This window comes from Lotus japonicus, chromosome 5 (genome assembly GCF_012489685.1).
Source record: "Lotus japonicus ecotype B-129 chromosome 5, LjGifu_v1.2".
NCBI classification, from domain to species: domain Eukaryota; kingdom Viridiplantae; phylum Streptophyta; class Magnoliopsida; order Fabales; family Fabaceae; genus Lotus; species Lotus japonicus.
The window spans coordinates 19,599,190-19,670,623 of record NC_080045.1 but is presented as its reverse complement, the minus strand read 5'-3'; the positions used below and the strand labels follow the sequence as shown (position 1 = coordinate 19,670,623).

The 71,434-nt window shown below is 39.3% G+C and overlaps 6 protein-coding genes and 1 long non-coding RNA gene across 7 annotated transcripts; 4 read left to right on the top strand and 3 right to left on the bottom strand.

Annotated features, from left to right (window-relative positions):
- Positions 1–28,782: 28,782 nt before the first annotated feature.
- On the top strand, positions 28,783–31,376 carry LOC130718944 (protein LEAD-SENSITIVE 1). The gene is made up of 3 exons (XM_057569599.1): positions 28,783–28,984; positions 29,113–29,186; positions 30,529–31,376. Exons 1-3 carry the CDS (start codon positions 28,965–28,967, stop codon positions 31,230–31,232), a joined length of 798 nt encoding a protein of 265 aa, XP_057425582.1. The 5' UTR covers positions 28,783–28,964; the 3' UTR covers positions 31,233–31,376.
- A 526-nt stretch (positions 31,377–31,902) lies between these two features.
- LOC130719261 (uncharacterized) lies at positions 31,903–34,102 on the top strand. Its single transcript, XM_057569894.1, has 2 exons — positions 31,903–31,988; positions 32,839–34,102. Exons 1-2 carry the CDS (start codon positions 31,903–31,905, stop codon positions 34,100–34,102), a joined length of 1,350 nt encoding a protein of 449 aa, XP_057425877.1.
- Positions 34,103–34,967: 865 nt separating this feature from the next.
- LOC130718259 (uncharacterized) lies at positions 34,968–37,085 on the bottom strand. The gene is made up of 3 exons (XM_057568792.1): positions 36,871–37,085; positions 36,493–36,639; positions 34,968–35,287 (listed from the first exon to the last, which is right to left on the bottom strand). Exons 1-3 carry the CDS (start codon positions 37,068–37,070, stop codon positions 35,251–35,253), a joined length of 384 nt encoding a protein of 127 aa, XP_057424775.1. The 5' UTR covers positions 37,071–37,085; the 3' UTR covers positions 34,968–35,250.
- A 263-nt stretch (positions 37,086–37,348) lies between these two features.
- On the top strand, positions 37,349–38,541 carry LOC130720732 (uncharacterized). Its single transcript, XR_009013224.1, has 2 exons — positions 37,349–37,843; positions 38,362–38,541. It is a non-coding gene; the product is annotated as an uncharacterized LOC130720732 (long non-coding RNA).
- Positions 38,542–42,901: 4,360 nt separating this feature from the next.
- On the top strand, positions 42,902–44,220 carry LOC130720138 (uncharacterized). Its single transcript, XM_057570754.1, has one exon. The coding sequence runs from the start codon at positions 42,940–42,942 to the stop codon at positions 43,657–43,659; it is 720 nt and encodes a 239-aa protein (XP_057426737.1). The 5' UTR covers positions 42,902–42,939; the 3' UTR covers positions 43,660–44,220.
- A 24,587-nt stretch (positions 44,221–68,807) lies between these two features.
- On the bottom strand, positions 68,808–69,753 carry LOC130719260 (probable pectinesterase/pectinesterase inhibitor 32). The gene is made up of 2 exons (XM_057569893.1): positions 69,559–69,753; positions 68,808–69,413 (listed from the first exon to the last, which is right to left on the bottom strand). Exons 1-2 carry the CDS (start codon positions 69,751–69,753, stop codon positions 68,808–68,810), a joined length of 801 nt encoding a protein of 266 aa, XP_057425876.1.
- Positions 69,754–69,783: 30 nt separating this feature from the next.
- LOC130719259 (pectinesterase/pectinesterase inhibitor PPE8B-like) lies at positions 69,784–70,592 on the bottom strand. The gene is made up of 2 exons (XM_057569892.1): positions 70,403–70,592; positions 69,784–70,322 (listed from the first exon to the last, which is right to left on the bottom strand). The coding sequence occupies exons 1-2, from the start codon at positions 70,590–70,592 to the stop codon at positions 69,784–69,786; spliced, it is 729 nt and encodes a 242-aa protein (XP_057425875.1).
- Between the last annotated feature and the right edge of the window lie 842 nt (positions 70,593–71,434).

Below are 71,434 nucleotides of genomic sequence, written 5' to 3'. Positions count from 1 at the left end.
ACCAGGCTTATAACAGAAGTCTTTATGTCAACTTTGCTTAGCATTTCTGAGTCTTCTATTTCATCCATTGTTTAATATATTTTTAATAATCAAGGTATTAATTGACGTATCAAATACAATAGACGTATTCCCCGTGCAACGCGCGGGTAAAAAAACACTAGTAGGAATAATAACACGACCTGTTGTGGCTCCCCTGTTCTACATCTCCTCCAGGAACAATTATCTGACCTTGGAGAAGATCCACCTCTGCACATGAAAAATAGATCTCGTAAAAATAAACACTATAACTTCCCAGTTTTAAATCGTAAAAAAAATTATATTACAAAACCTACCAATTGAAAAGAGGGAAATAAGAACTTTCAGGCGGGTAGGTTTTTAGAATCCTTATTCAAATACAATGCATGAAGGAAGATGGAGATAAAGGTCCGTGAGAATAAGTATTTATACCTGGGATGAGGTTGGGGACGGAGCTATGTTTACCTAATCGAGAAGCCCATGGGAGAATAAAAGATTGAAGCTCCATAAATCAAGGTAGTCAAATCGAGATACGTATCGTGTATCGCTAGACCCTAATTCCGTGTCGCGTATCGTATCGTAACGTGTATCGTAAGATACGGACACAAAAAAAATTAAGTCATAAATTAAATAATATACTAATATATCATCTAAATATAGTTCAAAATAATCAAAGATCCAAGTCATAAGTAGAAAAATAGTGTCACAAAGTTCAAGTTCAACCTAATTCCAAGCCATAAGCCAAACTAAAGTACTAAACATCAAAGAGATGAAATTAAATGCCCACTCCCTAATTCCAAGTCATTAAAGGGCTGCTGAAGTTGAACGTGAAACATGAAAGGGCTGCTGAAGTGAAGTTGAACGTGAAAGGGTGAAAGAATCAAAGAAAACATCACTTTTTAGAGCAATTTACTAATTTTTAATGAAATTAAATGCCCACTCCCTAATTTTTCTAGGGGAGTAAGATGAAACGGCATTTGAAAAACTGTTTTTGTATCGTATCGGGATACGTATCGTGCGATACTCATGCGATATGTGCGATACAGGTCACGATACGAACACAAAAAGATACATACATGGGATACGTATCGTTTGGTTGATTTTCGTATCGTATCGGGATACGTATCGTGCGATACGCACGATACTGACTACCATGCCATAAATATTATTGGCTATACTTTTTGTTTTTTTTTTAGAGAAAATTGCGAATATGGAAGTTTTTTGTACCCAGAATATGGAAATGTTTAAAACAGATTTTGAAAAATTAAAAAACCGATTTGAAATGGTACAAAATTGATTAGACAATTTGCTTTGGTGATTACTGGAGGATTTATATCCTTTGATTCTCTTTGATGAGTATATGAAATTTAATGGCTTTGAATACATTTAGCCCTTTAGTGAATGCATTTAATAGCCATAAAGGAGAATGGATGAATATCGGTTGGTTGTCAACATTTATGGTGAATGATTTAATAACTTTTTTATTTATTGATTTATTAATTTATTTATTGACTCATTAAATCTGACCAATGAAAATTAAACAATGTGGACTAATCAGAATATGTCATTTGGAAATTCAATAGCAACAACCAATAGAATGTAAACATGTGGATATTAAATAACAATGTGGCCCACTTTGGTGGATGAGCTTTATATATTATTAAGATTAAGATTAAGATTCGAGGCACAGGTGGAACATTTGGACCAAATTAGGAAATATACCAAGTTGTAAGCATATTTTTTCAATTAAAACTCAAAAAGAAAATTTTGGTAAAACAATTTTTTCTAGAACTAGCTTTTAAAAAACCGCTACAATTTTGGTAAACAAATTTTTCTTGGTAACGAAATTTGATAATTTTTAAAACTTTAAGCATCACTTTTTAATTATCATACGTATCAACTTTTTTTAATTATCTTTTTCAATTAAATTTTATTCTCCGTAATTTTTATTGGTTTCCCTCATTCAATTTGTTATCCAGAAATGTCTTCATGTAGTTATGGCTTACTTTTTCAATTGAAAAAAAAAGTTTTGATTTAATCAATTAGTTATTCACGTAATAATCAATTGACAAAGTTATTCACGTAAGAAAACTATTCCTTTTTCAAATTGATTCATATAGACTTTCAAAAACAAATTGATTCCTCTAGGAAAACCGTTGACAACAAAAAATTAGTAAAAAATAAGCATATTTGACTAATTCATTTTTTAAATTGATGAATGGATACATGAAATATGCTTCTGTTGGGATTTTCTTCAAGCAGATTTTCTTATTTTGAGGAATGGTTACTAAATTCAAAAAAAAAAAGGAATTGATACATGGAATATTCTTATGTTGGAACTTTCTTCAAGCATTTTTTTTAACTCGATTTTCTTATTTTAGAAATAACGTATTTGCTCCAGTTTTATAAAATCGGCCAACTTCATGAAATAGCTTTTAAAAAATCTATACAATTTTGGAAATATTTTATGCTTGATTGAAGCTGATAATTAAATTGTTAGCCTACATCAGAATTGGACTATTTTTTTTAATTTATTTAAATCATTCTTTATTTCTTCCTTAAATTCAATCAAACTATGTTATATATAATAGTTGCTTTAGTCACGTTTCTTCTCTCATCTTTATCAATCTCTGAATCCTATTCTACTCTAAACGCTACACCCTTTGTTACAATGTCTAACCAATTTACACTTTTATCAGAAATCAAGCCTGGCAAGCTTGACTGGAGAATCAGAGCCAGGGTTATCAAGAAGTGGAATGGTGTAGATTTCAAAGACCGTACCAAAGTCACATGCACGAAGATGATACTACTTGATGAGAAGGTATCTTTCGTTAAGTTTATACTGTTTGTATAATGTTTAGTTCTAAATGGTTACGAACTAATCAAGTTATCATCTTATACGTAGTGCGGGACAATGCATGCTACGATTAGAAGTGATCTCATGCCCAATTTCGAAGCATGTATAGCAGAAGACGATGTGTACATCATAGAGAATATTTTGGTGGCTAATTCTGATGCTCAGTTCAAGGTCTCCATGAATAAGTACAGATTGTTGTAAAAAAAAAGTACAGATTAAATTTCATCGGCAATTCAAGGCTGTCACGATCAGAATTCAAGGGGATTCTAAAACATATTTTCAAGTTCGCGCCGTTTCCGGAAGTGATAGAAAAGTGTGTTGATCAGACATCTTTGATAGGTACAAATACTTATTATCCAATCACTATTGATTTAATCACTCTTCTCATGGTTACCTTCAAACTGCCTTAAATTGCATTCTCATTTTTTCAATTTGGATATGGTGGTTCTTGCAGTAGAGTTTGACCCACACACATTAATATTTCTATCATAAAGACAAGTTATGAGTTAATTTCTAGGATATAGGAATAGGAAGACCAAACAAAGAGGGTGGACATCGAATTTCATTTTTTTATTTATTTTAGATCCATACCTGTCTATGACATCTTGATGTTGCATTGTAGAGAGCAGATTTCGTGTTCTCTTCAACAATGAGCGTTGCCCTTTATATTCACTTTCAGGTTTTTTTAACACCCCATTTGATTCATTTGTGTACCCAAGCAATTTTCCAAAACAAATAACCAAACTAACATCATTCAATCCATTTATTTAAAACTAACATCATTTCGCTTAAGTTTCGACAAGCATTTCAGCACAAACAGTATTGAACAAATGGAGACGCATCCAGGAATTGTAATCAACATGCCCTTGAAACAATGGAGGTGCAACTGAGCCGCCACCATGGTCCTTCAGAGCTACTTCAAACCCTAATTTTGAGCTGATAAACTTATCTCGTCTTCCCTAATTTTGGAGGCCGTAAATGGGATCCCGTTAATTTCTCTATTATAATGCGCAAGTACCATAAAAAATTATTCTCTAAGATATTATATTCTCTCCCGTTAATTTTGTTGCGCTAAATTATTTTAAAGAATTTATTTCTGTTGCGAAAATTAGGATCAACCAAAAATATTCATGACCTGCAATTCAAATTTGAGTTCAAAATTAAACTGCAAAATTGAATCTGTTACAACTTCAAAATAGGATCAGCTTCAAGGAAGATTGCAGCCCGATATCTTCTGCTTTGTTCTCAATTTCCATGATTTTCTTCCCCTATATGTTCTTATCTAAACTTATCTTTCTGAATTGAGTTTATTAATACAATGTTGTTCATTGCTTCTATTACGAGTTTCATTTTTTTAATGACTGTTTAATTTCCATAGTTGGAGGAGGAAGCAAAGTCAATGAGCAACAAGGTAATATCTTGAATCTATTGTATCGAAATTGCTGCATTTGTATTGATCTATGAATGAAATTAGTCTTATTAGAGTTTTCCAATTCATGATGTTGCAATTAAGTTTTACTTATTCTTTAATGGGATGGTATGGTTTTTCTTATCAATTGAGTTGTGTTATATCCAAGAACATAGAGATGAGGTACGGTACCCATAGTGAGAGGATCGTGATGTGAGAATCTAGGGAGAGTAAGAGCGTAATCGCTTAGAGAGAGAAAATAACTGAATTTCAAGCTTGTATTTCTCAAATGAGCTAAGAGTCCCTTACAATTGGTAACCGCTCCCTATTTATAGATTCAAGGGTTGGGCCTGGCGCCCTTAACTTCTCCTAATGGGCCAGTTGGGCCTCCTGGGAGAAGGTCAAATTCCCTGGTTCATTCGTCGCCCCAAGCGGGCGCGCCTGGGCGAGGGACCCTAGGGTCTCGCCCAGTCCACAAGTCCACAAGACACCGAGCTCGAAGCATGAGAGCTGAGTGTGTCATTAAAAGAAAAAGCAAATACAAGGCGACAATCATGAATTAAGTTACCTAAAGCCAAAACCTAATGACTAAAAATAATTGCCAACATGGCTTGATAACTAGAACCTAAGGCTAGTTCCTTGACTTTCCCGGCGAATTCCTTTGATCCTATAAGTCCACAAGTCGGCTTGTGGGGCGACAGCACTTGGTCTTCTCGCCCAGTTGCAGTTACGCATGCATCACGGGTCATGGTGGTTCGACGTGCATCAAGCCTATGCCACGTGACAGGAAAAGTCTGCAGAATCCCAACTGCCTTCCTTGAAACGTCCCTTCAAAATCCCCGCAAAGCCTGTCAGTTTGAATTTGAACCAATTAGCTTCAGTTGTGGAAGTTCCCATTTATTGCGACATTCCCACTCCCCAAAATCCCGCAACTGCAATAATTTCTTCGTCGGTATGGTGCACGATTTTCCACCTCTCCTCCACGTTTCCCAACTGCCCCCAGCACTTCCCCACACGTTTCCCCCAGGTCATCATTATCCTTCCCCTATAAAGACACTACTCCCTCATCCCTTACTCCTTTCACAACCCCAGCTTCTGGCCACCCTTTTTGCAAACGAAACCCCTTCAACACACCATTGTCTCAGTCCACACAGCTCCCCACGCGCCGCCCTCTCTTCCGGTGAGTTCCTACCACTTCAAAGTATTTTTATTTCCCCTACCTTTACCTCTAATGTCTTCGAAACGCCGAACCAATAACTCCAACCGTAATGTCACCGCCGACACCCCTCCGCGATACGTTCCCCCCGTCGACCCTTCTCCCCCCGGGGGAATTCCTCTTGACAAAAAAGACATTGCCGCCTTCCGAGCTAAGTCTTTGGAGTCCTTACCAGTTCCTACGGCAAGGGGCCCACCAACCGGGACAATCCCCAACCAGCCATCCAGCCTAGAGCAGTGGTCTTCCCTTTGCGAAATTTCCTCAGAGTCTTGTGGGTTTTGTCATGAAAAACCCCTTGACAACATTCTGCTTTACGGTGGTTGCGCAGCCTCCAAGCGCCCTGGCTTCGTCTTCCTGACCACCTCACCGATCAGCCCCACTTCTTCTACGTGTATGAGTACATGTTCACGAATTTGAGAATCAGGTTTCCCTTTTCTCCGTTCATCTGCTCCGTGTTGCGTAGTATCAACGTCACCCCTTGTCAGCTTCATCCCAACAACTGGGCCTTCTTGCGATGCTTTGAAATCATATGCGATGCAATCCAGCAAGAACCCGAGCCTTCTCACTTCTCTTACTTCTACGGGACGTCCGCCCAACCTTCACCACCACGCGGCTGGGTTTCCCTTGAAGCTAGACCCAACCGTCAACGCTTCAACCCTTTCTGGTCCACAATCACCACCAGCCTCGCCCGTAGGTATTTCAAAATCGTGGTATCCCATTAATACCCCGAAATTTTAACCCCTGAGGACAAGGTTGTGATCGGCTTCCTAGCCAAACTCCCAGTTTTAAACTACTCTTGCGTGATCGGTAAAGCCAAAATTCCACCAACCTCTGCTTACTTATGTTTTCTTGTCCCCTCTCTGCTCCGACCCTGGCCCGTTGCCTATTTTACACTTCTTATCCCTTGCTGACTTTTATTGGATTTCGCTTGTTTCAGGGAAAATGAATCTCGCCAGTGCGGAACTTCTGACCACCTTTGAAAAGAGAAGGAACATCTCGTTCCCCCCCTCGGGTCAACTTGAAGGGCGACAAGACATCTTCCACGGCGACCACGGCGGGTCAGGGTGGAAAACGAGCTCTCGATGAGGGAGCCCTCCGCCCGCCTCCCAAGAAGCCACAAGTCTTTACTTATACCTCTTCCTCTGGCGGGGAAAACACCCCTGCCACCGCCGCGACTCCTCCTGGTCCGAAAGATATTTTCAAAGCGGCTCAGCTCGGTGGTCCTCCCAAGGTCACTCCAGCTTCTTCACCCACTACCCGGGGCGATCCTGTCAGTGAATCACTCCCTGAGGGGACGGTGGCCCCGCCACTCTCTGGTCAGAGCTCGGTACCAACCGCTATCTCGCCGCCGCCACCACCATTGGGACACAACTTGCCCTTGCCCCCAAGCTCTGTAATTCGGGGATTTCCATGTTCCTTATCCTTGACACCGGCGCAAGCCATGAGGATGGATGAAGTGGTTCAGCAACAGGGCTTAGACAGAGTGTCTGAAGGCGCTTTGGCGACGACGCTCCTCGCATTCCACCGTTATAAGTGGTCTGCCAGAGATGCTGAGGCGCTACGGTCTGAGGTGGCCCGCCTTCGCGCCCTTAACACTAGATTCCTCGAGGAACGCAAGGCGCTCCTTGCCAAGCTAGCTTCCCAAGAAGCCACCTTTTCCAAGGGCCTGACTGAGCAAATTAGCCGTTCGGAGGTCAGTTTGGAGTTCCTGCCCTCTTTTATTGAGAATTCTGAGCTTATTTCCCCCTTTCCCTCTTTTTTTTTTGAATTTCTTAACAACATTCGTGCTCTCGCCTTTCCCTGCTGGAGTCATGCTCCTCGTGAGTCTTGGTGGCCCAGCCTGGAGCAACCGGGTCAACCGACCGGCGAATTCCTGACTTTCGTTCCCGAAACGTCGCGTCATTTAACCCTAGTCAGAGGACCATCGTTTACCACCGGCCAAGTGAATTTAAGGCATTCAAAGATGACCTCAGTTACGGAACCTTGGGAAGGTGTTTCATTGTTAAATGCTAGCAAGTGTTCCATGAATATAAATAGCCAGGTTATCTGAGGGAGGAGGAACATACTTGAAAGGAATCAACCATGGAAACTTATGAGAGAGCCCTTAATGAGTTGAGAGAGAGAGCATTTGAGCAGAACCTATATGCTGCTCTGTATTACCAGAGGACGACGGTGGATAGCATCCGCCAGCTTGTCTGCCGGTTGCTCGCAATGGAGTTGGATCCTGTCCTTGATGCGACACTTCACATCTTCCTGGAATTTGTGGAGGAACTGGGCGAGCTCTTCCAAGAGGAGGCCGAAATCACCATGATGATTGGTGGTTGGGAGTTGGAACTGGAGCTCCGCGAGAACGACACAAAGGATCGAAAAGAGGAGTGCAAGAATGAGATGACGCAGCTAATATTTCAGAGGCGAATCTTAGATAGGCAGCTAGCAGTGATGCTAGATCGGTATCATGTAATGAGGATGAATCCTCCGTTTTGAATGTACTCTGTTAGTTTTAATGAATAAAATAACGCTTGTCTTTAATGAATGAATTAAGCAAATATATAATGAATGTATAGATAAATGAATGAATGAATGAGTTTATGAATGAACGAATATATGCATAAAACATGTGGTTCGGCGATTTGCCATATTGCGTTGCCCCTTCGCTCGCGCCTCCAGTACTCGAGTTCGAGTTTCGCTTGAGTGATTTTGAGAGTGTGCTGGGTATAACTAGGACTTCTGCTCAGTCTTTGACCGAGGCTTTGTTCACACCCTATTCCCGTAAGATCAGGTGTGACCCCACCAGCCTTATTAGGCGGGGACTTATGATTGCTTGGGGCCCAATGGCCATGTGGGTTGCCCAAGACTTGGCCTAGTTAAAATGCTCGCCCGCGTTTCGGGGAGACTTGACTCGCCCATATTTCGGGGAGGTTCTTGGGATAAAAAGCTTATCCGCACATGTCGCCAATGGGTGGCTACGGTCAGCGCCGAACTTTCCGGAGTGATCCCCAGACATCAAGGTCGTGTTGGGATCGCCACCTTCAGGGAATTTTTCCCACCAGGCTGCCGTCTCTATTTAGTTGAAGGTTTGGAGTATTGTTGAGAATATCCTTGTATATTTGACTTGTTAAAAAGTTTTTACATTTTGAGGGATGCTACGTTAAAAAACTCCCGTGGTGGAGAAAAAGAGTGCATCTTTATTTTTTCCTAGTTCCTCAGCTTCCTCGCCGCGCCCTTGTTCTGTCACCGGCTCACCTGATCAGAGCACCACACCGAGCACCCTATCTTCCAGCGCCTCACTCTGCCCGACAACCCTATGGTAGAAAGAAGGCCGTCCGATCTCGCTTTCCCGCCCGACGCGCTGGTTCGCCTCTTTCGGCTCCATATTAGCGGCGTCTGCTGGGTTCTTGTACTTCATATCGTTCCTTCTCTTATCCTGGCGGCTATGCGGCTGACCCCCTTCTTCCTCCGCCTTCCAATTACTCTAATCTAGGCCAGCCTCCCTACTCGCCCTTCGGTGCTTCGCCCTTTTCAGCTTCTTTCCCGCCAACCGTACTGGCCTGTTAAGCGTATTCAACCTTCGGAGCGCTGCCTCATCTTGTTCCCAGCTAAAGAGGTCCACGTTGTCCTCTACCAACCTATCCAAGCGCCCCTCCTGCTCGGCGGTAAGCCTAGGCTCAATCGCCAGCACGCCCCTACTGGATGCGTCCATATCCCAGTTCTCCCAACACCTTGAAGGTATGAAAAACAGTAGAAAGGGGGGGTTTGAATAACGTTTTCAGTATAAAACTTCCACCTTAAAGATTTTGACAAATCTTTAGAGAACTTAAGTGCTAAAGATAAGAGATAGAAAAGCACACAAGGATTTTATCCTGGTTCACTTGATAAATCACTCAAGCTACTCCAGTCCACCCGTTAAGGTGATTTCTTCCTTCTTAGAATGAAGGCAATCCACTAATCAGGTAAGAGTTACAACTGCACTTGAAACCTACAAGTGACTAACAATTACACTGACTTAGCTCACACTAAGATTCACTCTCTTAGTCTTCTCTAGGATCCGATCAGCCTTGATCTCCTAAAGGAACTAAACAAACTGTTTATCAAAGAATTGTTTACAAGAGATTGGCTTCTAAAAAGCTAATAGTAAACTCAATGAATTTTCAGATGAAAGAAAGCTTAGAAGAATTTAAGTTTGTCTTGCGCGTATGTGAATGCTTCTAGCCGTTTCTTTCAGTCTTCAGCCTCTTTATATACTCCAAGGATTAGGGTTGAGCGTTGCATGGGAAATGCTACCGTTGGAGGGCAGTTCTGGAAAATCCAGCTTCTGCTGTGTCTGAGACTGTTAGGTAGGTCATCAGGAAGGTACAGTTGCTTTTGTACTTGGATAGCGACTTGACCTTTAAACCTAGGAGACTTCTGATCAGGGGAATGCTTCATATTGGAACTTGTGAAGCCGGTTGATCAGAGTCAGAGGGAAAGCCCAGATCCTCTGACCATTGTTTCTTCTGGTTCTGAACTCAGAGGGAAGAACATGGTCTTCAGAGTATCTTGCTTCTGGACAACATAATTTCACTAATCAGCTTCTAGATCTACAGAGTCTTCTACACCATCAGAATATCTGAGCCTTCAGTGTTTCTTGGTTATCAGACTTTCTGGATCTTCAGAACTTCTAGTGACTGAGTCCACATCAGAGTTTGTGTAGCTTCAGAACTTCTGAAGCTTTTCCACTGTTCATACTGAACATGGTGAATGCGAAAGCGTTGCTTGGGTTGCTCTTTATACACAGTGCTTCTGATTTGTGTGAGATTGAGTTGAGGTCAGAACCTGTAAATAGCACACTCAGAGAAACACGTTAGAGTACCACAATTGTTCATATCAAAAGGTTAACTTGTAATCATCAAAACATAGAGTTGTACTACTAGATCAAAACTTGATCTTACAATCTCCCCCTTTTTGATGATGACAAAACTAAGATTTTTTATGAACAATTCTTAAACATTAAACTAAATTCACTCAGAGTTTAGAGATATAGAATAATACTTATCCTGATGTGAATAGTTTATCTTGCTCATTCTGAATTCAAGTCACTGCTTGATTCTGAGCTTAGCTCCCCCTGAATCTAATACTTGATGAAAACGTTAGTAAAGTCTAGATTCTGAGCTAAACGATATAAGAGTTCAGAGTGAAAAACTTATGACATAGATGAAAATCGAGTAATCAAAGCGCATAAGTAATCAGAGTCACGGACAGGGTATCAGAGTCTTGGGTATCAGAGTCAACTAGAATCACTTCAGAAGAAGTGAAATGTATTCCTTGTATTTGCCCAGTGACACATCTATGGTCATGAAGGTGGAACTCTTAAATTCTCCAAAAGAAAAAATAAATCACACTAACACATCTTACACATCAAAAACTGGGTGTACTCCCCCTTTTTGTCATAAGCAAAAAGCTTGGGGTGTGAAAAACTTAGCTTGAAGTACAAGGTACTCCCCCTTAGAGAAGGTCTAAGTTTAAAGAAAATGAAAACTATGCAAGAATCAGAGTTAGGCGAAATAAATAGAAGAGTTAATGCAAGAGAAGAACGTTTACCACCGGTCAAGGGAGTAAAGAGAAGGGTCAGTTACCAAGAACTTAACCTCGAGAAACCGTAGGAGCATTAACGTTCAGAGAGAAAGTGAAGCCTATATAAAGCGTTGGAGAGAGAGGTAAGCTTCATACCTCGAACAATTTTCAGTAAGGAAAAAAATGGCATCATACATCGTAGCATTAGAAGAGCTGAGGAAGAAGGCCTTCGAGGAGGACTTGTTCCTGAACATCAGGCATCCAGAGGGTACAACGACCATCTCGGAGCTGACACGGACACTGCTGGAGGAGGACCTGCGTCCAGAGTTGAAGAGAGACCTGAGGGAATTTCTTGCCTTCGTGGAGGAGGTGCAAGAACTCAGTCGGCTTGAACTCAAGCTGCTAGAAGAAAAAGAGAGTTTGGAAGAGAAGCTCAAGACTGCAGAAGAGATTCTGGAGAGGGATGAGCTAAAGGACAGGCTCAGCAACATCCAGTATGCACTGGAGCGTCTGGAGAAGGATAGGTCAGAGCAGCGCCAGGAGTGCAGAAGAATGAGGAGAGATCCTCCATTCTAGACATTTAGGGAAAGAATGTATGATGTAAACATAAAGAGATTATGAATAAAAAGATTTTTGCAAACACATGTGACAAAAAAAAATATATAGATATGCATAGATAATCACAAGCGAGCAAAGTAGAATAAATAAGTAAAAAGAAACAGAAGTTAACAAAATAAAACAACGTTAAAGAAAAAGAAAAACGAAGAGATCCTAAAACTAAGGTTTATCAGTTCGACGCAGAAGTTCCATCATCATGTGCTTCATTTCAATTAGCATGGATTCATGAGTGTCAAAACGTTGTTCCATGATGTCGAGTCTGGATGAGCTTGACTGAGTAGAACCGGAAGGAACATTCTGAGCAGCTTGAGGATCTGGAATGGAAGCAGAAGCAGCAGGAGTAAACACTACTGGTGCAAGTGCTTGGCATCTAAGAGCTTCAGCCTCAGCTTCAAGTCGCTCTGCCTCTAATCTGGCTTGTTCAGCTTGAGCTGCTGCTTGACGTGCAGCTTCTTCTGCTTGAGCTTTCTTTCTCTTGGCTTCTTCAATAGCTTCAAGAAGCTTATGTCTCTGTTCTTGTTCATGAAGAGCCACCCTTCGAGCAAATCTTTGCTTTGCAGCCTCAATCCTCTGACTTCCCTCTGCATGCAGGAGCTGCATCATAATTGGAACTTGAGCCACTAGCCAAGTGCCCAGGTTGTTCCACTCATCAGCCACACGTTCCGCATTCTCACTTAGGTCAGTCTGACCGTGCACATTGCGTAGCATCAAAGAGGCTTCATGATAGAAAATATTGATGCACTCAGAGAGAGATGTGGGTCGGAGGTGAGTGTAAGGAATTATGGAGAGGTTGGTTTCAGGAGAGGCTGGGTGATTGCTGCTGTGAGCTTCAGAGGCACCTTGTGGAGAGCCAATGTTAAACATTTGAGCATTGGGTTCAGAGGTTCCAAGGTGAGGTTCTGAAGTTTCAACCAGAGGATGAGGTGATCTAACCGAGGATTGGTTAGACACAGATTGTTCTGGTTCAGGTTCTGGTTGAATAGGCTCTTGTTAGTCAGGGGCAGGGTGAGCTTGTTGAGCCAAAGGGTCTGCCTCATGCAAAGGATTGACCAAGATAGGTTCATCTGGGTCAACTAAACGTTCAGGTCTAGGGCCAGGATATCTCCTAGGGCTTGGACAAGTGAGATAATACTCTTCTAGGGCAGACACCTTTTCTTTTCTGACCTCCATGAATTTTCTATGGGATTCAGAGTTGTTGGAGGGAGAAGAGTCAGCAACATTGGTTGGGAAGGATACAGGTGTAAAGGCTGTGGAAGAGTCTGTATCCGTGGTTCTGGCAGCAGGACGTGCTGATGCTCTGGGAACAGAGTGATCAGACGTTCTGGGTTGTGGTTCTGTTTGGTTGGGCTCTGGTTGTTCATGGATGATGGGTTCAGAAGTTAATGGGTTATACTGGATGGTGATGGGTGAGGTTGGATCAGAGGGTCCGGTGGGTTGGTTCTGAAGCATATTCCAGAGAGGTGCTTCATTTGGAGAAGGTTGGAAAAATGAAGACCTTGGGGAATGTGGTGGAGAGGTGGTTTGTGTAGCTGGTTGGGACTCAGGAATGGGAGTGAGTGGATTTGAAGATTGTTTGAGCAAGGCAGAGATGGGGAGTGCATCAAATAAATTCAAATCATCATCAGAAGCAACTACAGACTTACTTGAATGTGCTGATGATCTTGTCACTCTGGCAGGAGGTTCAGTCCTTCTGATCACTTCAGCAGCTGGTTCCACCCGAGTAGGCTTCACCACAATTCTGACCTGCTTCTTCTTCTTCTGAGGAGGACCATCCTCATTATCACCATCATCACCATCATCAGGCTTGCTGGTTTCATCTTGCTTTCTCTTGGATTGACCAGCCTTCTTCTTTTTTATCAGAGGGACATCTGATTCCTCAGAAGATTCTTCTAGGATCATCTTCCTCTGAACTTTCTTCTTGGGAGGAGAAGGAAACTCTGGAGCTGGCGGCAGTCTGCTGAAGAAGTCATCGAGATCAATTTCGAATCCTTGAGCCCTTAGGTCTTCAACATAGCACCTAATGGCGTCAGGATTGTCTGCATGTGTCCATAGAGGGTAGTCATTCAGAGGCATCCTTCTACTTCTGATCTCAGAAGATGTGTCTTCATGGGCAGGAGCAATCTTCTTCTTGATTAGGCCCATCTTCTTTAGAGAATTTGCCGTGAAGACATCACTGACAATGGTGGTCAGATCCTCTGTGCATCCAGCATTTATCAGATCTTGAATGAGGCCACTCTCAATGAAGAGATCAGACAAAAGTCTCCCGAAGGGAATATACTTGATCGCTGACTTGATGGAGGCAGTGGTACGAGACTTCCGGATACATTCCTTCAAGTAGGAGAACAGGAAGTAGGGAAGGCAGATCTTCTTCTGGTCTTGGATGAAGAACAACATCACCTTCTGGTTGAAGTTGATGTAGTCTGGGGAACTGCCCTTTGGTCTCTGGTTTATGCAATGGAGCAAAATTTTGTGCCAGATCCTGAGCTTGGGATGAAGGTCCATCACCTTGTAATTCGTCTTGCCCGGTTTGTAATTGGTGTACAGGGCCTTGTTGATCTCATCCTTCGTCTTGGGTTTCAGCTTCGATTCCGTGAATTGGAAACGATACCCAAAAGCAGTTTCTGCACCCAGCAATTTCACGAAGGACTTCTCTGTGATGATGATCTTTCTTCCAAGAATGTGAGATACCACCTGAGTATCATCGCAGTCGGCGTGCTTCCAGAATTCCTTGACCAGTTTATCATACATCGGTCCTCGAAGTCTGTTGAAGTAATTTCCCCAACCTTGAACTTGGACTTCAGGACGAAGATCATACCCATTTGTAGCCAGGTTCTCGAGATCGAATCTCCATTATGCCAGGACTTGAAGTTCCTCAGGAGAATATACGCAGTGAACGGCACAACCCCGTTCTGCAATTGGAATAATCTGCTCTTGAGCTTGACCTTGATCTTGTGTCGGATTCTCAGGGCCCCTTTGACCCGTTGCTAGACCAACTACCATGTGAGGGAACTGGGTTGCATCTGCAGTAGCTCTTCTGGTTTGACTCACCATTTTTGAAGCGGTTGAAGGTTTGAGGTAGAAGATGAAGGTTGAAAGATGAAGAGAGATCGAGAGAGAAAACGAGGATAAGCGGTTTCGAAATAGCAGAGAGAGAGAGTAAAAACCGGAAGTGAAAGAGATCGTGTGTGTATAGTGGGTTTTGACAAATAACCGTTGTTGATTCAAAAAGCAATTTAAGATCAACGGTTGAAAATTAAAGATAGATAGTAACAGTAAATACACAAATCACACACAGGAGAGAAGCACATCTACACGCAATCATAACAGACTGTCACACGGGCACAAGGAACTATGCATCAGAAGTACTGACACACGTGTTGCTATCTCAGCTTCAGAGTCAGTACCAGTGGGTACACACACTCTGATTGAGTTACCTTCTGGACTAGACATCTTCTGATCAAGAAGTATCATAGTCAGAGGTTCTGATCCATCTTCACTCTGGACAAAAGTCCATGTTTAGATTTTTCAGAATAAAATTAAATCTATCCTCTGCTAAGGGCTTTGTAAATATATCTGCCCATTGATGGTCAGTATCAACAAACTTCAGAAGAAGTACGCCCTTCTGTACATAATCTCTAATAAAGTGATACTTTACCTCAATGTGCTTTGCCCTTGAATGCAAGATAGGATTCTTACTCAATGAGATTGCAGCAGTGTTATCACAATAGATTGGGATATTGCTCTCAAGGATCTGATAATCCTCCAGCTGATGTTTCATCCAGAGCATCTGAGTGCTGCATATTGCTGCTGAGATATATTCTGCCTCTGCAGTTGATAGTGCAATGGTTGATTGCCTCTTGCTTGCCCATGAGACTAGATTGCTTCCCAGAAATTGACAATTTCCAGAAGTACTTTTTCTCTCTGTTCTATCTCCAGCATAATTAGCATCACAGTAACCTGAAAGCTTATACTCTGATGTTTTCTTATACATCAAGCCAAGGTTAGTGGTGCCTTTCAGATACCTTAGGATCCTCTTAACAGCAGTTAAGTGGGTTTCCCTTGGATCTGATTGGAAACGAGCACATAAATGAACACTAAATAGTATGTCTGGCCTAGATGCAGTTAAGTATAGAAGTGAACCTATCATGCCACGATAGAGCTTCTGACATACTTTACCACTTTTATCTTCTTTCTCCAGAATGCATGTAGGATGCATTGGAGTCTTGGCCACTGTAGATTCCAGTATATTGAACTTCTTCAGAAGTTCTTTAGTGTACTTGCTCTGATGGATATATGTTCCTTCTGGTGTTTGATCAACTTGTATTCCCAGAAAGTACTTTAATTCTCCCATCATACTCATCTCAAATTCAGCCTGCATCATCTCAGAAAATTCTTTGCATAGAGATTGATTAGCAGAACCAAATATAATATCATCAACATAAATTTGCACAATTAAGATATCATCTTTATAAGTCTTGGAAAAAAGAGTTGTATCTACTTTACCCCTTACAAACTCATTCTCCAGAAGGAATGAGCTAAGTCTCTCATACCATGCTCTGGGAGCTTGCTTCAGACCGTAGAGTGATTTCTTCAATTTGAACACATGGTCTGGTTTCTTCTCATCTTCAAAACCTGGGGGTTGATGAACATAGACTTTCTCTGAAATATAACCATTTAGGAAGGCACTCTTCACGTCCATCTGATGTAGAACTATGTTGTGATTTACTGAAAAAGAAATCAACAGTCTGATTGCCTCCAGTCTTACTACTGGAGCAAATGTTTCAGTGTAGTCTATTCCTTCCTGCTGGCTGTAGCCTTGAGCAACTAGCCTTGCCTTGTTTCTGACTACATCTCCTTTCTCATTCAGCTTGTTTCTGAATACCCATTTCGTTCCAATAACATGGACACTCTCAGGCTTCTTCACTAAGCTCCAAACATCGTTCTTGGAGAATTGATTCAATTCTTCTTCCATGGCCAGAATCCAATCCTTGTCCTGAAGAGCTTCATCTATGGACTTGGGTTCAATTAAGGACACCAATCCTTTCAGACTGAGCAAGGTCTCTTCAGAGGGTCTGAAGGCAGATCTGGTTCTGACTGGTTCGTCTTTGTTGCCCAAAATCAATTCCTTAGGGTGAGCTGCAGTGATTCTGCTCTTCTTCAGAGTTTGTGAGTTAGAGGGACCAGCTTCTTCCTCTGGTTCATCTTCCTCTGGCTCAACTTCCTCTGGAGCTTTGCCTTTGTCAGAAACATTAATGCTTAAATCTGCAAACTTTTCAACTAGCTTTGACTGGTCAGAGTCAAGCTTATCGTCAAATCTAACATGAATAGATTCTTCAATAGTCTTAGCATCAGTATTATAAAATCTAAAACCTTTAGATCTCTCAGAATAACCAAGTAATAGACATTTAGAAGACTTAGCATCAAATTTATGCAATCTATCCTTAGTATTGAGAACATAACAAACACAGCCAAAAGGATGAAAATAAGAAATGTTGGGTTTTATGTTCTTCCACAATTCATAAGGAGTCTTATTCAGAATTGGTCTCACAGAGATTCTGTTCTGAATGTAACATGCTGTATTTACTGCCTCTGCCCAAAAGTGCTTAGCCATGCCAGTTTCTTGGAGCATGGTTCTAGCCATCTCCTGAAGAGTTCTGTTCTTCCTCTCAACAACACCATTTTGTTGAGGAGTTCTGGGACAAGAGAAATCATGTGCAATTCCATAGGAATCAAACAGACTCTCAAACTTGTCATTCTCAAACTCTCCACCATGGTCACTTCTGACACGCACAATCCTACAAGCCTTCTCGTTTTGCACTTGAGCAATGAAGGTAGAGAACACAGCATGAGACTCATCCTTGCGGGTTAGAAACTTTACCCATGTCCAGCGGCTATAGTCATCAACGATAACCATCCCATATCTCTTGCCACCTATAGACTCAGTTTTCACTGGTCCAAAAAGGTCGATATGCAGAAGTTCTAACGGCCTTGAGGTTGAGACAACATTCTTTGCCTTGAAAGGGACTTTTGTGAATTTGCCTTTCTGACATGCTTCACAAAGAGCGTCTGAAGCGAACTTCAGATTGGGTAAGCCCCTGACAAGGTTTAGCTTGCTCAGCTGAGAAATCTTTCTCATACTGGCATGCCCTAACCGTCTATGCCATACCCACTGCTCTTCATTAACAGACAGAAGGCACTTCACATTCTGAGCCTCCAACTCAGATAATCTGATCTTATAAATGTTGTTCTTCCTCTTGCTGTTAAATAGAACAGAGCCATCGATTTGACTTACAGCCCGGCAGGACTTTTGATTGAATATAACATCATAACCCTTGTCAGCTAATTGACTTATAGACAATAAGTTATGTGTTAAGCCGTCTACCAATAACACATTATCAATGCATGGACTACTATCTACACAAATAGTACCAGTACCAACAATTTTACACTTTTCATTTCCTCCAAAGCCAACTTCGCCTCCAGGCTTAAGTTTCAGCTCTCGGAACATACGTCTTTCTCCCGTCATGTGACGCGAGCATCCACTGTCCAGATACCATGATTGGTGTTTCAGTGGAGCTATCAAGGATATCTGCAACATAGATAATCTTGTCCTTAGGTATCCACTTTCTGGGTCCTCTCTTGTTAGTTACCCCAGAGGTTCTGATCACCTTGGGTGTCTCAACATGATATTTTAAAGGAATATTTGCATGATATTTAGTCATAGAGAAAGATCCCTTTTTAAGAGGGTTTTTAGCAACTTTAGCAGGTACAGGATCAGGCAATATGGTACCAGAGGGAACAAAGCATTCATACAAGGATTTAGCTTTAGACACAGAGGGCTCATTTCTAATTGGTTTAGAATAGCCAATGCCATGCATTCCATTTCTGCTTACGCCATAGATCATTGAAGCCATTAAGCTTCTATCCACGCTTTTAGCTAGGAATCTTTGAAAAGACTTTTCATACTTAGATTCATTTCTACAATCAGAGGCATCACAGGCAACAATTTCTTCTAACTTAGCAATCTGGTTCTTAAGCACAGAGTTAGAATTGATCAAGGCATGATTATCATTTTTCAAATCAGAAATAATTTTCTCATGTTCAGAAGGAGTCTTGGAAACAGCAGATAAGTTCTTTTTCAGCTTCTTATGCTTAGACAATAAGGAGTTATACTTATCCATAATATCAGACAATGCATGTTTCAGTTCAGAGGTAGAGAAAGAAGCGAATACCTCATTTTCATCGTCTGAGTTAGGATTTCCTTCTGACTCTGAGTCAGAGTCAACATCTCCCTTTGACTCTGCTTCCTTGTCCTTGACAATAGCCATGAGTCCTTGGACTTCACCATCAGAGTCAACATCCTCTGACTCTGATTCATCAAATGTCACCATCAGACTCTTCTTTGTCTTGAAGTGCTTCTTTGGCTTCTTGTCCTTCTTCAATTTTGGACAGTCACTTTTGTAGTGCCCTGATTCTTTGCACTCAAAGCATGTGACTTCCTTAAGTGAGGACTTCTTCTGACCTGAGGATTCAGACTTTCCTTTTGCCTTTCCAGAGCCTTTGTATTTGCTCTGCCTGTGCTTCCAGATGCGATTGAGTCTCTTGGAGATCAGAGTCAGCTCATCTTCATCAGAATCTTCTGACGCTTCTTCAGATTCCTCTTCTTCAGCTTGAAGAGCTTTTGACTTCTCAACCTTAGCCTTTTCAGATTTAGATTTCAAGGCTATGGACTTTTTCCTCAGATCTTGCATCTCTGAGCGCTTCAGCTCATGGCATTTCAAAATGCTGATGAGTTCTTCTAAACTCATATTCTCAACGTCTCTCGTGAGCTCTATTGAAGTCACTAAAGGCATCCAACTTTCAGGAAGACACCTGATGACCCTTATGACATGATCTTTTGTTGTGTAGCTCTTGTTGAGAGGTCGTATGCCAGCTACAAGCAACTGAAATCTGGAGAACATTTCTTCAATGGACTCATTTGGCTCCATGATGAAGGATTCATACTTTTGGATCAAAGACAATGCCTTTGATTCTTTGACTTTCTTGTTTCCTTCATGAGACATCTTCAGAGATTCGAAAATGCCTTTCGCAAACTCACGATCTGTAATCTTCTGGTACTCTTCATAGGAAATAGCACTTAGAAGAATTGCTCTTGCTTTGTGATGTTGTGAGTACAACTTCTTTTGATCTGCAGTCATCTCTGACCTTGGGATCTGCTTGCCATCTGCATCAACTGGACGCTCGTAGCCATCCACAATAATATCCCAGAGATCTGCATCGAAACCCAGAAAGAAACTTTCCAGTCTATCTTTCCAATATTCGAACCTTTGACCGTCGAACATAGGAGGCTTTGCATTGTAACCATCTCTTTGAGTTTCACTGGTGGTGGCAGCCATTGTTTTTCACACCGGCCCGGATCACTGAACACTGTTAGGTGTGGTAATCAGAACTTGCGCTCTGATACCAATTGAAGGTATGAAAAACGGTAGAAAGGGGGGGTTTGAATAACGTTTTCAGTATAAAACTTCCACCTTAAAGATTTTGACAAATCTTTCGAGAACTTAAGTGCTAAAGATAAGAGATAGAAAAGCACACAAGGATTTTATCCTGGTTCACTTGATAAATCACTCAAGCTACTCCAGTCCACCCGTTAAGGTGATTTCTTCCTTCTTAGAATGAAGGCAATCCACTAATCAGGTAAGAGTTACAACTGCACTTGAAACCTACAAGTGACTAACAATTACACTGACTTAGCTCACACTAAGATTCACTCTCTTAGTCTTCTCTAGGATCCGATCAGCCTTGATCTCCTAAAGGAACTAAACAAACTGTTTATCAAAGAATTGTTTACAAGAGATTTGCTTCTAAAAAGCTAATAGTAAACTCAATGAATTTTCAGATGAAAGAAAGCTTAGAAGAATTTAAGTTTGTCTTGCGCGTATGTGAATGCTTCTAGCCGTTTCTTTCAGTCTTCAGCCTCTTTATATACTCCAAGGATTAGGGTTGAGCGTTGCATGGGAAATACTACCGTTGGAGGGCAGTTCTGGAAAATCCAGCTTCTGCTGTGTCTGAGACTGTTAGGTAGGTCGTCAGGAAGGTACAGTTGCTTTTGTACTTGGATAGCGACTTGACCTTTAAACCTAGGAGACTTCTGATCAGGGGAATGCTTCATATTGGAACTTGTGAAGCCGGTTGATCAGAGTCAGAGGGAAAGCCCAGATCCTCTGACCATTGTTTCTTCTGGTTCTGAACTCAGAGGGAAGAACATGGTCTTCAGAGTATCTTGCTTCTGGACAACAGAATTTCACTAATCAGCTTCTAGATCTACAGAGTCTTCTACACCATCAGAATATCTGAGCCTTCAGTGTTTCTTGGTTATCAGACTTTCTGGATCTTCAGAACTTCTAGTGACTGAGTCCACATCAGAGTTTGTGTAGCTTCAGAACTTCTGAAGCTTTTCCACTGTTCATACTGAACATGGTGAATGCGAAAGCGTTGCTTGGGTTGCTCTTTATACACAGTGCTTCTGATTTGTGTGAGATTGAGTTGAGGTCAGAACCTGTAAATAGCACACTCAGAGAAACACGTTAGAGTACCACAATTGTTCATATCAAAAGGTTAACTTGTAATCATCAAAACATAGAGTTGTACTACTAGATCAAAACTTGATCTTACACACCTCTCGCCAACGGTGCGAGTAGGTTGCTCATTCTGCCCCGCCTTTCGACTTTCCTTGTCCCATCTTCGATTTTTCCTTGATCCTCTTATGCTCTCGCCGACCAGCTTCCCCTCAGCGTTTTGACCCTGTGCATCTAGCCGTTCCCATCCGTCTTTGTCGACTTCAACCTCATGACACCTGTGCCCGTCACTAACTCCATTCTTACCGTACAAACTAAGACAGTTGCTGTAGCATTCCCTCGCCCCTCGCTGGTCTACTTCAATTTTACCAACTTTACCGCAAATTAGGGGGTATTTTACTGCCAGACGGGCCGTTGAAATCACCGTGCAGAGACGATTCAATGTGTTTCGCCCTATGATGACATTGTACGCCGTCGCAACCTGTAAGACCAAATACCTTACGTGTAGACGCTCAACGTTTTCGTCGACCCCAAAGACCGTAAACAAATCTACGTATCCGCGCACCTGGACCTGCTTCCCAGAGAAACCTACTAGGACCCCCGTGTATGGTCTTAAATCCTTGTCCGCAGAACTACCTTGGTCCAAAAGCACTCTTTGCACGTTAAAGCCGTTGATTCTCACCATTACTACTACTGAATCGTCCTTGTGCGTCTTAATTCCCTCAAAATCTGTCGCCGATTTCACTATATCTGGGTGTTGACAACCAAACGGGGCTGGATACTCTTGCATTGACGTTACCGCCCTCTTGCGCCTCGGTCTCACCGTGGGCCTACCATCACCTTTGTCAAAACCTCCTGCAATTGTGTTGATCGCCTCAACTGACGTCTTGACATTGCTGTTAAAAGTTTCTTCAGCCCTCTTCTCCGTCGCTCCCCTCTTTTCTGTTGCTGGTGCTCGCCGACGTACGCCCCGTTAGTCCTTATCTGCTTCTCGGTCTGTTGATTGTGCTCGCCTCGTCCTGATCAGCCTTCCGACCTTGCCTTTCAACGCGAAACAAGTACCAATGTCATGACCTTCCAAGTGGTGATATTCGCACCATTTTGTCCGGCCCTCCACCTCTCGCCGCGATCCATTCCCACCTCCTGCGCTTTCGTCCACTTGCGTCACCTCCGCCTTCCGGAGCAGCTTTGCCAATTCTTCGCTCGAGCATCTCTTCGGCCTTCCACGCCGGCAGGGGTTGTTTGTCCGGCGAGGGCGCAGACGCTCGACGTCCCTCTCTCGCGCTCCACTTATCTCCTTTTTCCGTGTCCATTCTCCAGTTAGTGACTCATCCCTTCGGCTGCTTATTTTTTCCGCCCTTACACGTTTCCTCTTGAATGCGTCGTCCTCCTCCTCTAGGATGTAAGCATTCACCTGGGCGCGAACTTCTGTCATCGAGCGCGCCGGCTTCCGACTCAGCTTGTTGTTTAGCTTTCCCGGCAGCAATCCGTTTTTGAAGGCGCGCGCGCATGCCTAAGGCTCTAACTTCTCGATCTTCCTAGACGCTTCACTGTACCTCTTTACATATTGCTTCAAAGTTTCTCGTTTCTTCTGTCGAATGTCATACAGATCTGCAATTGTCACCGACTCAATCTTGCTTGCAGAGAACTGAATAAAGTATTGCGATGAGAGGTTGCGGAACTTTGCTATAGATCCTCTTGGCAGAGCCTTAAACCAAGCCGCTACTGCACCCTTAAACGTGGATGGGAACATCCTGCACTTCACCGCATCGGAAGCCGCGCTTGTTACCATTTTCATATTGAAATAAAGCAAATGATCTTTTGGATCTGTTTGTCCGTTGTATGTTTCTAACTCAAGGCTCCTCATATCATCCGGTACAGCCACTTCTCTTACTGCCGCTGAGAATGACTCGACCTTCTCAACGGCCTCGGCCTCCCTCACTTCTTCGCCACACTGCTTGAGGCGGTAATACTCTAACTCTTCTTGTAAACAATCATTTTGCAGCCTGAGGTCATCATCTCGTGCACGATGCTCCTCTCCACGGTGCAACCTCCTTCTTACGCGGCGCGATGAGGAGCCACGCTCCTGCTCTGACTCTTCACTTCGCCGTCGACGACGCGATTTCATCGAGTTCCGTTGGATGACTAGAATTCCACTGACAGCCCCAAAATTCAAATAGAATGTGCACAGAAAACCAGATTCCTCTTGGACAAACCACAATCCACGTGATCCGGGAATCGAAATCTACCGTTCCCCACAGACGGCGCCAAATGTTCTATCCAAGACCATAGAGATGAGGTACGGTACCCATAGTGAGAGGATCGTGATGTGAGAATCTAGGGAGAGTAAGAGCGTAACCGCTTAGAGAGAGAAGTAACTGAATTTCAAGCTTGTATTTCTCAAATGAGCTAAGAGTCCCTTACAATTGGTAACCGCTCCCTATTTATAGATTCAATGGTTGGGCCTGGCGCCCTTAACTTCTCCTAATGGGTCACTTGGGCCTCCTAGGAGAATGCCCAATTCCATGGTTCATTTGTCGCCCCAAGCGGGCGCGCCTGGGCGAGGGACCCTAGGGTCTCGCCCAGTCCAAGTTGATAAATATATAATATAGTGATTGTGACATTAATGTGATATCTCATAGCATAACCAGTTTGAAAGCAGAATGTGCAGCTGTAGAAAACAGTAACTGCTGAGAGCCAGAGACTAGTCTGTGCCAACGAAAAATGAAAGGATGAGAAGGCTACATTTGAGTCCAGAAAATACTGAGAGAGATTTGTATCTGCTTAAATATGTTAAATTGTAGATGGCTTATTTAAGTTCTGGTGTTGCCGGAGATGATTGTGGATTCAGGCGGTGGTAGAAGGCTTCGGTGTGAGGTGTGTCGGGTACGAGGATGAAGTTCATCTAAGAGGTAAGATGAGCTTCCCAGTTTGAATACAATTGTTTTTTGAGCATATTTTATTCTTTTTCCTGATATATTCAAAGAGAATTATACATCAGAGTTGTAGATAAATGTTCACAAGTGTACCTTAGATAACCAAAATTTCTATCCATTTTAGCGTATACCAATCAATCATGTTCTAATTCAAGTTTTTAAGCCTCATATTTATCAATTTTGTACCCTTCTATGTCAAGAGAGTCTCCCAAAATTTAGTTGTTAGAACACTATTTTCCACTATTTACTTCAATGACTGAAATTTTACTTTGAAAACCTCTTATATATATGCTTTCAAATCCTAGCGGAACATCCAGTTTGTCCATGGTACACCTCGATTTCTCTCGAACCCAATCAATCATTCCAACCACGTCCTTTCATCCAATCATAACGATATCCATATCATCAGGCTCTATGTCAGGTAGTCTTTAAACAACTTCAAATTTTGTTACCTTCCTATCAGATTACTTGACTACTTGACCTATAAGTTAAAATCTCCTTTTTATTAGCAGTTTTGTTATCTTCACATTGCTAATTTTATGGATAAAGTCGTTTCACTTTCAATTTGTTTTTTTGCTGACCTTGTGGAATTTCTATCTAACCAAGACATCAATGGAAACTTAAAATTTAAAATAAAAAATAATTCTCTAATTATAGAAGATATTAATTGACTACACTGAATTTCAAAATTTAAATAAAAAATTAATTCCCTAATTAGAGATATTAATGGAGTATTATAGTCCAGTAAGAAAATTAATACGAAATGGAGTACTATTAATGCAAATAATTCTCTTATGCCTACTTAAGAGTACTATAAAAATTAATTCCCAAATTTTCATTTCGTATCCCAAAACTCAATTTACATTTCTTATGCCCTCTACTTAATTTGATTGTCATTTCTTAACTAATGTATTAGTTGAAAGCTACTTCTTTGTCTGTTTTATATTTTGTTCCCTATGTGTTTAGGTTTGTCGAATTGAGCTAATCTGAAAGAAAAAGCTATACTGGATAAGCTTTTAAAAATTATTCTTATAAATTTAAAATATATTTTAATAAACAACGATTGTGAATGAGTTTCATACTTTAGTTTATGAAGCACTTTCTTCACAACCTAATGCAAAACTGCACAAGATAGTGAGAAAAGTTCCTAATGAAAAGCATTTCATGCATACGTCTTCTGTATTGAATATTTTTCTCCTTCTATTCTCAGATCAAGTGATTTGGAATGTGGAACTATTAGTGTTGAGTACATTGGGGTGAAACATGGACACTATCACTTGCTTGTCTTATTTCATCACAAGTTGCCCTTACTAAATGCAATATTAGAAGGTAACACAATTTGGATCAATGTAATCTATTACTAATATAATTTCAGAAGAAACTAACATTAGTAGGAACATACCAGTATGTGGTTGAAGAAGTAACAATAAAACTGAGGGTCAGTAAAAGGAAGTAACATACCAGTATAGATTGGCTTGAAGAAGTAACAATAAAATGAGGGCCCATTTGAATGGTTGAGAAACAGAGAGGTTGATTGTCAGTGTTTAGTTTGTGTTTTTCTATGTAGAATTCATATATGCAACTTTTGTACAAAGAGCTGTTATTTTGTTCATGGTGATAGCAGTTGTTCAAGTTTCATATGCAGCTGTAGAATAACATGTGAATTGGAGCAGACTAGATGTGAAGTTGTGCAGATGAAGGAAGAGGAATGGCAGAGAAAAAACGTGGTTTTCAAGATATCCATGATGCGACTTTCATCTTCTAGAACTATGATATCCAATCCATAGTCATCTCTTCCTCTCTTATTTCTCTACCAGGTAAAATCTCCTTCTTTTCTTCTACATGAGATATATGTGTTATATTTTAATCCAACTTCTTGAACCTGCCTTGAAAGTAGAAAATTAGAATGCTTTATATCATTCACTGTCTTATTCCTTCTTTATATGATTTTTTTTGCAGGTTAAGCATGTCTACCTTTAGTAGGAGTTGCTCCTGATGGTGATTTTGGAAAGAAGAACATTTTAGATGAAAACACTTTCATGTTATAACCAATAGAAAGTATATATTTTTATTTAATTTAAGTACTTTTTCATTTTTTTTAATAATGTTAGGAGTAAATTACGGAATTATTGTGTTAAAAGCTCCCACGTGGAGTAATATTTTACATGACATGCTTTCATGCAAATACATATAGAAAAATAAATCTTAATATAATTTTAATGTTTTTTCATAAGTTTCACATATATTTGGGACTAAAACTATATAAAAATGAAAATTTGATGCTGGAGATTATAAAATATTGATATATATTAGTCTATGTTTATTTATGATTAAATTACAAAGTAAAGAGCTCAAAAGGGGTGGAACATAAGACAAATCGTGATGTATGAATTATGATACTTTCATGAAAACATTATATAGTTTTAATTATTTATGCTTAAATAATAAATTCAAAAATTCTCACATAATATTTTACTTGAAAATAATTTCATGTTAAATAAATTTTAATATTTTTTAAAAAATTTAAATTATTTTAGACATATATATATATATGACAATATGATGAGTTTAATTTATATGCACTGACGGTGTAAATTTTTTTTTATATGGTCAACCAATCAGATTTGAGGATGTGAGAAAATCTGTGTTTTTATTTAATTTCATTAATTGACATGACACATCTTTAACGTTTGATTGGATGACAATTTAAAAAAACTTTACACTGTCGGTGCATCATCATTTTTCTCTAATATGATTATGAACATATGTCGTGTGAAGAGAAAATTCTTCAGCATTCATGCATATACATAATCTATATATATTTATGATTAAACTATAGTGTTAAAAACTCCCACAAAAAAGAACATTGTGCATAAAATACTTTCATGTAAATTTTAATAAAAAATTAAAAATTAATAAAACTTCACTACTTTTCCATCTAATTTCATGTAGTGTAAAATATAAAACTATAATTCACTTTCATTTTTTACAAACTACAGGGTAAAAACTCTCACAGGGAGAAACATTTTTCATGAAAATACTTTCTGCTATATTTCTCATAAGACGCATATCATTTTCAATTGCAGTATGATTTGCGATTACCAAAAACAACAGCCAAGTACAAACACTATCTCAGGTTGGGCTCTTCCTTCTGATATTTGTCTTCACTCATGGTCAGTTATATGTAGCTCTCTCTAGAGTACGCTCAAGAAAGAGTCTTAAACTTTATATACTGGATAAGTCCGGTAAACAACAAACTCGTATTGTAAATGTAGTGTTTAAGAAAGTTTTTGGAAATGTTCCATGTATACGACACAATTTTATTCATTTATTTTATTTTTCTCTTCATATATTATCACACGAGACTTGTTTGTTGCAGCATCTCTATGTCCATCTTCTCGAGTTTCGAAACATTTTTCCAGTTACTTTACGTTTACAAGTTCCGATCAATGAAAGCATCATAGCAGCAACTTGCCACGCGGGCTGACTTGAGCCATCCTCAACTCTGAAATTTTTTCTATGCATGTTGTGCATATTTTACTCGTCATAATCCCAATATTTAATATGATTATTACAAATATTAAGTTATCTTTTGTGTATATTCTTTTAAAATGCAATATATCACTATTAAGTTGATTATATTTTTGTGTAATAGTGAAGCTTACGATCAACAAGAACCCAGACCTTTTAACTGCTGTTAAATTTAACCATTTTCGTTCCTATAAATGGCAAATTATTCTTCAGTACCCCTTTAAAATAAATGGTTTATACATTTTAGTCATGATTTCGCTGGGCATTTGGGAAAGTCGGGTCGATCGGGTGTCTTTATTCCAGCGACAATACAGAAGAAGAACGAAACGAAGTGAGAGGCCGGAGGGCAGGGAAAACAGTCGAGTCGATCAGGCTCGACGACCGGGAGTAGCAAAACGAAATTAGGATTTGGCCGAAAAAGAAGCAACGCTATGGATACCATGGCCGATCACCATCGATAAAGAAGAGTCTTTCTAAATCACTTCGGGTCAGCGGGGCCTTCAAGCATCCGAAATACGCCGGGGCTGTAAATGACATAGCGTTTCTGATAGAAAATGACGACCCTTCAGAAAAACGAAGTTTTGCATATTCTAACCCGCGTAGAATGAAGACTTGTCTTACCGCATACCAGTTGCATGTGGGAAGACCGGAAGCGGGGTGAAGAATAAATATAAGAAATTTTTAAAATTTACAAATTAGTCTTTTTTTTTTATGGAAACAAATTAGTCTTTTTTATATAGTAAGAAATGAACTAAAAGGTACCGAAGCAATTCCTTTTTAAATAATTTTAATTATTTTGGAGTTAACAAAGATATTTTACCACAACGAGTGGTCAGTTCAAGTAAGGTCTCGGATTCGAGTCTTGTGGGTGAATACAATTTTCGCTGTGAGAGTGTTCCACCATGATGTAGATGTTACCGACTCCAACAGAATTGCTTAGACACCTATCTTAAAAAAAAAATCATACCATGTTAAAAAAAAGTGAATTCAAGAAGCGCGTCTAATAAAAAGGTGAACAACTACTTATGCTAAGTACTATCGTTATTATATTTTCATTATTATTTTGACGTCCAAACCACCATACACATCATTAATTGCAGCGGAGGGGCAAAAGCGTCGCTTCACCTCGAAGAAAATTCCTCATTTTCTCATTTCTCTTTTCTCCCATTCGCGTTGCAAAATTGACAGAGGGGAATCAAAGGCGGTTTCGTTCGGTTCTGCTCTGTTGGGGAGGGAAGAACAAGTAACAACACAGATGGGGTTGCTTTCTAACAGGTATTCTTAATTTTCCATTTTCCCCACGTTCTGGTCTCTTGTCATGAAAATCTGGTTGGGAATTTTGATTTTTGTGATTGTTGTTTGTTTTGGTGGATGATAACATAACTTTGAATTGGAGCGTGCAGAATCACTAGAGAGAGCCTGAAACCAGGGGATCACATCTATTCTTGGAGAACTGCATATATATATGCCCATCACGGTTCCCTCTTTACTCTTCTCCTTCTCTACTGTTTTCTATTTTGTTCTTGTTAATTGCTGCTTATATGACAAATGATTCAGAGAGGTTTAGAATTGTTTATTTCTCCTTGAACTTAATTTAGAGGCAGGTTTTGAAAGGGATTTAGGAGACTATAGTCAAGTTCGGTTTAGGTCCATTAGATATCTTTGTGGCCTGTGGTTTGGTTTTGGATATATTGTATTGCTGTTAGACAGTGACTTGCATTTTGGCCCTTTACCCTTGAAGATAAATGTGAAGTTTTTCATGAAAATAAGTCAATAGAACTTGTCTTGAGCGGTATCGTGTGCGAAGAGAGAGTTGATTTCTTTGTTTCGATGGAAAACAAGTTTTTTATTGAAAGCAAAAACAAGTTATTTTTCAGGATCCCTTTGTAGTTTTTTTGTGTTATTGATGCTGATCAATTGTTTATATGAACTGAACCACATCTCTAACTTTTAAAGTTTGAAATTTTCTCTTTTGGTTGAAGAGAAACTGAAAAAGAAAAAAACTTTAGAAACAAAAAAAAGTCAAGATTTTCTCTTCATTTCAGATTTCAGAATTTCCTCTCATCCCTCATTTTCTCTCCATCCATACAGAGGGTAAATGTCTAAAGAATTAGGATGATTTGGCCATCATTTTTCACTTCTTTGAAGTTTGTAGGACAAAATTTCAATTTAATTCACAGTCCTTCAGCATTTATAATGAGATTAAATAATGGAAGAAACTATTCATATGACTATAAACTAGACTCATGGAAGTTGAAAACCATCTGATGAGGGAGACAAGTGTTGAAGATTCTAGCTTTGAACAGAGCCTAGATTACTAATACTGAAGAGGTTTTTGGGTATAATTAGGTGCAAAAAAGGCTTTTATAATGTACTATTGAACATGTGCCATGTCAAACTTATGTGAGACACAAATGTCTTTTAATATCTATACTATGGAAACAGTTAGCACAAAAAACAGTAGATGTAGTGATTAAGTGGAAGAGAATGATGATGCAGCACTACATTAATTGTTTAGTGTAAGAGTATTGTCTTGCGGTGTGTCGTCTTTTGAAGAATCTCCCTGTTTGAAGTTTTCTATATTATTTATGACTGAAATCTAATTGTTCATTAACTTATCAACCATATTTTAATACTACCTTTCGTGTGCTCTAACTAGCCAGAGTCTCTCAGTTCAATTTTTTTCTTCATTTTAGTTGTTTGGCTATTGAGAATCTACTACCTCACATGCACTGCAAATAAATATCAAAATCAGCATATGCTTTATTTATAGAACATTGTATGTGTCATGACAGAATCTTTTACTGAATGAATTGCAGGAATTTATATTGGTGATGACAAAGTCATTCACTTCACTAGACGAGGGCAAGAAGTAGGAACTGGTACTGTGCTAGATCTTCTCCTCATCAGTTCCGGACCAGCCAGATCTCGAGAAATTTGCCCAACCTGTGCAGCAGCGTCTCAAGATCCACATGGGGTCGTCTCCTCATGTCTGAACTGTTTCCTAGCTGGCGGTGTCCTCTACCGGTTCGAGTACGCCGTCTCCCCCACTCTCTTCCTCGCAAAAGCCCGCGGCGGAACATGTACTCTCGCAGTTGCTGACCACGATGATGTCGTGGTCCATCGAGCGAAGTACCTGCTTGAAAATGGCTTTGGTTGCTACAACGTTTTCAAGAACAATTGCGAAGACTTTGCCATCTACTGCAAAACCGGGCTCCTAGTTGTTGATCACGGGATAATTGGGCAGAGCGGTCAAGCAGTTTCCATCATAGGGGGGCCTCTTGCTGCGGTTCTATCCACGCCGCTTCGTCTGGTAACTACAAATGTTTATGGAATGGCGGTGACCGCGGTCGGGGTTTACTGTGCCAGTAGGTATGGGGCGGATATTGGAATGAGGAGGGATGTGGTGACAGTGCAAGTGGAAGACTTGACAACAAGGTTGGCCAATGGCTTGTTGCAGGTGGTTGAATCCCAAATTTCTATAAGTCCTGCTCGTCAATCTCCTCAGATTGTCAGCCAATGATTAAACATTTGCTTTGTTTGAATTTGTTGTGCTATTAATATATAATATATACAGTGTATGCGAGTCCTTTGTTTTTTAACATCTGGGTGTGTAAGCAATTTGAAATTTATTTGAAAGATTCTCCAGTATTATGGATTTGTATAATTTATTTTGCCTTGTTAGCCAGTAATCGTTTGATCTTGTGTTCGCTCATATCATCGGTAGACAACGGTATAAAACGTGTGAGCTATTTGTGGAGCGTTGTTCAATAGAATGAGCTACTAGTGACAAAGCTGCACCTCATTTACTTGATGAAGAGGATGCATTTCATTTGATCAACAGGGATATACAGCTTTAGAATGAATGTGGTTCAAATTACGGACCTATGCGGCTGCAATATGAGGTGCCTGCATCAGACAACCATTGCAGTGTGATCTCAATTCATGCCAATCGGCCGCAACACAACCGCAATGAGGCTACCGCAAGGCCACAACTCATCCGCGAGCCACATCAGACCCTGTCGAGCCGCATTGGACCTTATTGAGTTGTGGCTTCTGTCCCTATTGTGTTGGGTTGCTCCGACGATAACTTGGGATAGTACCGATAAGCTTTGGGGTGATGAAAATAGTTGAGGGATAGGGAGCGCAGGGAAGAAAAGAAGGGTCCTGAGGTAAAGGATTTGTGGGTGGTAATGGCAGATTTGGGTGGTGGTGGTTTTGCAAATGAGATGGAGGGTGATTTCTTGATGATATTTGAGGGATGGGGCATCAGGGCATGGTTACTAGGTGCAGGTTAAGTGAAAAAATTGTGGGAGGAGACTAGGCTGTTGGTTTCTTTTTTTTATCTTGGGTCGGTTTGATCAAAAAGTTGAATTTTAGGGTGGGAAGGGAAATTTTTGGAGAAAGATATTTATAATATTTATAAGAGGAGACCATGACTTAGAATTTTTTTGAAGGAGTGATTATGTTATTTTCGTTTAAATATATTTTTAAATTATTTATTAGGATGACATAAGATTTAAAAATCTATCCTCCAGTTAAAGATATAATATAATTACATAATTTTTTACGTTAAGTGCAATGTTGTATTATTGGGTGATGTTTCTTTTTCCAACTGGTTTTCTCTTATTAGGCAGCATTACAGAAATTATTGGTAGTGACTATTTTTTGGTGGCGTTGAAAGTGATGAATAATAGTGTTTTGGGATCCTACACATGGATGGAACCTGAATTTTGTGTTGCGTCAAATTGATATAACCAGAATCTGAGAGAGGGAGAAGAGAGGGAATAGGGACAGAGAAGAGAGAACAAAGGGATAGAAGGGGTTTCATTATCTCAACAATATTCAACATATCTCAATTACAAGGCCAATCCCTATTTATATGCGTAACATATCCCTCCCCTTAAAATTTTCCTTGTCCTCAAGGAAACTCATCAAAATCCAAACACTAACAAGAACAAAATACAACCAAACCACATTAAAAACAAGAAAATGTAACACACAGAAACAGGGGCTCGAAGCAACAATGAAATGAAAAAAAACTCCAAAAAAAAAAACGAATGGGCCAACACAAGCTGATGTCCACCCATTTTAGCACTTGGACTTTTTGTTTTTGTTCCTCCTGCAAGGCCCAAGTCCTTCCAAGAGCAGTTTGGGCCTGGCCCACTCGGAGGGGAGCACTGTTCATCCCCTCCTGCACGTACCAATTCTCTCTACACTGCTTGGGAAAGGAACAACATGATGGTTGTTTCTTGGATTCTGAGATCTCTATCACCAACCATATACCAGAGTCAGAGTGTGATATGGATGGACACTGCTTTTGCCATATGGAATGACTTGAAGGACAGATTTTCTCAAGAGGATATGCTTAGGGTAGCAGATTTGCAAGAGATGATTTCTTCATTCAAGCAAGGAGAGCTGACTGTGACAGATTACTTTACACAACTGAGGACCCTTTGGGATGAGCTTGACATTTTTCGCCCTCTACCTGCTTGTGTTTGTGCCTTCAAGTGCACATGCAGTGCAACTTCCAGCCATGCTATGTATAAAAGCCAAGATCAAGTCATAAAATTTCTGAGGGGACTAAATGACAATTACTCCACTGTGAAGACTCAGATTCTTTTGATGGATCCTTTACCTGCTCTAAATAAAGTTTTCTCTCTCGTTGTTCAGCAGGAAAGGCATATTTTTGGTGAACAAGGTACTCTTTCACAGGCCTTAGCAGTAGCTGGAAGAGGAGGAAGAAATTTTAGAAACAACAATGCACGTAATTCTGGTTTTAATGCAGCAGGAAGAGGGAGCTATGGTCGAGGAAAGGGCATAAAAATATGCAGTCATTGTGGTATACCTGGGCATACTGTGGATACATGTTATAAGAAACACGGTCCTCCACCACATCTTAAGTCTACAAAACAGAATCAAGATCATGGTTATGCCAATGCAGTGTACCAAAATATTAATTCTAATGTTGTTGAAAAGGATGAAAGTCCAAAGGATGAAGTGCAAAGTCACCAAACTGGCTTCACTGCAGAGCAGTATCAAGGATTAATGGCTTTACTCCAACAATCAAAAATCAACAACAACGCTTCAAATCAGGTTTCAGTTGTGCCTTCCACATCCTCAGTTCAGAAAGAGTCATCACATTCTGGTAACAAATCCTCTTCTTTTTCTTTTCCTTTTAGCATTTGGATACTTGATAGTGGAGCTACTGATCATATTAGCTCATCTCTTTCCCATTTTATCTCCTTTCATCAAATTAAGCCAATACATGTTCAGTTGCCAAATGGAAATAAGGCAACAGCAAATTATTCTGGTAGTATATTCTTGGATCAAAATCATGTGATACATGATGTTCTTTACATTCCTTGTTTGTACAAGGACTTGCTTGATTAGTTTACTTGTTCATCCTTTTATTTTCCAAATGTAACAAAAAAAAAAAAATTACGCCGCAACAACCGCAATGACAGCCACCGCAACCACATCTGCGATGACAATTTAAAACCTATCAAGTGCATGGTTGAATACACAGCGAAATACTACAATGAGGCAAAGTCATGGTGAAAAAACCAACTTCTCTTTGTTTTTTAACTATTCCATTGATTTTGACTTCAATGAATATTCAAGCATCATTTTTGTTTAAACTATTCCATTACATGAAATGTAAACATCTGGAACTAGAAAAATAAATCGAATTTCTAACAATGGTTTTAACATATTGTTAGCTAATAGATAACTTTTTGGTAAATTATGTGGTACCCTTAAATTTTGTTGGGTGTGGTACCTTATTAAGTAATCTAATAGATTATTATCATGTTATTTAAAGTAAATGTTACATCTTTAGATTTTACTTTACATGTCAATTAATTTTATCTCATGAAATTCATTTTTTAATGAAAAATGGACAAGTGGTGGAAACGAAGGGTGGTGATAGAGATGCGCGTAAAATAATCATGGTTTATGGATGTAAAAAGCTCAGAATACATAACTTGCAAATCTCACGTCCCTAGCAATGGAACACTGCATTATTACGATAGAAAAAAAATCAAAATTTTAACCGGTACATAAATCTTTAATATTAAACCAACTCATTTTGGGTACCACACCCTAATCTAACTTAAGGTACCACAACAAGCACCTAACTTTTTTTCATCTAAGAACTATCCCTTAGTTCCTAAATTTTGTTAATCTTATTTTCTGGTTTTTTCTTCGACATAACTTTTTAACACATTTTTTTGGTCAAAACATTCACACAATTGAAGAATCTTCAAACTGTTACCGGATACGTTTTCCTCTTGTAACCAAAGAAAACTGTTGCCGGATACAAATCTATCAGGTACATGAAATTTATGTTCACTATGAAAGCAATAACTAACAACATTCATACATATTATGCATCTGAGTCGCTTTTCCACCTTAAAGACATTTTCACACCTACCAGTTATCATCATAACTGGTAAATAGTTCCATTTCACTTGCTTGAAACGCGACGACCTTTGTGATCCTTCCCAAAAAGATCTGCAGTGGTTATTTTGAACCATGAGCTATAGAGGCTTCACGTTCTTGACGACGCCTTTCCCTCTGTATCATTATAATGAGTGAAGAATCAGTCAAATACCCTAACTAACAAATCAATTGCAGATAAACTTCCCACTATTATAAAATAGCCAACAACAAGCAAATTCTATATATACTGGATTACTTGAGCTTCTGCCCATTTAGAATAAGGCTATAACCAAATGCTTATAGACAAAACACACTACAGCCATAAATTCAATAAGTTTCTGACATGTAGGAAATTTTTAATAGAAGAGAAATTGTCATAAAAAAATGGCAACAGGTGACAGCTCTGTTAAGGAACATACTACCACTATGCTCGTAAGTCATTACAGACACAGAGAGCTATCTTCTTCTTTGCCAAGTTATCTTAGCGGACTTCAGCACATATCAGTCAGCGCATACTAGTCATAGCCATATAGATTAGATGGTCTTGGTTAACACTTACTATGAAATTTGATATCCCAGAACAATTAAGTTTGATGATCCTAATTTATATCTCCAAAACACAGGACATTAGATGGAGAAACCTCAGTTAAGCTACATCTTTTCTGTATTAAACAGGCCACATATCAATATCCAATATATTATCAAGGTCAATTCAGGATTGAAAGCCACATTAACGACGAGAAATTATATAATCAGCAAGTACAGAGATCTTCCATCTAAAATTCCATAATAAATTACCCCCTTACACCCAAAGTGGGTTTCATATGATTCCTGGTGTTTTGATGCTTTCTTTTAATTCAGTTTTATAAGAATTAGCTGTCGTAGTAGATAACCAATTTCAACAACCAATGAAATTGAAATCTTCACATTGTTCATTGGAGACAACAATAACAACATCTTTTAAACTGAACTAGCAAAATCTCACAATTTTCATTGACATATTGAACCACATGTTGGAAGAAAACAAAAGTAGGGTTTCTCAAAGTGATAGAACTCATAGAAGTAGAACATATCAAATGTTTCTAAGAATTCAGAGATGCGAAAGAATTCAGAGAAGAGAAACTTTCACATTTCATAGAAGAATGAAAAATTAGTTGCAATTGATTCAGATTCACAGTTAGATACAACCTAGCATCCCTAACTAACTAGCTGGAAACGGGGTAAAACGGTTACTGACTAACTAACTATTTAAAACAGTTGTTAATTAACTTATAGTTCTAATAGAACATGGACATCACCAAATAATAATAATAATAATAATCATAAAGCAAAAGTCTCACCCTTCTTTCCCAGTATGGATGAAAGCAGACAAAATCATAGACTGGAGTAATGGTTGCGCACAAAACAACATTGAGTCCGGTAAACAACAACAATGCTGGCATGGGTCGGGTTCTGTGAGGCATACTTGTTTCTTATCGAAACCGAGCCTGCAAATTATATGCAGCTTAAAGTAAGGACCATTTAAGGCAAAAAAACTACTGTTTCTCATGAAAATTCAGTTAGGAAAGATAACAGAAAGGTAAGTATTGAACTGAGTAAAGAAAAATGTTGAGTCAGACATTTCATCAAACAGCTTGTGCTCAAAGTGAAAACATGTGAGAAAACAAAATCAAGAAGACAAGATGAAAACGGAAATGGGATCAAATGTGAAGAAGAACCTGGAAGGCTCAGTTGCAGTCCCTCTTCCTAAAATTCGTTTGAAGTGTCTTTTCCCTTCTTTGAGGTTCGCGCAATTGTATGTTTTCCCTTTGTCTCTTGATTCTCTGTCTCTCTTACCCGCCACGTTAACATGAAAATCAGGGGTCAAGGATATCTGTTCTTCTTTTTGGGCTATAAGAATTGGGTCAATGGAATCCATCTTTTATTGTCTGGTTAAGTTAAGAAGAAGAAAAATTGACCAAAAATCAATTTTTTAAGAACATGATATTTTTTTTTACAAGTGCATTATATGTTTTAGAGGGTTAAAACTTGAATCTAGGATAAATAGCCAACTTGGTCCTTGAAAGTGTCAACCGCCTTCAAGTTGGTTCATAAACTTCTAAAATGTCTCCCGCGGTCCCTGAATGTGGCAAAATGCATTCAAGTTAGTCCCTGACGTTAAAAATCTTAACAGATGTTAACGGAGAGGCTGACATGTTACGTTTTTTTCCACTTGGAAATTCCACGTAGGCAAGACATTTGACCGAAACATTAAATCTTCAATTTAGTCCCTGGTGATTTTTTTTCTTTCTCTCCCCATCTTCTTCTACCTCTCCCCACCACCATCACCCCTCTCTTCCTCCCCCTTCCTCCCCAACCGTCCACGCCCTCCACCACCACCATCACTCTAAAACCCCAACTCAAAAATCATAAAACAAAAAACCCCAAATTTTCTTTCATCCCTAATTGACAATTTATCGATTTTTCCCCTTGAAACCCTAACATTTTTTCAGATGAACCACTTGTAAATTCTAAATTTTGAAGCTTAATTTCTGCTGTAATTGAGAGTTTAATAGCATCTCACCACCAATTTGCGGGAGAGAATATATGGCGGAAAACAATCCGTCCAAGAAAGTATTTGATAGGCATCTCAGGCATGAAGTCCTTGGTGAAGGTACCTACGGTGTTGTGTACAAAGCCATTGATACCCAGGTAACTTTTATCTTTCTAACATTAACTTGTTTTGCTCTTTTTTGTGTGTATATATTTTATAACAATTATGATGATTTTTCAGAGGAAAAATATGAAATTTGTAATGTATTTTCTGGGTTGTGTGAATTAAGTTTTGTGATTCATTTCAAAAAAAAAAAGAAAAAATTAAGTTTTGTGATAGAAGTTACAACATGTGATAGTATTGAAAATTTGGGGTTTTTTGTTTTATGGTTCTTGAGTTGGAATTTTAGACTGGTGGTGGTGGAGTGGGTGGACGGTTGGGGAGGAAGGGGGAGGAAGAGAGGGTGATGGTGGTGGGGAGAGGTAGAAGAAGATGAGGGAGAGAAAGAATTTTTTTTCACCATAAGGACTAAATTGAAGATTTAATGTTTCAGTAAAATCTCTTTCCTACGTGGAATTTCCAAGTGGAAAAAATTGTGACATTTCAGTCTCTCTGTTAACGTCTGTTAAGATTTTTAACATCAGGGACTAACTTGAATGCATTTTGCCACATCCAGGGACCGCGGGAGGCATTTTAGAAGTTTAAGGACCAACTTGAAGGTGATTGACACTTTCAGGGACCAAGTTGCTATTTACCCCTTGAATCTATTTCATCTTTGGTGATCTTTAATTTTAATTTTATATGTGAACTAGTATCTTTTATCCATGCGATGCACATGGTATTCATTTTTGTGCGATTTTTTGTTTGTGTGTGTTTTGTGTGATTTTTTTAGAAAAAATTGTGTTATTTTTTAAAGATATTTTATAGATTAAAATAACAAAATTTATTTTAGATATAACAAAGTTTTTTTACCGAATGTTTGTTTTTGATTTTTTTAGTTGCTCTTTTTTTAATCTTTTGTTGTTGTTTTCCCAAACACTCGATTTATGATTTTTTTTATATCTATTAAATAGTACTTTTACAAGGAGTTAAAGTAACATGTATGTGCTAAAAATAGACATTGGATTAATTTTTATTTTTTTTTCAATTGAAATAATTACACTGAGAATAGGACTGAGATTGTATCGTTCAACATTTCCTATAAAAAGATCTTCTTCATAAGACATTGTAAAAGACTTTTTTGCAAACTACGTTTGAAGTACTATGTGAACTGTTGTCATCACTATTGCAAATGTGAATTTTTAATCATTTACGATGCATGAATCTAGAGAATGCTACATATAGTTGGTCATGTGAAAACACTGGTTTTGGCCAATATGAACCCACTTTTTTTATGATTGTCCTTGACTTTTGTTTATTATCATGGCAAAAAAGAGTGCTATATGAAATTGTCTCATTAAAAATTTAAAAGTAATTCTCCTATCTTATGGAGTTAATGTTAATCTTGGCATGAACACTCTTTGTCCGACATTTATTCTAGATATAACATTTGCTTCCAAAACATTTGTCTCTATTCGAGTAATAATCATACGTGTACTATTACACCGTCTAGTCAATGATTCTTAGAAGCATTATTGGAGAACCAAGTCTGAGCCTTAATTGATGATTAGGAAAACCTGAAGAGTTTATTGGGCTTAAAAACTCTAGTGTGTGAATATAATATGGACTATCATAATTGCTGTCTGATGAACATGTGCTATCTGCACTCAAATAAATTTTCTCTTGAAGTCGTCATTTATTAAGCTGTTGCTGATAGCATTATCGATCTGGAAGATGAATGATGAAATTGAACTCTAAATTTATAAAAAAAATATAAAAGCGAAGGAGGAAGAAGAAGAGGAAGCCCGCTGATGTTGATGGACCAGTTCTACACTCCCTTCTGAACGACCTTAAATACAATAGCAAATAGCAAGGCGTAGTTGATTCAACGAAGATATTCAAGCCTATGCTAAGTGGAAGAATGATCTTGATCAAGAGCATCCAACGTCTACTCAACAATGTGATCAAGTCAATTCTAGAAAAGGACTGAGAGTAATCTATTTTCTATTAGCTTTATCCTATACAACTAGAGATGAATTGATTACATTGCATACTTGTATAAATCTCATAAGTGTGTATGAAAATCACTCTCGAATGTAATCAATTCATATATCAATATGCTTGAAGAAGCATGATAATGCTTGGAGAGGCAGTAAAATGAATGCTCGACAATGCCTGAAGAGGCAGAAAAAAGAATACTCAACAATACCTAGAGAGACAAGATAAATAATACTTATTTCTTGGAGAGGAAATGTATAAAGAATACTTGTTGCTTGGCAGTGTATAAAAGAATTCTTGTTACCTACAGAGGCAATGTATAAAAGAATACTCAACAATGCCTGGAAAGGCAGGATAAAGAATACTTAATGTTCTTGAAGAGGCACATACAATATAAGAAGAAATTCTTGATACTTGATAGTGAAAATCTTGATTGTTGCCAAGACTAGACGTAGCCCACCGATATAGGGTGAACCGGGATAAACAAACTTGTATGCATTGTCTGTTGCTTAATTTGTCTGCACAAGTCATTTATGGATTACAAGCTTAACTGAAGCTATTCATCTAACAAACTCCAGTAAAATCTAATCAATTACGATCGAATTACATGGGCACAATCCACCCCCCTTGTCGTGTCCCTTGATCTAACCTTCATGTTAGTTTCTCAGGCATACAATAATCAAGAAGACATTGATTACACATAGACTGCTATCCACTAGCTAGGTTATAAGAAAATAGACTTAAACTTTCACATGTTGCTCAATTCAAAATTAAGCCTTTTCAAATTGATGTTAAAAGTACTTTTCTTAATGGTTCCAATGCTCCATAGGAGAAGCGTATGTAAAACTACATCTTGGTTTTGAAGAGTCTAAGCTTCTGAATCGAGTTTTCAAACTTAAGAAAACACTAGTTAAAAGCCCGTAAAACTTGGTATAATAGACTGAATAGCTTTCTTCAAGATAATGATTTCAGATGAAAACAATTGAAAATGTGAGTTGAAAACATGGTGGTTGTGAAGGTTGGGGTAGTGGAGGTGATGGTTGTGGTGGCGCTAATGGCGGTGGTCGATATTGGTAGCGACAAGGGTGGCGATGATGGTTAATTAAAATTTATTTTGGTTATTTAAAAATAGAAAACAACAAGATAAAACAAACATGATTTCTAAACGTTTTTAGTCTTTGTAGGGTTGAGTTGTATTTTATCCCTTTAAAAAAATTCATAGTTTTTAATCTCTAACATTAATGAAACAAGTGAAGTTAGTTTAAGCGGCGTATTTTGTCACTGTTTAAACCAGCGCTAATGTATTTTGTGGCGGTTAAAAGCCGCAACTAATGCGTAAAAACCACCACAAAATGAATAGTAATAATTAATTTCACATATTTTATTAATATTGGAGATTAAAAACTTGAATTTTTTTAAAGTATCAAATCCAACTCACCTCTATTTAACCTCGGGACTAAAAAGATGTTTAACCTATTTCTATATTTTAAAAATTTAGAAATGAAAACTATTGTTGATATAAAAGTAAGAAAAACGGAAAATGTTTTTTCTCAAACGGAAATACCATAGCTCCAAAATAAAAATAAGTAAATTTACTTGATTTTATTTCGTGATTTTTGTTTTCGTGGCTAAAACTTTTTTTGTCTCGTTCAGTTTCATTAATACCACCATTAATTACTAGAACGGCCTGAAGAATTTATTATAGAGACACCATTGCGAAAATTTGTAACAGAAGTACAGAATCAGCGGCTCGGCTCCTTCTGGATAAAAAGCGAAGCCTCTTGATGATTAATTTTAAAGGTGTATGTATGTGAAATGAATCGTTTTGCCTCCTGCTTGATCTCCAAGATAGATCCTTATATAGTATGTTTGGTTTGGACAGCGGGAGAAGGAAGGGCAAAATGGTAATAAAAATTTGGAGTTTTAATAATTTTTTATTTGATAAGAATTGATAATGATGACAACAGAAAAATAACGTTAGATTCTAGTGCATATTTATTTTCTATTAATTCTCTAGTAAAATGTAAATTTGCGTAAAATAATTTTAGTTTTAAGGGTGACATGAATACATTCTGGCATAAACAGGTGACGACACTCCGCTATTGAAAACTGCAGAAGTTGAGTCCCAAAACCAAATACATGAGCAGCCTTAGCTAAAATGTTCGCTACGGAGTTGGCCTCTTGAAGAACGTGATGAAAATGTACCTCTACTCCAGGCGAGATAGCACGACGAATAGCCCCCACCATCTCCAAGTACGGATTCACCAAGTGCGCCGACAACGTAATCATTGCAATTGCCTCTGTCGAGTCACTCTCAGTGGCAACCTTAGGATACGTTCCACTAGAAATTACTTTCAACGCGGTCCGATAGGCCCAGAGTTCCGCATACAAAAAATTAGAGGTACCTAACCGTCTGCAGAATCCTAGAAGCCAATGACCGGAGCTATCTCGAAGCACACTACCACACGTCGTCTTGCCGGTACCCCATACCAACCCGTCCACATTACACTTCACCCAACCAATAGTAGGGAACAACCAACAAGGACTATGGCAACTACGAGAACCTGTACCGTCATAAAAAATCTCTATAAGTATGTAACATTTGAAGAATAATGTTTTCTTCACACCTCTCTTTGAGGTGGAATGATGAGAGAGATAAGAAGAAAAGAAAAAACAAGAGAGAGAAAGTATGAAATATGATAGATGATAAAAGAAGAAAGATTGAAATAAAAAGATGTGGAAATAGAGTATTTAAAAAAAAAAGGTGTGTTTATATCATTATTAACATTTGAATTATCAGAATTTCCTATTATTTATGTGATTAACGCTAGATCAAGTACATATTTATTTTCTATTTATTCCATACACATTTACCTTCATTTATTGAAATAATTGTTTTATGCACATGTTCTTCCAAAGTTTGTTCGGTAAACACTTAAAATTAAATTAAAACCATGCTTGTAGACAGTACATACAACAAACTTGATATTCCATTTGTACCCCTAACCGCGTCTCTATATTTTCAAATATGCACCAAAAACTCCACTCACCGCATCACCTTTCTCTCGTGGTATATAAAGTGTTAAACCCCTCTCATTCTTCCTATTCATCATCACGCAAAGAACCAAACCGAGCTAGCTAGCTGTGTAGCTAAAACATGCTTGACGGTGAAAACGTGCCACTCGCCGTCGTCTACTCCGACGGCGACAAAGAGACCAACGTCGGCACCGTTGCGGTGGGTCCCACCCTGGGTTTCAAGAGGCTCCTCTCCCTCCTCAGCCAGAAGGTCGGGATCTCGCCGCCTCAGTTTTCTGTCTTTCTCGCCAACAACAGCAGCGACTGGAAAATCCCCCTCACCGCCAAGTTCAACTTCGCCGCCGTGCCCCTCGACGGTGGTGACGGCGACGGCGGTTACTACTTCCTCGTCAGGCGGGCAAAGCGGTACAAGAAGTCTGCGCCGAGCTGTAAGAATCCGCCGGAGAATGTCGTTCTCCTACGCCGGGAAGCTGCCGCCGGCGACGGCGTCGGAGGAGACAACCAGACGCCGCTAACCGCGCTCAGGCCAACGTTTTCGGCGCCTCCGATTCTGGATCCCGCCGAGTACGTGAGGAAGGTGAGCAATTTGTGTAAAGAGAGGGAGTTGTTCTTGATGAGCATGGGAATCAACGGCGAGCCCGTGAGAAAGGAAGTGCCGAACAGCGGCGGCGGAGGAGGAGAAAGTGGCGGTGCGGTTTGTCGCCAGTGTCTTAAGGCCATGCGTAAAGGAATTAAAGCTAGTTTCCATTTATGCGTTAACGATGAGGTGGTAACGGCGTTTCGGACGACGGCCGGACCAATTTCCCGGCCGGTGAAGAATTCCGGCGAGGATTGCTCCTAATTTCTGTGGCGGTTTTCTCTCTCCTCTCGAGGGTAAAAAATGTGGATAAATTATTGAATTAAATCTTATACTCAGGTGACTATATACTTGGTATATGACAATCTTGCCCCTCGTCAAGAAGGACTTTTTTAATCATTGGATCAATGAAGAACTTGAGGACTGTTTTGTACTTTTGTTAATGGTTGGTTTGTAACTTTGGTTATGGGTTGTTTTCCATGTTACTTGCTGGATAGAGGAGAAGATGGAGGAGGATAGCTACAAAGTGAAAATTGAGGGGTTGGAAGTACATTGTAGTAATTGAGTTTGTCAGTTTCTACTTGAATGATGAATGATGTGAAATGTTAAAATGTTTGATCATCACAGGAAGATAAATGCTGCTGCTATTTTTCGCATTGCATATTTCATCACATGATCTCTACTAGTGAATGCTCTACAGTCTACATTTATTACTTGAGATAAGACTTTTACCACATAAGGGTAGAAATGGACAATTGAGATTTTATTGAAGAAACTTCGTATTTATATCATATATGTGATTAGACGACAAAGTCACAAAGCACTATCCACATGTATTTATATAATAGGTTAAGCTTTTGGAAGCTTGTTTTATACAATTATATCAAGAGATTTTATGATCACAAAATTAAATTTCATCTTATTCATTTGATAAAAGTTGAGTTTGAGCGCAAAGTGGGTGTGAATGTAGGCATGTTTTAGGTTGAAAAGACTTTTTATTGCAATGCATAATTGTTAACAAGTCCCTTGCAAGAATTATGGTATTTTACTAATAAGATATACTGACCTTACATTATAAAGTAAAAAATGTGGGGCTTTTGTATGGTCGATCAGTTGCAAATGCAAAAATCTTGCGTTTTAACGTATGTTTTGAAAAAGATAAAAATCTCGTGATGCATATCGACATAATGTTGCCTTTTTTTTTTTCGCCTTTTGATGATCTAAAATAATTCAAATACAATATTAACGTGAATAAATCGATCATATCATTTTAGTTTGAAACACCGATTAGTAAAACTTAAGCAAAAACTAGACATTACTGATTTCGTGATTATGAAACTTCATTTTTTTTTAGATCCTCCCCTGCAAGATTTAGGGTATTTTAGAAATTGAGAAGTAGTAATAACCGACCTTACATAATAAAGTGAAAACCGTGGGGCTTTTCTATGGCCGGTTAGTTGCAAATGCAAGAATCTTGCGTTTCAATGTAATTTTCGAAAAAGAAAATCTTTTTCATGATGCACATACGACATAATGTTGTCTTTTTTCTCTCTGTTTGATTTTTAGACGCAATAAGTGACCCAAATCTAAAGTAACTTGAGTGATAAGATGATTCAAATATAGTAGCAACTTGAATGACCTGATCATGTCATTTCAGTTTGGAACATCGATCAGTAAAACTTTAGCAAAAACTAGACACTCATTTAATTACGACACATGCATAGTATTGGAGTTTATATGTGTATCCATGATGTAATTTTTTTTGGCATTACTTAGTACATTAAGTTATTTACGAGTAAATGAGTCCATTTAAACTTGAGATACTTGTAGTTTCATGATTACAAAACTTCATCTTTGTGGTTGAGTTTGATTACAAAGTAGGTGGTCGTGTGCATGCATACTTCAAGTTCAAAAGACTTCTGCCTACGAGACATTTTTTACCACTCCCTTGCAAAATATTAGAACGTCTACAATTAGGAAAAAAATATGTGGGTCTTGCATTTAAAAATAAAACAGTGGAGTTACATTGCCGATTAGCTTTTGTTTTGAGAACACGTAAAGGCGAGGATTTTGTTCAATGCACTTTTAGAAAAAGTAAATTTTTTCTCCTGACGCACAAATGACTGGAGTTTTGCTTTTTTCTCGTTTTGATTTTATCTACTATAGGTTATCTAAATCTAATAGTAACTTGAATGACAAGGTGATTGAAATATTAAAGTAACTTGAATGATAAGGTCACATCATTTTAGATTGAAACATCAAGATTAGTAAAACTTTCTGAATAACTAGTCATTTCCTTTAATTTTTGTTGCATAAGTGGAGTAGGAGTTTAGTTTAAATTAGGTGTATATATGATGTAACTTTTGGCATTTTTTTAGTGCATTATGTTCTTTATGAGTGAATGAGTTCATTGATACTTAGAATACTTATACATTGTAAAAAGTAGAAATTGATAATTATATGTCTCGTTCGGTGAATACGATTGGAGAATAAGGACTAATATGATAAGAGAGTTGGATAAAAGTGAGATATGATATGAACACAATAAGAAATTATTTTATCTATGCCAATTTGAGACAATTTTCAAGATATGATAAAAATTGTATACAAATGTTATAAGGGTGTGGTAGTTGGTGCAAATGGCAAGGGGGTGACGAGTGACAATGGTGGAAACGACTATAAAGGGTATTGGGTAGTAGTGGCAAAGGATAGTCGGTGGCGGCCGAAAAGGATGGTGTTGGGCGGTGGTTGTGGAGGTATGAAGCGATGGTGTTGAGTGTTGAGTAGGGGTTTTGTAGGGTCCCCAATGGTAGTGATAGAGGAGATTATTGGACAATGGTGTTGGAAGGTTCTTGTTGATGGTGGAGGCAGAGAATGCTGAGGGACAGAGGGGTTAGATGATGTCAAGTAGTTGTTAAGTGTCATTTTTACATATATTTAGATATCTTTTTAGGTACTTATCTGACATGTATGCTTGCTTATTCATCATGTTATCTCCCAAAGTAGTTAATTTAGGAAATACTTAATTTGAGCATAGAAATATTGTAAATATTATCTTATTTTATGTGTTTAAATTGGACTTTTGATGTGGTGAAGCAATTTTTAAAGAATCCAAGTTGAAGGAATGAAATTTCATTTTGAAAAGGTTTAGGCGCTAAGCGTCAGGATAGGGCGCTAAGCGCCATTTTCACAGAGAAAAAAAAAAGTTTTTGTAAGGCACTGGCGCTAAGCGTCAGGATAGGCGCTAAGCGTCGTTCTGTTTTCCAAAAGGCATATTCAAGGCCAGAAACAAATTTTTATTGGTATCTCTTCATTTCTCTTCGAATTTTCTCCCATTTCTGCACCAAAACAAAGTAAGGAAGCTTGGCTTCATGGAGGAGGGATTTTTTGGCTAGAATTGACGTAGTGAAGCTCCGGAGCGTGGTGGAAACCATGAGAGAACTGGGACAACCTCTCGGAGGATATGAACGACTTGGGAAGGTTTCTATGGTCGTGGATCCAACGTCGTTCTATTGGTTTCATCTATTGTTTCCATATCCCTTGTATATGCGCTTTTTCTAATTTTGTATGTAGGATGTTGTAGCTTGATTCTTTGATTATTGTAAACTCATTCATTGATGTAAATGGAAATCTTTCATGTATGGTGTTTCTATTTCTGCTTCACTCTTCTAACCAATCAATTGATAATCAAAGAGTTTCACTAATTTATAAGTAGATGGGGAGGTTGATATGAATTGGTGCATGCTTAATTCAATGAAAGTAGAACGCCTATGTCTTAGGTCACACTGTGTGCTAAAGTTTTACTTTCTGCACTTCATGTATCAGTGATTTGTGTTAGATTTCTTTGGACTAGCATGAGATCAAGAGATAATTGCGCGTATGGTTTAAGAGAGAAACCACTCAATGAACTAGTTGATAGGTGGGGTTCTGAATTCTAACAAGAGTTTCCGAGGTGTCAATGGAGATTCGCAAGCCTATGGTACCTTTTCTTAGGATATAATGGTCAATAGAAATTTATTTGAGAATGAATTTGAGCTTTAGTGTTCCTTTTGGTTTTCTAGGTGGTAACCGATTATGTCTAGGAATTCAACCTGATAGATGGGTGTTAAGCGCCAGTTTCACAGAGAAAAAAATTTGTTTTTGTTAGGCACTGGCGCTAAGCGCAAGAATGTGGTGCTAAGCACCACCCAAGGCGGTGGAGAAAAACCATGCTTGTAACACCCCGATTTCGGTGGCGTCACTTTAGTAACCAAAGAAATAACTTAAGCGGAAAAACGTGAATTATTTTTTTTCGATAATGTAAGTAAAGACAGAAAGAGATGAAACTCTAAAACGAAGATAACATAACTAATATACAATATGATTACAGCCCCCACTGTAAGTTGTAAACCACGTCACGAGTAAACCTCCAGTGACGGAAAGTAAAAGAGAGTAACGCCCGTAGGAAAAAGTACAAACCAAGGTAAACATACTGTGTCCGCAACACTAAACCTCAAAATTTGAGAACAAGTTGGCCCAGCGGCCTAAGAAAAGACCCCCTAAATCCAACCAGCTCTCTGTGATCTCCATAGGAAACCACACAAAAAGCTACCGGTAGGAAACTACCCTGTCCCCAAAACTGAAGCATGACGGTCAGAGCATCGACACTACTCCTACACTAATCCCATCTCGAGTAAGTCGCTCGGTGGCCAGCGGGGTCGACCACCCCTGAACCGTAGTCCTCCTGATCAAGCTTCTTCAACCTAGTTTCCCCTGAAGGGTGAACCATCGTGAACCGGTCCGCCATACTCAACTGACAATGGCGTAGTCCGCCCAAACACACACAGAAGACGCGAGGGTCAACTCCAAAGAATTATATAAATAATAAAACCAGATATATAGGGTAATAATTATTTAGCCTTTCAGGCTTATACGTTTAGGGATAACATCCTAGGGTTGCATATATCACAATGAATATAAAGATAATAATAACAATTAGCATGCCTCAAGTAGGATAAACAGGTACCAATCACACTCAGCAACTAAGTCAGCATGTATGTTGCATGAAATGCAATGCTGGGTAACAAAATGCATTCCGGAAGAAGGATGGACACCATCGAGTCAGCCCTAACACCGGCCAAAGTGGGACCATTCCGCTCGGGCGTCTCTTACACCACACAAAAGTAGTCAGATCAGCAGTGAACCCGTAGGTCTGCCATTCCGTCTGCTACTGAGGACCACCGTAGTGTCCTAAATATGGAAATCCGGGTTTTATGACCATTTTGGAATCCACCGAGGTCCGGTAATCCGCCGTGTATTAACCTCAAAATGAGTGCATGAATGCAAGTGATTAGCCAAACAACGTCTCCGACCTCACTCGACACGTCGTCACGTGTTCTAGCTAACTTATTGTCTCTAAAAAGCCTACCCTAAGGCAAACGTCGATTCTGCGACAAAATGAATTAATCAAAAGAAGAAGAATGTACTTTGGAACTCATGGTTCCCGGCTAAACTTTAGATAGCCAATCAATAAACTGCTCATCGAGCGAAAAGGTACCGAAGTACTTGGAAACTTATAGTTCCCGGCTAAACTTTAGATAGCCAATCAATAAACTGCTCATCGAGCGAAAAGGTACCGAAGTACTTGGAAACTTATAGTTCCTCAAAACTTGGACTCGACGACACTTCTCATATTTCCAAACTAATACTCAAGCTCTATGCTCTTATCTAAGGATGTTATTATTGTTCAAAGGATTTAGAAATTAATTAATGTCTTATGAATTTCCGTAATAAAATAGATTCCATTTAATCTTATACTACTTCCTAAGAGTTCTCAGAGATCCCATAATCTCAAATAATTCCCTGAGAAGGTCTCGATCCATTAAAACATAACAAGGTCCGAACTCCGTTCGTCCTTTAAAACTCTCTCAAAATCTCATAAAAATTCGGCATGACTTGCCCGCAATCCTCACTCCTCAGAATCTCAGGTGCACGTGGAATAGCATAAATAAAACAGCTCAGTCAAAAGCATAACAGCATATTCCAACACATCCTAAGTTAACCATGTAGCACATAGCATGTGAATCATTTAGCACACAATATCATGGCATCAATTACTCAACAAGGTCGGCCGAAGCCTCAGAGAACAATTCAGACATTTAGCAATTAAGTGCATAACACATAGATCAAGTCGAACTTGTCGACACCTAAAGCATTATCTAGTAATTCAGAGAGTAGCCCTCACCTGTAACTCCTCCAGCGTTTTCCTCACAACCTCCTTCACGTTCCTCGCCTTGATCTCCAGGAAACTCCTCAAAAGAACCTTAAGCCAAAATCACAGAAATCAACACATTGAGTCAGAAACTCAGCAAGCAATAAGTCCTAGGGTTACACGTTACATTACAAACTCTGTGGTACGACAATCTAACGCGTTAAGACAAGTTTTCGAAAAAGTCGGATTCTCCCCCCCCCCCCTTGATATAGCTCTCGGCCACTTCCTTTAATTGGGAGGGTCGATTTTTCTTCGATCAAACTTGGTTCCTAGGTTAACATACGCCGTAACTAAGACGGTTCTAAGCTCGGAAAAATTTTCGGATCGAAAACTGATATAGGGGTAGTTTGGTCATTATTTTTAGCTCAAAATTTCAAAATTGGATTTTTGAAAAACAGATTGGATGGAGACGTCCACAACGACGTTTATGACGACAAATCCTACTAGCACTAAGCCAAGTCGATAGATTAGAGCTTAAAGGTTGCGACTTTACCGAAAAATGGGTATTTAAGGTAGAAATTGATCCCGGCGGCATTTCGTCGACATTTGACAAAATCTAATCCGCAGAACACGCTCAGGAGCATGCAGGGAAGAAGTTTAGACACTGAAATCAAGCTATTTGGACAATTTTACAAAAAGCTCCAAACTTTGAGCTCAGAAAAACATAGAAAAAGTCGACAGATCTGACGATCAGAAGTGAGATATAGTTTACCTACCTCAAGGTCTTCGATTAGCAACGATCGGTGAAGAAAACGGGCAAAGATTCGCGAAAATCCGGATCCTCTCTTTCTCTCTAGCTGCTCACGGTTTTTGGGGGAGGGAATGGGTGATTTTTTGGCAAAAATCTAATTTTCAAGCTATTTATAGGTTTTGGAAAAAGCGGAAAAAAGATTTTTTTTGCGATTCCGATTTTTCCTGCAAGTTCCTCTGCGCATTCTAAGATAGGTTCTGGCGACAGAATTCCAGAACTCAAAACAGGATTCTTGGAATTAAACCAAAAGATCCAAAATCGGCATAAGTCGGTGTAAGTCGGATTATCCCGAAAAACTACTTTTTGCAGTGGTCGTCGGATGAGAAAACTTCCTTCTGAAGAAAGATTAGGAATGATGAGAGAAATAGGAGAACGCGGGTGGAATCTTCTTTTGCAGCTCCGAATAGAAAAAGTCTTCATCGTCTGTCGATCTTAGGTTTTCTCGAACTATCAGGGATTCCGTTTCGGCAAACTTCCGAGAATTGGAATTTGACGTTCGTACTTTCCAGGATTTCGCATCGAAATGGTTGTTTAAGGACGGAAAAGAGAAGTTCTAACATTTCTCTGAGGATTTTTGGAATTAATTTCCATCGTGTCCTAAAGCGTAAATTAACTATTCACTAATACCTTTGACCTAGGATTAAGCGTATGTTAGTCGTGCTATAACTCTTTCGGTTTTCCGATAAATTCTTGGACTTTTCCTGAACCTTTTTCCTTCCCAAATTTATCTTAATCAAATAACTCTTTTATTTTATTCACTTATCCAAAGCGTTAAAACTTGGGCCTTACATTACTACCCTCCAAAAAGAAAGTTTCGACCTCGAAACTTAAGGGTCAGTAAAAAGTTCTGGATACTGTTCCTTGATCTTTTCCTTCAGCTCCCACATCGCATCGCCGGTGTCCTTGTTCCAAATAACCTTCACTAACTCGATCTCTTTTCCCCTCAACTGCTTTATCCTTGTGTCACCAATGCTGATTGGCGGTGTCTCGAAAAACAAGTTATCCTTCAACTCAATGTCATCCAGCTCGATGACGTGCGTCGGATCAGCAATATACTTCTGCAGTTGTGACACATGGAATACATCGTGAACGTTTGATAGAAAAGGCGGTAGTGCGATCTGATAAGCTACCGGTCCTACACGACGAGTAATCTGATAAGGTCCAATGAACTTTGGCGTCAGCTTTCTTGACTTGATTGCTCGACCAACTCCTGTAGTCTGGGTAACTCGCGGAAACACATGATCTCCTTCTTCGAATTCCAGGGTTCTGCGCCTTTGATCTGCATAGCTCTTCTGTCTACTCTGAGAAGCCTTCATCTTCTCTCTGATCTGTTTAATCTTCTCAGTTGTCTGTTGCAGAAGTTCCGGTCCTACTAACAAATTCTCTCCATCTTGATACCAACATAAAGGTGTTCTACACTTGCGGCCATACAAAGCCTCATACGGTGCCATACCTATGGTCGTATGAAAACTGTTGTTGTATGTGAACTCAATCAGTGGCATTAGGGTATCCCAACTGCCCTTGTTGCCTAACACGCAAGCTCGTAGCAAATCCTCCAATGATTGGATAGTTCTCTCTCAGTTTGCCCATCAGTCTGTGGATGATAAGCAGAACTTAATCTCAGCCTCGTTTCCAAAGCATTATGAATAGCTTCCCACAAATGTGAAGTAAACTTCGGGTCTCTATTGGAAACGATACTTGTTGGCACTCCATGAAGTCGCACAATCTCAGCTATATAAATCTCTAATAGCTTATCCACGTTGTACGTAGTTCTCACAGGTATGAAATGAGCCGACTTAGTCAATCGATCCACGACTACCCAAATCGAATCATATCCTTTTTGAGTTCTTGGCAACGCCACGACAAAATCCATCGATATGCTATCCCATTTCCATTGAGGTACATCCAAGCTTTGTAGCATACCCGCAGATTTCTGATGTTCCACCTTCGCCTTTTGACAGGTTAAACATGCAGCTACATATTCTGCCACTTGTCTCTTCATCCCTGGCCACCAAAAATTCACCTTCAAGTCCTGATACATCTTTTTCCTTCCAGGGTGAATGCTCAACTTGCTTTTGTGACCTTCGTCCATAATCAACCTCCTTAAGTCAGGGTTGTTAGGTACGCACACTCTATCCTTGCATCGCAGGATATTGTCACTCCCAACCTTGAATTCCGGGTCCTTACCCTGAATTACTAAATTCTTATTTTCCGAGTAAAAATTCATCTTGTAACTGTTGGTCTCGGATTTCTTCCATCAATCCATTGGTGATCTTGATCGTCCCAAACTTCAGTTCTCCCTCAGATGCTCTCACATCTAAGCTCAAATCTCAAAATTGTTCCAGCAGTTGCAGCTCCTTAACCATCATTGATGAGATATGCATCTTCCTGCTCAATGCATCAGTAACGACATTAGCCTTTCCAGGATGGTATTGTAAGGTAAAATCGTAATCCTTGAGAAATTCCATCCAGCGTCGTTGTCTCATGTTCAACTCCTTCTGGTCAAACAAGTACTTTAAGCTCTATGTCGTCCTGCTCGACCACTCGTGTCGGTTCTATGTTGGAAATAACATTGGTTGACGCTACGTGCAACTGCACAACCTTAACCACTTGATCCTTTACTTTTGTTCGTCCAAAAATTCTGCTTAAACTCAGTACACCTCTGGCATTCCAGAGTGAATGTTCAACCTGTCCTCGTGATCTCCACTCATGATTCAAAACTTAACTCGATCGCTCTATAACTCATAGACGAACTATTCCCTTGGAATCTACTAGTCCATTAACGTCGATTCCAACTTCGTAACTATCCTCATTCGCACCATGAAATCAATCTTCTACTTAGTCATCACTCAAAGTAAAACTCGACGTGAGTCTTAATACCTTGTGCATCGCTAGACCCAGTCCCTTTTAACATCCATTCATCAGCAACTTATAAGCTAATCACCATCTTAATATCTTACAATCCATTATTGTCATCTCCCCTTTTTCGAGACTTCCCTTACTTGAACCATAATACCAACCTTCACTTATTCACAACCCACTTTACAATTACCTAAAATCCTTAACACTTCCCCCAAATTCGAACTTATTCCCTAGAAGATCAAACCATAGCTGTACCTCAGGAAACTTAACTAGTCATTTTATCACCCGATCCCTCAACATTCGGAGGTTTAACTACAATCATTAATGCCAACACCACTAAATCTCTGATTCGAACATGATTTTCACCTCCCAAGGTCAATCTTAACCCTTAAATCCTCACTTAACTTAGTGAAATTCACTTGCTAACCCCAGCATGCAATATCAGAATCCATAACAAAGTTCCATTCACTCTTAGACTCTAAGAAATTTGTCCACATATAACAACCTCAAGTATTAATCTTAATACTAACTCTTTATTTCCGTAACTAGATCGTCCTCCCATCAATCCGATACTTAGTCTCTCGATCAAAACCTGACAAACCTTGAGTCCTACGCACTTAAGACAAGAATTCATAGACTTAAAACCTAAACTTTCACCACGTTTGGACCTCAAATGTCCTTTAATTCTTCAATACTTCTTAAATGAATATCCATTTCTTAAACTATAACTCCTCCCCAAAGGAAATCAATTACTTAACAAAAACTTTACTTCCCGACTCCACTAATCCTCGATCCAATCAAATTAATCTTACCAATCCATCTATCAAAGTCCATTGCCAGTTCTGATTCCGAATATCACCCCCTCAATATTAAGTTGATCAGGCCTAATACATCGAAGGTGAAGATTTAGAAAAACCCACTGGAACAGTCGATGAGTTCCTAACATCCAGTAGTCACAGAGATCTTGATATTAAATCCTCAATGATGCCGCTACGGAACTACACACTCTCGACACCATACATATACTATCCATACGGAATCTCCCTGAGATTCATCCTTCAGCTTCTAGCTTCTTGTTAAACGCATCGGTGCAAGACTACTTTCTAGGCTTAACGTGTTATTCTGAACCTCGTGTAACTTCTATAGTTTAAACACGAGCAACGGTCAAATAAAGTATTATTAGGCGTAATAACTATAAAGTCAAAGCTTAAACAATGTAAGTAAGATAGGTGCGTCGCAGGTGCTACGAGAGTAATGGAGTGTATTATACTAGAATGAGAAAGAATAGTTAGAAGGTTACCATCGTTTGTGCGCTCTCCTCTGACTAGTCCGTCAGCTCCCTCAGCCTCTTCACCATCCATGGTGTAAACTTTTCCTCTAGCAGCAGGGTGCTTTCCCTTTGCAGTGTTAACAGATGGTTCAACCTTGGGTTTCTTGCAAACCACGGCTAGGTGTCCCACTCGGTTGCAATTAAAACACCTTGGTCCAGTCGCTGAGCACCTGCTAGCAAAATGCCCAATTTCCCCACATCTGTAACATGACACTTGTTTCTCTGCCCCTCTAGCTATGGCAGGAAACTTGCCCTTCATCCTGTTGTCAGACGGTCCCGCCTGAAACGTCTTACAGTTCACGGCCAGATGCCCTATCTGGTTGCAATTGAAACATCGAGGACCTTGGCCCAGACATGCATTAGCATAGTGCCCGTTCTTTCCACACCTGAAACATGTCACCTCTGGGTGTGCTGATTGGCTTCTTGCCCCTGGAGTGGCAGTAGTCGAAGACTTAAAAGATCTTGGGGTAAAACCCCTCCCCTTCGGATGCTGATATGGCCCCAACTGACGGTACTCCTGAGAACCTGACCTCACTGGTCCTCCAGTTCCAGCTCGGTCCAACCTACTTTGCTGATACTTGGACGCCTCGATTAGCGGTTGAGGTTGCTCACGTGCCGCCTCCTCAGCGCGTCTGTAAGCATCCTCAGCAGCCTGATTCATCATTGCCTCAATCATGATAGCTATTGCCTTCGCCATACGGTCAAGGCTTACCATCCTATGCTTAGTCAAACAAACAGTTAGTACTCATCATAAGATAGTCTCTGGCACAACTATACAATATGATCGAGCAATAACTTCAACCAATTCTAAGCGAAAAAATCGCTTGGCAGACAATCAATTTTTACTCTTTACAGAGTCACACAACCTAGCACAGAAGACCTATTCCCCAAAGACTCCCGAAAGACTCGACAAGCTCTGATACCACAATGTAACACCCCGATTTCGGTGGCGTCACTTTAGTAACCAAAGAAATAACTTAAGCGGAAAAACGTGAATTATTTTTTTTCGATAATGTAAGTAAAGACAGAAAGAGATGAAACTCTAAAACGAAGATAACATAACTAATATACAATATGATTACAGCCCCCACTGTAAGTTGTAAACCACGTCACGAGTAAACCTCCAGTGACGGAAAGTAAAAGAGAGTAACGCCCGTAGGCAAAAGTACAAACCAAGGTAAACATACTGTGTCCGCAACACTAAACCTCAAAATCTGAGAACAAGTTGGCCCAGCGGCCTAAGAAAAGACCCCCTAAATCCAACCAGCTCTCTGTGATCTCCATAGGAAACCACACAAAAAGCTACCGGTAGGAAACTACCCTGTCCCCAAAACTGAAGCATGACGGTCAGAGCATCGACACTACTCCTACACTAATCCCATCTCGAGTAAGTCGCTCGGTGGCCAGCGGGGTCGACCACCCCTGAACCGTAGTCCTCCTGATCAAGCTTCTTCAACCTAGTTTCCCCTGAAGGGTGAACCATCGTGAACCGGTCCGCCATACTCAACTGACAATGGCGTAGTCCGCCCAAACACACACAGAAGACGCGAGGGTCAACTCCAAAGAATTATATAAATAATAAAACCAGATATATAGGGTAATAATTATTTAGCCTCTCAGGCTTATACGTTTAGGGATAACATCCTAGGGTTGCATATATCACAATGAATATAAAGATAATAATAACAATTAGCATGCCTCAAGTAGGATAAACAGGTACCAATCACACTCAGCAACTAAGTCAGCATGTATGTTGCATGAAATGCAATGCTGGGTAACAAAATGCATTCCGGAAGAAGGATGGACACCATCGAGTCAGCCCTAACACCGGCCAAAGTGGGACCATTCCGCTCGGGCGTCTCTTACACCACACAAAAGTAGTCAGATCAGCAGTGAACCCGTAGGTCTGCCATTCCGTCTGCTACTGAGGACCACCGTAGTGTCCTAAATATGGAAATCCGGGTCTTATGACCATTTTGGAATCCACCGAGGTCCGGTAATCCGCCGTGTATTAACCTCAAAATGAGTGCATGAATGCAAGTGATTAGCCAAACAACGTCTCCGACCTCACTCGACACGTCGTCACGTGTTCTAGCTAACTTATTGTCTCTAAAAAGCCTACCCTAAGGCAAACGTCGATTCTGCGACAAAATGAATTAATCAAAAGAAGAAGAATGTACTTTGGAACTCATGGTTCCCGGCTAAACTTTAGATAGCCAATCAATAAACTGCTCATCGAGCGAAAAGGTACCGAAGTACTTGGAAACTTATAGTTCCCGGCTAAACTTTAGATAGCCAATCAATAAACTGCTCATCGAGCGAAAAGGTACCGAAGTACTTGGAAACTTATAGTTCCTCAAAACTTGGACTCGACGACACTTCTCATATTTCCAAACTAATACTCAAGCTCTATGCTCTTATCTAAGGATGTTATTATTGTTCAAAGGATTTAGAAATTAATTAATGTCTTATGAATTTCCGTAATAAAATAGATTCCATTTAATCTTATACTACTTCCTAAGAGTTCTCAGAGATCCCATAATCTCAAATAATTCCCTGAGAAGGTCTCGATCCATTAAAACATAACAAGGTCCGAACTCCGTTCGTCCTTTAAAACTCTCTCAAAATCTCATAAAAATTCGGCATGACTTGCCCGCAATCCTCACTCCTCAGAATCTCAGGTGCACGTGGAATAGCATAAATAAAACAGCTCAGTCAAAAGCATAACAGCATATTCCAACACATCCTAAGTTAACCATGTAGCACATAGCATGTGAATCATTTAGCACACAATATCATGGCATCAATTACTCAACAAGGTCGGCCGAAGCCTCAGAGAACAATTCAGACATTTAGCAATTAAGTGCATAACACATAGATCAAGTCGAACTTGTCGACACCTAAAGCATTATCTAGTAATTCAGAGAGTAGCCCTCACCTGTAACTCCTCCAGCGTTTTCCTCACAACCTCCTTCACGTTCCTCGCCTTGATCTCCAGGAAACTCCTCAAAAGAACCTTAAGCCAAAATCACAGAAATCAACACATTGAGTCAGAAACTCAGCAAGCAATAAGTCCTAGGGTTACACGTTACATTACAAACTCTGTGGTACGACAATCTAACGCGTTAAGACAAGTTTTCGAAAAATTCGGATTCTCCCCCCCCCTTGATATAGCTCTCGGCCACTTCCTTTAATTGGGAGGGTCGATTTTTCTTCGATCAAACTTGGTTCCTAGGTTAACATACGCCGTAACTAAGACGGTTCTAAGCTCGGAAAAATTTTCGGATCGAAAACTGATATAGGGGTAGTTTGGTCATTATTTTTAGCTCAAAATTTCAAAATTGGATTTTTGAAAAACAGATTGGATGGAGACGTCCACAACGACGTTTATGACGACAAATCCTACTAGCACTAAGCCAAGTCGATAGATTAGAGCTTAAAGGTTGCGACTTTACCGAAAAATGGGTATTTAAGGTAGAAATTGATCCCGGCGGCATTTCGTCGACATTTGACAAAATCTAATCCGCAGAACACGCTCAGGAGCATGCAGGGAAGAAGTTTAGACACTGAAATCAAGCTATTTGGACAATTTTACAAAAAGCTCCAAACTTTGAGCTCAGAAAAACATAGAAAAAGTCGACAGATCTGACGATCAGAAGTGAGATATAGTTTACCTACCTCAAGGTCTTCGATTAGCAACGATCGGTGAAGAAAACGGGCAAAGATTCGCGAAAATCCGGATCCTCTCTTTCTCTCTAGCTGCTCACGGTTTTTGGGGGAGGGAATGGGTGATTTTTTGGCAAAAATCTAATTTTCAAGCTATTTATAGGTTTTGGAAAAAGCGGAAAAAAGATTTTTTTTGCGATTCCGATTTTTCCTGCGCGTTCCTCTGCGCATTCTAAGATAGGTTCTGGCGACAGAATTCCAGAACTCAAAACAGGATTCTTGGAATTAAACCAAAAGATCCAAAATCGGCATAAGTCGGTGTAAGTCGGATTATCCCGAAAAACTACTTTTTGCAGTGGTCGTCGGATGAGAAAACTTCCTTCTGAAGAAAGATTAGGAATGATGAGAGAAATAGGAGAACGCGGGTGGAATCTTCTTTTGCAGCTCCGAATAGAAAAAGTCTTCATCGTCTGTCGATCTTAGGTTTTCTCGAACTATCAGGGATTCCGTTTCGGCAAACTTCCGAGAATTGGAATTTGACGTTCGTACTTTCCAGGATTTCGCATCGAAATGGTTGTTTAAGGACGGAAAAGAGAAGTTCTAACATTTCTCTGAGGATTTTTGGAATTAGTTTCCATCGTGTCCTAAAGCGTAAATTAACTATTCACTAATACCTTTGACCTAGGATTAAGCGTATGTTAGTCGTGCTATAACTCTTTCGGTTTTCCGATAAATTCTTGGACTTTTCCTGAACCTTTTTCCTTCCCAAATTTATCTTAATCAAATAACTCTTTTATTTTATTCACTTATCCAAAGCGTTAAAACTTGGGCCTTACAATGCTCGAGGTAATCAAGGGCTAAGTTCCATAATGTGGCGCTAAGCACCGTTCTGTTTTCCATAATGCATATTTAAGGTCAAAAGCAGTGTTTCTACTTGGATTTATTCCCAACATAAAAAACCCAAGTTAAACTCATGAAATATATAATACTTACATTATTTCTAGGCTAAGACTAAGTATTGACTAAGTTAATTACTTTGGGGTATAAAATGATGAATAAAGTAAACATATATGTTAGATAAGTGCCTAAAAATATATCCAAGTATACGCAAAAATTACACTTATTAGTTGGTGACAGTAAAAGGTTGTATCTATTCCAGGCATGTAAGATGCTTTCCATGCGAATAAGTCTTTGTTGGCCATCAGCAACTGGTCGACTACCTTCTTAACCACCCCGGGAGGTCCGCTCTAAGGTTGAACACTTGTGTCGGGAGTTTTCCCAAATTAAAAGGCTCAGAAGCGTCCTCCGGAGTTAGTCAATCGTCATCTCGGGTGCGATCGATTCAGGGGTCTTGGTCAGTCACCCTTACATTAGACCGACGTCTTGGCCATTGTGTAGTTGATTCTTTTGGAGGTCCGTCTTGACGAGTGTAAGACCTGGATTTACAGAACAAGTTAATTTCCGACTCACGCGTAGAATCAGTGTAAGCGTGACATGAGTTTGATGTTGAGAAAGATTAATGAAGAAGAAAGTTCAGGAATTTCTTGAGGAGTGTTGCGTAGTCGTTTTAGGAATTAGTGCGAGTCGTCTGCACACCTGCCTTATGGCGAGAGTGTCCAGAATAGGCTAATTTCGCTTTTAGAGCAACATTTTAAGTGAGATTTCAAATCCTTGGAAAATTTAAAGGTTCTCTTTATTTTTCCTTCGACCAGTGTTTCATTTCGGAACCCTGGACTGTACGCACGATAGTATTCACTTTTCGGAAGTCCGACGACGCTAATTTCTTTGCTTCGAAACCCTAAATTCAATCACTGGATGAAGACTTTTTCTATTCGGGACTTCTAACGAAGTTTCCGTCCGCAATGCCAGATTTGTTTCGATGTTTCCAATCTTTCTCCATAACAAAGTTTTGTCGTCTGACCATCACAGCAAAAAGTAGTTTTTCGGGACAGATTAACTTACACCGCTTTTGGGATTTTAGATATCGTTTTTCCCAAATGTCAGAGATTTGTTTTGAGTTCTGGAATTCTTTCGCCAGAATCTCTCTTAGAATTCATCGGTGAACGTGCTGCAAAAATCGGAATCGCGAAATTTTCATTTTCCCGCGATTTCACCTTCCTATAAATAGCTAAAAATTCAAAATATCTTACCCATTTCTTCCATCAAGGCCGCGAGCAAGGAGAGAAAGAGGGAGAAGAATTTTTCGCCGAAACTTGACCGATCTTCGCGCAGTTCGTTCTTACTTCAAGGTATCGAGGTAACTAGCTTGATTCTTACCTCTGATCACTGTTTCTACTGCGTTTCTTTAGCTGTTTCTGTGCTCAAAGTTTCGAGCTTTTTGTAAAATTGTCCGTTTTTCCTGATTTCTCTGTTAGGGTATCTTCTCTACATGCCCAAGAGCCTAGAACCTTCGTCGGTATTCGCCGATATGGATTGAGTTGTCAAGGATCTGAAAAACTGTTTCAAAACCCTTTTTGTCGCACATTTCGAAACTTTACTGTCGAAAAGTCGTAATCTGACTTCGTGTCTTTAGGATTAGTTGTTACGGATGTCGTTAGGATCATTGCTGTCAAATTTGTTTTCCGAAGTTATAACTTTGAGGTTTTGAGCTTTTATTTTGGACCAAAACGCCCCTGAACAGCCGTATTTCGATTCGATCGTCCGAAAATTTTTCCGACAGTTTCTTTGCCTTAGTTTTACCCTAAAACTACCTTGTAAACAGATTAGATCGAAGAAAAAGAGCCGAAGCTCTTTTCTCTTCATGGCCGAGAGCTATTTCATGGGGGGGGAGTTTTTCGTTTTCGAAAACTTGTCTTTTCGTATCCGATTGTTGTATTCATAAGCTTTAATGCTTTGTCTATCGTTAATTGGCTGTATTGTGATCGAGCTAATCGATTTTGTTTGAATTTCTGCTTTGTTTTCTCCCAGGTTCAGTTGAAGGAACTTTGGGTTTTGCAGAACATTCATGTGAAGGATATTTAAACCACGAGACTGGAGCAGCTCGAGGTTAGGGCAACTTACTATTAGTTATGACTGCATGATAGGCGTCGATAAATTTGACTTATGCTTTACTTTGATATTGATTATGATGATGAACTGATGTTATGATGTTTTCCATAACTTATGATATTGATGTTGTATTGAATTGTGTGTTTTGACGCGACTTCGGAGCGAAGAATCACTGAACTGATTCCTTTTGATTTTTCGGGTTGGATGAACAACCCTAGGCAAGTCCAAACTCAAGGGTTGAGACTTAGCTATCGTTTATATACTTAGACTTTTCCCGAGAATTTCTTTTGGTGGGTTTTTGGAAAACTTAGAATGAATAGAATTTCGAAAACTAAAGACCTTAGAGAACTTAGTCTTCAAAGAATTAAACTCATAACCTGACTAATTAAATTCGAAACGTTTTCATTATTGAATGAACCATAGGGAACCTAAAGGGGAAAATGATTGCGAAAGACGGGGAAAAGTCGTCAAGTCTTGAAGTTACTGGGAATTGGGGAAAGCCACTGAGGTGAGCTACGGTGATGATTGAAAGTCACCGAGTACTCTAGTACTCTTGTTGTTAGAGTTGTGTTGTATTGACCGACACTAACTCTGGGTTTTGACATTGGGTTTTGTTGCTGGAGTTGTGTTGTATTGACCGACACTAACTCTTGGGTTTTGGGTTTGGGTTTTAAGCTAAACACTTGTGTTGTGAGGACGATTCGATGTTTGGCTAACCATATTGCATCATGCATCATTTGGTGAAGAACGGGAATGCTTCACCAATGCATAATTCGATGAAGAACGGGAATGCTTCATCGATGGTGAAGAACGGGAATGCTTCACCAATGCATAATTCGATGAAGAACGGGAATGCTTCATCAATAGTGAAGAACGGGAATGCTTCACAAGTGAAGAACGGGAATGCTTCACAATTATCCGGATCATATTGAATTGCATTTCACGCATACATTCATCCTGACTGGAATTGTGTGCTGTTTGCATTACTGAATTATTGTTAGAGCCGATAACATGCTAGGAATATATATATATATATATATATATATATATATATATAATTCTATAAACATATATATATACCCCCTTATCACATGTTGTTTGTATATCTACTCTATTCCGTGAGTTGACCCTAGCGCCTTGGCTTTGGTTTCATGTTTGTGTTTGGGCGGTCGGCCTGCTGCCAGATGTCGACGGTGGATTGGGTTTCGATGGTCTCTCCCTCGGGGGGGATCAGGTATGAGTTGGTGGACCGTCATGCCCCCACCGCTTGGGTGATCTATCTTGTGGGTCATCGGGCGACGTACCGGGGAAGGGTCATGGAGGACCGGACTGACGAGCGTGGACGTCTGACGAAGGGAGTTTTACGACGCATGGAGCTGAGCTTCAACTTGCCAACTTCAGTTCGCTGTGGACTCGGTACTGGGAGGGTAGGTTTAGGCAGGCGTCATATTTTGTGTAGAGCTCTGATTCATTTTGCTTTTGGGACAGGGTAGGTTCCCGACGCATGGCTTTTCGTGTGGTTCTTTTACTGAGGGATCACAGTGAGTCAGTCGGACTGTAGGGGTCTTTGCTTAGGCCATTTTGAGGCCGACTTTCTCCTAGTGGATTGTAATTATAACTTTCTCACTCACACTTCTGGACCTGTATATATTTGCCTACGAGCACACTACTTTGGAGTCACTGCGAGTGCGCGTGACGTGGGAGTGCAGTTGAGGATGTACGTGTGTATATATTTGTATATCGGTTAGTTTAGTTGTTGGGTTATGTCTTTATTTTCTATCGCTTTAATTGAAAGGAATCAAACGAAAAAAAAAATTAACTGTTTTCCGCGTAAAGTTTATTTTTAGTTACTAAAGTGGCACCTGGAAATCGGGGTGTTACAACGAGTCTGACACTTGTGTTGTAGAAGCTTCTAACCATCTTCCGATCTCCTCGAATGAAGCCCACACCATTTTGGTTGGAAATTTGATAAGCAGATGGGTGATGAAAATGATAGCTAGGAAAGCGTTGAGGGTTGGCCTCCCCAAAATGTCATTGTAGGCCATGGATCAATCTACGACCGAATTCTTGGCTGATATCGTCCGACTGCGGCCTCCGTCACCTAACGTGACACAGCTCAAGACCTATCGAAGGGGAGTAACCCGATCTTTTGTAAAACTGACCAGGTCATTCCCATAAGGTAAGAAATCATCGTCAGTGAAGTGTAGCGCCTTGTATGCATCGTAGAACAGGATATCCACCGAGCTTCCCTAGTCAACCAAAACACGTGCTACATCACTATTGCCGATGGTGGTTTCAATGACAATGAGGTCATCATGTTCCTCATCATAATCATCATAATCGTCATAATTCAAAATTTTAGCAAAAAACACAACTGTCAGGATTTGAACTCGCGACCTTCTATTGAGTGTTGTAAGACACATCTGCCAGATGAGCCAAAGCAACAATTGTGTCTATTGTTGAACATTAATAGTAAATAATTGTTACTAAGAGATGTTTCTCTTCACCAAGTGATGTTAATATCTCTATAAATAGAGAAACTTGGAAAGCAGAAAGCACATACGAAATTGGACATAATCCAACCAATTTCTCTCCCATTTACATTATTCTAAATCATCCTTCATTTCACTAATGCATTAGTGAATTGTGGGAAGCATCTTTCTGTAAACTATTATCAAAGATATGATTGTTATGTTAGAGTAAATCACATCAAAATATTTAAAGTATCCTGAAGAGAATTTGTTGTTCATATCAATTGCATCCAAAATACATTAATTGGTGGGGGTGAATTGAACCTAAAGGTTAGTGTGTATACACGCTTTGAATCTTCTAGTGCTTTCGTCATCAACATCCTTTTGTTCAAGAGTTGCAGTATCTCCCCAACAGATTTTTCCAACATTTTTTGTCCATATCATTAGCATTAAATTATTCAAACTAGTGATTGAAGTAGGTTAGGCTGTCGATAGGAGCCTATGATCTAACCTACATCAGACTCAGGTCAAACCAAATTCGTAAATAGACAAGATCAAAGCTTTTTTAAAAGTCTATTTAGTTAAAATAAGTCAAACTTAGACAGTTGAGAAAGAATTGTAAACCTATCTCACAAGCCTAACTAATTAATTTTAATGAATATGTAAGAAACTTCTTGGGGTTAGCGGTAAAAGAAAGAGTGTGACATTCATATTTATTGGAAGATCAGATAATTGAGGAGGGATCCATTGACTCAAGGAGTAAGTTTTAGATTTGACTACAAATCTTAGCCCTCAATTTTATTTAAAAAACAACGAGATGGATCAAAACTTAGAAAGTATTACATGACCTGTCACCATGTTTCAGCCTTTCCTCATTCCCTAAATTTCCCTTCTTTCCCCATTTCTTCCTTGTGTGCTGCTAATTTTGATTTGTCTCCCGGTTTCTTCCTCTTTTTCTTTGCAAGCCAAATTGACTTCGAGTGTCTTATTCATTTGTATTTCTCTAAGAATTAGATGAAAGAGTTAATTGATGGAGTGTTGTTCACATTTGAAAGTGTTAATCGATTAATAAAAACAATGTTTTGATTGCTTTATATGAAGACGATGCCACATATCACATCTCTGATAATTTCAGCCTCTTCAATTTGACTTGTGGGTTTGTCCACCTACTCCAAATAACTTGGCACAGTCACTTTGTGCTATAACCAAATAAACATGAAGGTTGCACTCTGGACGAGAATGCTTTGAGTCGTTCTGTTCCGTCTTCAGTCTTCGTCTCTTCAGATCTTATGCAGTCGATCTGTTCCATGTTCGTGCTATGTTGCTTTCTCACAAAATTGGGAAACATAGGAATGAAAGGGTCACGTGGAAGATCATAGGGTGTTAATCCCGACCGTTGTTTTCTCATAAAATTGAGGGCTAAGATTTAGAGTCAGTTAAAAAACTTACTAGAGTCAATGGATCCCTCCTGACAATTATATACTTACTTATTTATGTCTTTAGATATGTTAGACTATGTAATCATTTAACCATATAAATTAAATCTTAATTTGTTTGACATATTTATAAATAACATTTTCAATTGACTTGAATGCTTAACTATAATACATATTTTCAAAACAAAAACTATAAAACATGTCTTTAAATAGATTATAAGACCCGCTAGAGCTTACTTTCATATAAATTAAATCAAGACACAAGCTAAAGAAAAACTTATGAGAAATAATAAGCTAGATTCAGACCTTAAAATTTGTAAGAACTATTTCAGCAAAGGCTTAATTTCTCTTTTCGTCCCTGATGTTTCATGATTGTGCAATTTTAGTCCCTTTATTTTAAAACGAGTAATTTTAATCGTCAACGTTTGTGCCGTGAGCAATTTCGGTCCAACTGTTAATTTGTTAACGACAGAGGCTGACCTGGCTTTCATTAATTGAGCTGGCATTGTTAATGTATTTCCAATTCATTATTTTTTTTTTCAGAAAAACTAATTAGCACTTAGAGAAGCATGTGGAAGTCACGTGAGGAAGCAAAGTGAAAGTGAATTGGGGATAATTTAGATGGATTGAATTGAACCCTAAAATTGAGCTATTGGAGTGGGAGAGAAATAAAGGGAGACGAAGTCTCTTTTGAATGATTGAATTTGGCTATTGAATTTTGGCATGACTGAATGAATCTTGTCTTTGACACATGACTAAAAGTGCATCAAAGCTGCAAGATATTTCCTTGGCAGTTTTGTGGGTAACAAGATGATATATTTTGCTATTTGGTGTATTTTACTGGTGCATTATTGCTAATATGGAAAGCCCCTTGATATCTGGCTCTGCGTATTTGCAACAGTGGGCACATAATTTCGTCTAAGCTTTAACCCTTCATGGGTATGCTTTTCTTGTTAGGTAGTATCTTGTAACTGGTGCCTTAGCTGAATTTTTTGGTTTGTTTCCCCTGTTATTTCTTTCCTTCTCACCCCCGTATGTTTCTGTCCTGCTTGTGTCCTTGGCCCTTGGGTCTGTACAGTTCTTTACCTTGGCACTTCTTGCAATCGCACAATCCAACTGTAGACGGCGAAATTAGGGTTGGGAATTTAGGGATTTTGATTTTATATTCCTTTGCAATCTGATCTGATCGAAAGCAAACTGATTCAAGTGTTGGGAATTTTTTGATTTTTTTATCTAGGTATTATTATTAGTTTTTCTGAAAAAAAAATAATGACTGGGAAATACATTAACAATGCGAGCTCAATTAATGAAAGCCAAGTCAGCCTCTACCGTTAGCAAATTAACGGTTGGACCAAAATTGCTCACGGCACAAACGTTGGGGATTAAAATTGCTCGTTTAAAAATAAGGGGACCAAAATTGCACAATCATGAAACATCAGGGACGAAAAGAGGAATTAAGCCTAGCAAAACATAAACATTTGGCGAAAGAGCCTTTCGGTCCTCTATGCATGTATTTGTAACAACAACTACAACACTCAGCCACATCCTCTAACCATAACTTATGTTCCTTGTACCCTTATCCATGCATACAACAAACAATATTCACTTATTACAAGTATAGTATTAAATGGAAATAAATAGACAAGCACACACAAGCATACAAGTATGCACCCAAGCACACATATGTCTCATGCTGCCTGCACGCACGCACAAACGATAGAAGGTCAAAATATGCTTATATGTTGCATAGTTTGAAGGAGAAAGAAAATGATAAGCATGACCTTTTTTCAGTATGAGATGTGATAGTGTTCTTTTGTGTTGGAAATCCTTTCTTGACCAATATAGTGCAGTATTGGAAAACTCCAGAGGCATGTCCAAATATGAAATCCATCGTGCCCCTGATTTTGCAATTCCTGTAGAACTTCCGTTGTGAACAGGCATATTGCCGTTGTGAACATGCATATACTCACAACAGGCTCATAGGCTGTCTTGGTAACCTGAAATCTCACATTGGTCAAAGACAGAAAGGTTAGCTGCTGATCTCATAGCGACAACTTGATGATATTTAGCCTTGCAATGTTCCTGAAGGATATGCATTGTGCTATGAACCCTTTTTCATCGACACCTTCATAAATAAAGTTGAAAAGAATGAGAACAAGATCAAATATATTAATATACTAGCTATATATTAAACAACACAAAAGTTTCAGGAGGCCTTGAGAACAACTAAAAAACAATACACTCTTATTACTTTAATTTTAATTTTACTATAGTGGGCACACAAGCTTTTGCTATTAAAGACACCTTTAAAGTTCCCTTCAAATCTGAAGGGAAAAAAGGGAAAGAAAAGTTCAACACTGTGAGTTTCAGGTTCAAAGCAATTACATCCAAAAACAGGCTCACATTACCATGACGATTTTGGATCCCTTTTGGACTTGTTATTGAATATCAAGTTATAGTGTTACCAGACCTCTAAACATCATTTACAGTTTGTGGCAATTTAGATTTTTGCAAGTTACTTTAGTCTGTTTTTAATTTTGTATAATTGCATAAAAATCAAAGATATTCTTGAAAATAAAAAGAGAATTTGGAGTGTTTGTAGTGTGTTCTTACCAAAGGTAGCTGTGTAGTATGTGGTCAAATTCTGATTGTAGCTCAAACTTCCAAAGATGATAGTGAGATCCATATCATCTCCAACCATTTTAAAGTTCCACTTAGTCTTACCAATGTTAACAATCTCATTGTAGACCTTTTTTTTTTATGTTGATGACATAGTGTTTGTTGTTATAGTTCGGGGCTGCACGTACTGCATCCATGATTCTACTAAATTTCCGCTCCCATCAGCAGCAGCAACTACAACATCAGGAAGCTCCCCATTTGACTGAAAGTCCCTTGGCTCTACCCATGGAGGAAGTCCGCCCTGGCCCTTGCTGCTGGACTGATGTGAAACTGAAACTGAATGCACTTTGGTTTGTTTTGTTGAAGAAGAAAACATATCATTGTGATCATTGTGGTGATTTTGAATTTCTTTCGTTTGTGCGTGCATTATGCGTGCATCGTGCGAATGAAATTAAACCAGTAAATTAAACTAACGTGTTTTCCATTAATTTTTCCTCCTTGTTTTTATATGAAAGTTTCTCCTTGTAAATAATGTTCATATTTTATTTTCAAATATGATGGATTTTGATACACTACCACCACACCAATATTTAGAATAAACCCTAGAAACTTATTAGCACACTAAACACGATTGATTTCCTCACAGAGATTTTTTTTGTTACAAGAGAAAAATTGTGTGGGTGTTTGACCTGAATTGAGGTTAATCACTTTGCAAATGTTTTAGCAAGACGAAGGTGTTCGAAGCCAAGTAATTTGTGGGATTTAATTGATTTTCCAAACAATGTAAACTTTGTTTGTGATTGAGACTGTTGTCTCTTTTTCGAAATGAAATTTTTGTTTGTTGAAAAAAAAGGAACTTGAGTCAATTCTCACAAATATGCATGTTATTTAGAGCACAAGGTGCAAAACATATATAAGCGGTGCCTAACTAACATAGGTTTCAATATTAAAAGATTGATGATTTTACAAAAATAAGTCTTTATTATTTATGTCATCATTTTGCCCAAGACACATTTATTTAGTCCCTTAGTCCAGGAATGAAGGGTACTCTGGTTGAAGGTAACCATTGTTCCTCCATGATGAGTTCAAATACCGTGAATTTCCAAGCTGGCCTAAAATCATTGATCACATGGAAGCCTTGCCATTTAACCCGTCTATCTAGCCTAGCTCCTGATCCATAGTTATTATACTCAACGCAGTACAGTGTGTCCAAATACAATGAACTATTACACTCTAACCATCCTTCAAGACTCAACACATCACTCATGTAGGATTGCATGCCACCAACTCTAGAATATTGCTTCCATGGTCTTCCAAGGTATGTGGATATGGAGCCAACGAAGGGTAGAAGGTCCAAATCTGCTGATATGTTGCAGAACTGGAAGGAGAATGCTGATGCTAGGCTTGAGCTTGTTCTATCTTGGGAAGTGATAGTGTTGTTTTGTGTTGACAATCCTTTCTTGACCAATATAATGCAGTATTGGAAAGCCGCAGAGGCGTGTCCAAATATGAAATTCATTGAGCCTCTGATTTTGCAATTTGTGTAGAACTGCTGCTGCGAATAGGAATATTGGTTGTCTTGGTAACCGAAAATCTCACCGGAAAGCTCTGATTGTAACTCAAGCTTCCAGAGATGATAGTGAGATCCATACCATCTCCAACCATTTTCAAGTTCCACTTATTCTTACCGGTGTTCACAATCTCATTGTAGACTCCTATTTTATGTAGATGACATAGTGTTTGTTGCTATAGTTTGGGGTTGCACGTACTGCATCCATGATTCTACTAAATTCTCCACTCCCATCAGCAGCAAAAACAACATTAGGAAGACCCCTAATTGAATGCAAGTCCCTAAGATCAACCCACGGAGGAAGTTCGCCCTGGCCCTTGCTGCTGGACTGATGTGAAACTGAAACAGGATGCACGTCATTTGTGCCTGCATGCGTGCAGTATGCGTGCAACATGCGAATGAAATTAAACTAGCGTATGTTCCATTAATTATTGTACTCAACGTAGTACAATGTGTCCAAATACAATGAACTATTCCACTCTAACCATCCTTCAAGACTCAACACATCACTCATGTAGGATTGCATGCCAGCAACTCTAGAATATTGCTTCCGTGGTCTTCCAAGGTATGTGGATATGGAGCAAACGAAGGGTAGAAGGTCCAAATCTGCCGATATATTGCAGAACTGGAAGGAGAATGCTGATGCTAGGCTTGAGCTTGTTCTATCTTGGGCCGTGATAGTGTTCTTTTGTGTTGGCAATCCTTTCTTGACCAATATAGTGCAGTATTGAAAAGCCTCAGAGGCGTGTCCAAATATGAAATCCAATGTGCCTCTGATTTTGCAATTTGTGTAGAACTGCCACTGCGAATAGACATATTGGTTGTCTTGGTAACCGAAAATCTCACATTGGTCAAAGATAGAAAGGTTAGCTACTGATCTCACAGCGACGACTTGATGATATTCATGCCATGCAGTGTTCCTGAAGGATATGCGTTGTGCTATGAACCCTTTTCCATCGACACCTTCATAAATAAACTGGAAGAAAAATGAGAACAAGATCAAATATATTAATATATTAGCTATATATTTGGAGTGTTCTTACCAAATGTAGCTGTGTAGTATGTGCTCAAATTCTGATTGTACCTCAAGCTTCTAGAGATGATAGTGAGATCCATACGATCTCCAACCATTTTCAAGTACCACTTATTCTTACCGATGTTAACAATCTCATTGTAAACTCCTCTTTTCATGTAGATAACATAGTGTTTGTTGCTATAGTTCGGGGCTGCCATCCATGGTTCTACTAAATTCTCCACTCCCATCAGCAGCAACAACAACATCAGGAAGATCCCTATTTGACTACAAGTCCCTAGGATCCACCCATGGAGGAAGTTCTCCATGACCGTTGTTGTTGGACTTATGTGAAACTAAAATAGGATGCACATCATTTGTGCATGTATGCGTGCAGCATGCGTGCAATATGCGAATGAAATTAAACCAGTAAATTAAACTAGTGTATGTTCCATTAATTTTTCCTCCTTATTTTTATATTAAAGTTTCTCCTTGTAAAAAATGTTCATATTTTATTTTCAAATATAATGGATTCTGCAACACTACCACCAAACCAGCATTTAGCATGCTACCTAAGCGTGGAAATTTTCTCTTCATGCACCAGAGAGATAATATAATGATACCTTGGGGGCTCTGAGCAATAGCTAATACACACCAACTGAGCTCTTCAGTAGACAGCTCTAGCAACTTCAACCATGTCGAAATGTCGTTGGAAAGAAGAGAATTCCTCTTATGGCCACGGGTTCTCAACTCGTGTTCTAGAGTGCTGCAACATCTCGCAGCAAATTTCCCACTATCCTCATTCTGCTGATAAATTTTGAAGGAGGAAGTTTAAGGCACTCTAGTCCCACACGGCTAGAGTGAATAATTATTGGAGAAGTTGCGCCAAATAAGGTGGTGGTGGTGAGGGCCAACAAGAAGAAGAAGATGATTGTGGTGGTTGTTATTGTGGAGGAGGAGGAGTGCGCAATTGTGGAAGCCAGGGAGAGAATTTATGATGGATAAATGAAGAGAGAATTAAGGTTTGGTTGATGAAGAGAGTGATGAATTTGAGGGAATTTAT

Bases quoted from the DNA above. Each gene is read 5' to 3' on its own strand.
- LOC130718944 (XM_057569599.1), top strand. From the start codon at position 28,965: ATGGGGTTGCTTTCTAACAG. The intron at 28,985-29,112 runs GTATTCTTAATT...TGGAGCGTGCAG, and splicing joins ATGGGGTTGCTTTCTAACAG to AATCACTAGAGAGAGCCTGA. The intron at 29,187-30,528 runs GTTCCCTCTTTA...AATGAATTGCAG, and splicing joins ATATATATATGCCCATCACG to GAATTTATATTGGTGATGAC.
- LOC130719261 (XM_057569894.1), top strand. From the start codon at position 31,903: ATGGCAGATTTGGGTGGTGGTGGTTTTGCAAATGAGATGGAGGGTGAT. The intron at 31,989-32,838 runs GTTACTAGGTGC...TCCTCCTGCAAG, and splicing joins GGATGGGGCATCAGGGCATG to GCCCAAGTCCTTCCAAGAGC.
- LOC130718259 (XM_057568792.1), bottom strand. From the start codon at position 37,070: ATGGATTCCATTGACCCAATTCTTATAGCCCAAAAAGAAGAACAGATA. The intron at 36,640-36,870 runs GTTCTTCTTCAC...TATAATTTGCAG, and splicing joins ACTGCAACTGAGCCTTCCAG to GCTCGGTTTCGATAAGAAAC. The intron at 35,288-36,492 runs GTGAGACTTTTG...ATAATGATACAG, and splicing joins ATCCATACTGGGAAAGAAGG to AGGGAAAGGCGTCGTCAAGA.
- LOC130720138 (XM_057570754.1), top strand. From the start codon at position 42,940: ATGCTTGACGGTGAAAACGTGCCACTCGCCGTCGTCTACTCCGACGGC.
- LOC130719260 (XM_057569893.1), bottom strand. From the start codon at position 69,753: ATGTTGCACGCATACTGCACGCATGCAGGCACAAATGACGTGCATCCT. The intron at 69,414-69,558 runs GTACGTGCAACC...CATCTCTGGAAG, and splicing joins TTAGTAGAATCATGGATGCA to CTTGAGTTACAATCAGAGCT.
- LOC130719259 (XM_057569892.1), bottom strand. From the start codon at position 70,592: ATGGCAGCCCCGAACTATAGCAACAAACACTATGTTATCTACATGAAA. The intron at 70,323-70,402 runs GTAAGAACACTC...TTATTTATGAAG, and splicing joins ATACTACACAGCTACATTTG to GTGTCGATGGAAAAGGGTTC.